Source organism: Melospiza melodia, chromosome 25 (assembly GCF_035770615.1).
Source record: "Melospiza melodia melodia isolate bMelMel2 chromosome 25, bMelMel2.pri, whole genome shotgun sequence".
NCBI classification, from domain to species: Eukaryota; Metazoa; Chordata; class Aves; order Passeriformes; family Passerellidae; genus Melospiza; species Melospiza melodia.
In genome coordinates this window covers 2,084,846-2,156,934 of record NC_086218.1, presented here as the reverse complement: position 1 = coordinate 2,156,934, position 72,089 = coordinate 2,084,846, and positions in this window count along the sequence as shown.

Here is a 72,089-nt window from a genome sequence, read left to right as displayed (position 1 = left end):
CTCCAGGGCATGATGGTCCAAGACAGCATGGCCATTGTCATCTTGGACCATCGTGGAAGGTCTGAGAAAGGCATGTTTGAGGAGAGGTCCTAAGTTAAGAGTGACCAACGGATTGAGTGTTCAACACACTGCTTGCTGGTGAAGGGTCTTAAGAATGGCATGGAATATGGAGAGCATGTGGGGTGCTATGGGGTCCCTTTTGATTAAAAGGTTGTACAGTTTAACCCTCACTTAGTCTCAAAATTCAGTGGTATGCATTTCGACAGCAGAGGTGTCTGTAAAATTTTTAATGATCCACCTCATGATATATTTTAATTCGTTTTTTGAAAATATTCTGTCATGATCAGTGAAAATTAACTTAAAACATCCATATGTGCTCATTTCTACTGTGGACATCTTGCTGCCCACTTTTCTTTCTCTGCCTTATGCAGAAGAGCCACCAGAACACACCAAATCAATTTTGGGACATAGGTGTGTATTGTAAAAACATAGTGGCAGAATGGGCAATAAATGTCTTGCATTTCCCCAAACCCATCTGCAATCCTACGCAGGTGAAACCATCGTTGTCCCTGCTGATCCTGGGCAAGGTCCCTTGAAGAAATGATGAATCCGCTGGGCCTGGCACAATCTCAAATCCCAGGGAGCACTGGCCTATCCATCAGCTAACCCCAGCTGACGTGACTGACACAGGGAGCCCTGAATATCATGGTCCCTGTTCAGGTGCCAAATGTCACAATGAAGGTGGCGGCAACAAACCTCTCTGGTTCCCTGACTTCAGAGCGAGGGAGGTGAAAATGAAAAGGAGCAGGATCAATGGAGTTGTTTAAAAGGAACTTAAATAACAGGGGGTAAAACAATAAACATGGAGAAGTCGAGCACAGTACAAGGGACAGGATCCAAAGACCTGACACAAAAGGGAAGCAACAACATGTACAATTGGGGTTAGGACACTCTAGAACAATAACCATATAGGGGAAACAAGAAACCAGTAGGGGAATGGAACTTGGACAACTTAGCATAACAACACTAAAAGCTTATGGGGGATTTCTTAAGCTCACTCTAAATTAAACAAATGATTCCCAGGGCTTGAAACTCACACCCAGTTCTTCCAGGATAAAATCTGGCTCACTTGGAGTTACAGCTGGGCTAACTCCCACACAGATGCTTTGCACTGGCACCTTGGGACCATGTGGCCCAACAGAGCCACCATGATGTCCTTGGTTCCACAAGGCTCCACAGTGTCATAATGGTCCCTTGGATCCATAGTGCTCTCCAGTGTCACAATGGCCCTTTCCTTCCACTCCCAAATGTCACATTGATCTCCATAGGAAGGAAACCATGGAGCTCCATATTTCAGGAGCTGATGAACAGCAATCACCAGAGGCCAAGGCAAGCCTGACCTGTCTGTCCTGGCAGGTTTGCTTGGAGCAGTCCTTGGATATTTGAAATTATGAATACAGAGTTCTAATTTAAATCATTGCTGCCTGGAGAAGAGGGATGGGGCTTTTTTTTTTTCATAAAAAGAAAACCACAGACTCCTTTCCAGTGTTTGGAAAATGGGTGAGTGCTGCCCCTCCAGACAGACTTGTCTGTCCTGGCAAATTTTGTCTGGAAGCAACCCTTGGATACACAAAATTTGGAGGTGGAATCCTAATTTTGACCATCAATGCTTGGCAAAAATGGACAGTTCTTTTTCATAAAAAGAAGAGCCCAGAGCGCCAGTGTTTCAGGGGCAGATGGGAGTGGCCTTCTACATTCCAAGGTCAGCCAGACCTTTCAGGTCACCCCTGGGAGGCCAAGGCAGCCACATCTATTTCCTGCTCCCTTGATTCCACAGGGCCCTGCAGTGTCACAATGGTTTGCTTGCTTCCATGATGCCCTCAGGTGTCATAATGACCCCTTGATTACACAAGTCCTTAAGGATCCTAATGGTCTCCATGGTTCCACAAGGCCCCACAGTGTCCTAATGGTCTATTGGTTCCATGAAGCCTCGCTGTGTCCAATGGCCCCTTGGTTCCATTGCGGCCCAGTAGTGCAACAATGATTCCCTTGGTTCCACAAATTCCCATAGTGTCACAATGGCCCCTTCCTTCCATGAGGCTCTGCAGGGTCACAAAGGTCTCCATGATTCCATGGGGCCTTGCAATGTCACAATGGTTTACATGGATCCACGGTGCCCTGCAGGATCACGATGGCCCTTTGGCTCCACGAGGCCCTGAAATGCAGCAATGGCGTCTTGGTTCCACAAAGTCCTGCTGCTTCACACTGGCCTTTTGGGACCATGTGGCCCAACAGAGCCACAAAGATATCCTTGGTTTCATGAGACCCCACAGTGTCAAAATGGTCCCTTGGACCCATGGTACTCTGCAGTGTCACAATGTCCCCTGCATTTCAGGAGACCTCAAAGTCTCACAGTGGTCTCCTCAAGATCCCACAATGTCACAGTGGCCCCTTGGATCCATGGTACCCACAGTGTCACAATATTTCCATTGGTTCTACAAGTTCCTACAGTGTTACCGTGGCCCTTTCGGTCCACAGCAACCTGCAGCATCACAATGGTCGCCATAGGAAGGAAACAAGTCAGCCCCAGTGGTGCAGAGGCAGATGAGAGGCAATCACCAGAGGCCAAGTCTAGCCAGACTTGACTCATATGGGCAGATTTTGTCTGAGAGTAACCCTTGGATATAGAGAATTTTAGATGCAGAATCCCAATTTTTGCCATGGGCACCTAGACAAGAAAGACAGTTCTTTCCCATAGGAATAAAAGCTCAGAGCCCCAGTGCTTCACGGTCAGATGGGAAGCTGCCTTTGACATGTCAAATTCAGTGGGACCTGTTAGACAGCCTCCAGGAGGCCAAACCAGGCAGACCTGTTCCATGTTCCATTGACTTCATGGGTCCTAACACTGTCACAATGGTCTCCTTGATTCCATGAGTTCTGGCAATGTCACAATGGCTACTTGGTTTCATGAGCCCCAACAGAGTCACAAGGGTCCACTGGGCCCACGCAGCCCCGCTGTGAAAAAATGGCTCCTTGTTTCTATTTTAAATCAATCACAATCAAACCACAGTTTGATCATTGATTCTTGCTTCCCTAGGACCCATGATCTGCACAATGGTCTCCTTGATTCCATGATTCCTGGATTCCAAAGTCTCACCATAGTCTCCTTGGACCTCCATTGTCACAACTGACCCATGGTTCCATGAGGTTCCGCCGCGTCATCATGGTCGCTGTCAGAGGCTGGATGAGATCGATGTCCCAAGACACTTTGGGATGCTCGGAATGTCCGTGTGGAGCCAGGGACAGGTCAGGCTTTGGTTTGTGGTAGAACAGAGCCCCACCCCTAGCCCTGGCCTGGCAGAGCTGTCAATCACACAGCAAATGCTGTTTAACCCCACTCTGATTGGCTGAGCTGTCAATCAATCACACACCAGCAGCTGGTACTACCCTGGCTCATATTAGACAAGCAACAGGCAGTCCCACACCAAGGGTGGGCCCATGAAGGCCCAGGGGGTTAAAAGCCAGAGCACGAGGCCAGCCCATGATCTGGATCCTGCCTTCTTCTGGCGTTTCTCTGTTAGCAATGCTGGAACCCCAGCAGCTGGTACCTAGGTGTGTGTCTTTCTATAGATCTTCTCTCTTTCTGTTCTCTATTTCTTCTCCTTCTAATCCTACTTACCTGGAACATTTTTGGTAACTTCACATGTTAAAGGTTAAAGGATTTTAGGTTAGATGTGTGGGAATCTAGGCACAGGGAATATTTCTCTGTCTGCTCTGAGGCATGCTGACCCCCAGAGAAACACAGCCTTTGACCTTTTCCTGTGGAGAGGACTTCCAAGACCTTGAGTTAGATTAGAATTTACCAAAGTGTGAAATAGAAAATAGAGAATAGTATAGTATGTCACTTGGGTGAGAAATTTAGGTTTTGGGATTTTTAGTATGGTGTAGATATGAAGCAAGATACAGGAATTGGGGTGTCATCCCTGTCTTCTTCTTCATCTACTCCATTTTCTTCAGTGTTGGTGGCACAGGGTGATTGGTCAAGGAAAGCACAGTGCAGAGGTTATTCGGACAGTCAAGGGATGAGTTATTGGTCGATAAGTAGAAATAACATAGGTTTTAAGAGTTAATTGGATGAGACAATGTTAAAAGAGCTTGAAACTGTACATTTTGGGGCCATTTTGTGGTGCTTGTCCAGTGCACTGAGCCTGGTGGGGACAGCAATGCAAAACTTTAGATAAGCTAACAATCAAGAAGAAGATGAAGACTGAACAAGTCCTATGCATCTCCTTTTACCTGCCACAGAATTGCTACAGGAGGGTTTCTCCCATCCAGGGAGCCCCCAGAAGGGCCCAACATAAAACAAACATCAATAACTGGTGTTATCCAAGTGGATTTTTGAGGAAACACTTGGCTGACAATGTTTGTAATAAGTTGGCTTTTTTCCATAAAATTGTTTACTGAAGGGTGTTGTCTTAATTGCCAATCATGTAAAATGTGTTGATTAAATGACCAGTGAGGTCCACCCATAGACACGCAAGGTATAAAATAAGAGGATTGAATAAATGGGTGGCTTTCAGCCCTTAGCCTTCTGATCTGAGTCTGTGTCATCTCTGATTCAACAGTGACATTTGGGGATCTATGGTGGCTATTGGGGATCCTGTCTGCACCTCGAGACCCAACAGGATCTTCTGTAATAAACTTTGCCTAAAGCTCATACTGTGCCCATGATAGGAACCCCTGTGAGTGTCTGGGACATCCCAGCTCTTTGGCAGCCTGGGGACTCCTGGGATGTCACCGTGGAGCCCCAGTGAGTGCCTGTGACAGATCAGTGCCTTTGCAGCCCAAGGTCCCCTGGGATGTTGCCATGGCTGTGATTGCCTCCGGCCACAGGGCTCTTTACCATCCTCAGAAAGCCCTGGGAGGTGTCCATGGAGCCTCTGTCTCTGCCTGTGACATTCCAGCTCTGGAACAGCCTGGAGATTCTTGGAAAGTCCCCATGGAACCCATCTAAAGGCCTGTGACAAATCTGATCCTGAGCAGGCAACCATCACCAGGACCTCTGTTGCTAAGGTCCATTTCCATGGCAACTATCACCAGGACCCTGTTGCTATGGTCAGTTTCCATGGAAACCACCACCAGCCCCCTGTTGCTATGGTCAGTCCCTTGGCAGCTCCATGGAGACCCCATGCCAGGGGTGGTTGCCATGGACACCAGCTCAGGCCTGCAGCCAGAGCCATTGCCATGGCAACCATTGGCAGCCCCATCCCCAGGCTCATGGGATCCCAGAACCACAGAAGTGGCTGAGCTGGGAGGGACCCATCAGGATCCTCCAGTCCAACTGCTGGCCCTGCACAGGACACCCCAACAATGCCAGCCCGGGCCTGGCAGCGCTGTCCAAACGCTGCTGCAGCTCAGAGAGCCCAGGAGCTGGGACCCTTCCCTGGGGAGCCTGGGCAGGGCCCCAGCAGCCTCTGGGCAAAAACCTTTTCCTGACATCCAACCTGAGCCTGCCGTGACTCAGCTGCAGTCGTTCCCTCCACTCCTGTCCCTGGGCACCAGAGGGAAGAGGTTCCCACAGCCCCAGCCAGGGACCTGCTCCCAAGGCTGTTGCCATGGCCACCAGGGCTGGGACCAGCTGGGATGCTCTGTTTCCAGGGGCCGGGATTCAGGAATGGGATTCCCCAATTTCCTGCTCGTGCTAAAACCGCGCTGCCCTTGCTGCCCTCCTGCCTCCCATGGAAAGCACAAAAGGCAAAGATCCCTGGTTGGGATAAGAATAATTATTGGGAACAGCAAGGAGATAAGGAAAAAATGGAACAGAAACAACATTGATAACAGACAAGATAAATAAAATTGTTTACAGGGAAAACTAAAACACAACTCTCTGGCTCTTCCCAGCAACATATTTCTACCGCCTGGAAAGGACACCCTTCTTCTCAGCAGGAGAGAGAGTCCCTTTCCTGTCCCTGGAAATGACCTGAGGTGGGAGTGAATGTAATGACAGGGCCATGGCCAGACCCTCATGTTTTTCAATGCCACATCATGTCATTGGGAGGGGCAGGACAATGGACAGCTGTCTTCCCAGCATGGATCACAGAGAAAATAGATCCCCAGGGCTCTTCCCAACATGGGACCTCCAATGGGGAAAGAAGCTGGGGCTGGGCATGAAGCTCTTCCTGCAGTTGGGACACTTGCAGAATTTCCCTTACTGCTGACTCCATTGGTGTCTGGTCAAGTCCGAGCTCATGGAGAAGCTCTTCCCATGATGTGGAGGACTCGTAGGGCCTCTCCCTAATGTAGATATGCCTGTGGGTGATGAGGATGGATTTTTTCTTGAAGCCCTTCCTGCTGTCAGGGCAGCGGAAGGGCCTCTCCTGGATGTGACTCCGCTCATGCAGGCGGAGATTTGTGCTGGTCTGGAACCTCTTCCCACAGGTGGAGCACTTGTAGGGCCTCTCCCCTGTGTGGATGTGCTGGTGGATGATCAGGTGGAAGTTGTGCTTAAAGCCCTTCCCACACTCAGGGCAGCAGAAGGGCCTCTCCTCCGTGTGAATCCGCTGGTGGCGGAGGTAATTGGAGCTAGTCTGAAACCTCTTCTGACACTTGGGACACTTGTAAGGCCTCTCCTCAGTGTGGATGCGTTGGTGGGTGATGAGGTGGGAGCTGAAGATGAAGCCCTTCCCACACTCCCCACACTTGTAGGACGATTCCCCGGTGTGGATCATCTGGTGGTTGATCAGGGTGCTGCTCTGCCTGAAGCTCTTCCCACATTCCAAGCAGCTGTAGTGCCTCTTCCCATCATGAAGCTGCTCATTCACCACCAGTTCCGTGCTCTGGCTGAAGCTCTATCCACCTTTCTGGCTCAGGGTGGGTCTTTCTTCCTCAGAGCACCCTGGGCTGGGTTTAGAGCCCCTCCTCCTGAGAGATCTCTGGGACTTTTCCTCTCCATTTGATTCCTGTGCACTAGAGTTGCTCAAAACGGCCTCTTCCATGATGTTCTGCCTTGGAGATTTTTCCTCCCTGGTCTCCATTTTCACCTTTTTTTCAGGGAAAGGAAGGACAAGAAGCGGATGGGATGTGCCTCCCTGCCAGAGGGAAGGGGAAGGAGATCCCCCCAGAGCATCCCCAGCAAGACAGGGTTGGCAGCAGGGTTGTCCTGCAGCCGGGGGCCATTCTGGGCTGGGAGGTGGAGCAGGAGAGAGGGGGAAAGGGGCACTGACTTCCTCCTCACCTGCTCGATTATCCCAGGGCTCCTTCCTCTTCTTCACAGCCTCCTCCATCCAATCAAGGTTTGGGAAAGGGAAATCCTGTTCTGGGACGAAAACAAAGGGTGCGCACATTGTCTTTTGTTGCGGGGGCTGTTCTGAGCTTGGAGATGGAGCAGGAGAGAGGGGCAAAGGGGCACTGACTTCCTCCTCACCTGCCTGGGTATCCCAGGGCTCCTTCCTCTTCCTTGCAGCCTCCTCCTCCATCCAATCAAGGTTTGGGAATGGGATATCCTGTTCTGGGAAGAAAACAAAGAGTGCGTGTCACAGACATCTTTTGTGAAAAATCCTTTCTTTAGGATTTTTCCCCCTTCTGAGAAGCAGTGGCCTCAGCAACAAAATGTAAACAATGGTTATCTGCTGCTGTGGAATGGAACAGGTGGATCCGTGATTGGTCTCAGGTGGATGTTTGGATTTACTGACCACTCATGGCAGAGCTGGGTCTCACTCTCTGCTGAGACACAGACCTTTGTTATTCATTCTTTTCTATTCTTAGCATAGCTAGCCTTCTGAGAATATTTCTCTCTGTTCTTTTTAGTATAGTCATAATGTAATATATATCATAAAATAAAAAATCAAGCCTTCTGAACATGGATTCAGCATTCTCGCCTCTCTCTTCATCCTGCAACCCATGTAACCACTGCAACAGGTGTGCACATTGTCTTTTGTTCCAGGGCCTGTGCTGGTTAGGGAGATGGAGCAGGAGAGAGGGGGAATTGGGCACTGACTTCCTCCTCACCTGCCTGGGTATCCCAGGGCTTCTTCCTCTTCTTCACAGCCTCCTCCTCCATCCAATCAAGATAGGGGAAATCCTGTTCTGGGAAGAAAACTAAGGGTGTGCATATTGTCTTTTGTTCTGGTTTGAAGGAAAACCAGGGGAGAGTCTAAGTCAGAACTACAATTTAATAAGAAAATGAAGATCAAGGCAATGATACAAAACACTGACTTAAACTGACAGAGTCAGGATATTACCTGACACCCTGTTGGTCAGGGTGATGGCAGCAGTCATATTAAATGGTGGCTGCAGTCCTGTTGGAGTGATGAAGGTGATTCTGTCAAAGCAGTGATCCTGTAGAAGGGTCTGGTCTTCTTCTGAATGTCCAATGGTGGTTATGGAGCTCTTGTCCTCTGGGAATCCAGTAGCCAGGCTGCTCCTGGTGTTAAAAGCCTCAGCTTATATCCAGGTAGGAATGCTTGGTTCCTCCACCTGGGCGGAGCATCTCACAATGGGATGATGTAGTTTTATCAGTCTTGCAGTGATACTCAATGGCCCATTCACAGAAGATATCTCCCCTGGAGGGGGTTATAAGGGGTGAGTCATGGAAGAGATAAAGAACACTGTCCCGCCTGTTTATAGCAGTTGATGAAGATAGTGATTGAAAACATGCATTTGGTTACACCTTGCATTGCAACCTGAAACAGTGGGGTAATCCATGCTTGAGGGGGTGAACACCACCCCCCTTACCCAAACTGGCTCAGGTGTAAAACTCCCACCCCAGGAAGGCCACACACACAGGGGACAATGTCACACTTGCTCTCCCCCAGGGGAGGTCTCTGTCCCTGTCACTCCCTTGCTCTCTCCCCTTTTCTCTTTCTTTTCCTCTCTCTCTCTCTACCTCACATTCACTGTTCAATAAAATCCACCATGGATTTGGTCTTGTTAGCACCTTAATTGGGGCAGAGGCATCTCTCTGACAATTAGCATAACCAGACTGTGACATTATTTTGGCACAGTGAGTTCACGCTCTGTTTTCTGACCCAAGTGCCTTTGACAACAGCATGGTTCTCTCCACTCAGGAAGTTGTGCTTTTTTCTCGCAGAACTCTTGGAAGCTTGGACACAGTCCCTCCTTCCTCCTGGGGAACTTATGGGAGAAATTATGAAGAAAATGGCTGTTGTGGGTGGCTAGTGAAAAAGAAAATATTTTGTTGTCCTTCCTTGAAAAGTTTGTTAAAATCACTGGAGGAGAGGGAGCAAATGATGTCAGTGTGACTGATAAAGTTCATTTACTCCAAGGTGAGGAACACATGGCTGCTCCAAGTCCTGCAAGAAGCCCAGCTCAAGTAGCCATATTCCCAAATAACTCCAGCTAGGGGTCTCCAGGAGTATTCTTTTGGAGAGTGTTAGGAGCTGGCAGGTCCCAGACTCGAGCCCTGGATATCTCCGGGCTCCCTAAGAGGAGCTTTTTCGGGGGCAGAGGAGCTGCAATCACCCCTTGGGAAGGTCCCAGGGGGTCCACGTGGGTGGTACATTGGCTTTGGGGATCCCCATGAGAGCCGGGGCTGTGGAACGGGGGACCCCCGGGGCGGGGAGAGGGGAAGGGGCAATACCAGAGCTGGGGGACCCCCAGCAGCCCGGAGATGAGGTGGGGACGGGACCCCCTGACCCTGACAGGGGTGTGTCCTGGGGTGACTTCATGATGCTCGTACCCCATCAGTCTGTTTAGCCCAGAAATGAGTTCTGCACCTTTAAGGCTGGTTCTGAGAGTGAAGGGAAGGTGGAAGAACTTGCAGTTTGTTTTCATACATTGCACTCACTCCTCCACATTACGGGTCTTAGACGGACAGGAGGGACAGACAGACAGCAGGACATAGCTCCCCTTTGCTTTTAGTCAGTTTTTAGCTCTCTGACGCAAAGTTCCCCCAACTGTGGTTTTGCTTTTTCTTTGGAGCTGTTTAAACCCACTCTGGACTGAACACCCAGAACACCACAGGCAACTCACACGTATGGCCCACCTGGCTGAGCCTGGGCTGCAGCATTTCCCGCTCTGGAGGGATTGATAAGAAACTGATAAGAAACTGAAAAGAGACTGGTAAGAGCCTGAGTGAGCTGACCTACAGCCCAAGGAGGGACTTTCGGAGTTTGTCATCTCTTTTGGAGCAGCAGGAGGTTTTATTGCTTAATATTGTTCGATATTTGTGCTGGAGAATGCTTTGCCTATTAAATAAAGTTTTTTACACTTCTCTTCAAGGAAATATTTTCCCAAACTGGCTGAGGGTGGGGCTGCTGAATCTGCATTCAAGAGGTAACTCCTTTTGGAGGTTTTCAAACAAATTTGCCCTGAACCAGGACAGGATGGTGGAAAGAAGGGGGAACCCCAAGTGGCTGGATATAGGGGAGGCTGGGGAGGGGGACCCTGGGACTCCAGAATCCCTAAGCAGGACCCTGGAGAGGAGGGATCCCCAGGACCCATGGGATCCCCAGCAGCCCTGAGATGGGGGACCATCAGAACCCCAGAGGGATGAGACAGGACATGGGACACTCCTGGTGGCTTTTTTTCAGTCACTCTTGATATCTGGACATCAGTTGACTTCTAGAGATAGACTTGGGTGGGAGAAATCCCCAACCTAAGGCATTCACACCTTTTTTTCCCCAAACCAGGATTTTCCCCAAACCATCCTGCAGTGACATCCCCCCTGTCCTGCTCTGGGTGAGCTCAGTCCCAAACCTGACCCTGATCCTGATCTAAATCTCACTCCATGTTTAGACACACTCACAGTTTGTATTTAATCCCATCTCAGTCCCAGACTCATCTAACCCCAGATCCAATCCCAACCCCAGCCCTAAAGCTAAACCCATATCTAGGCTTAATCCCAATCCCAGCTCTAATGCAAATTTCCTACCTCCAAACTCAGCCCCAATTCCAGCCCCTTCCTAAATCTTCAGCCCCAAACCAAATCCCAGGTTCAGCCCTTCTGGGGGTTTGGGGGTGTCTCTGTCCCTCTGACCCCGATGATGTTTAGGTGGGGTCACAGAAGGGCTGAGAGGGACAGAGACCCCCCTGCCCTCCCCAGGTGTGAGAAGGTCAGAGAGCCTCCCCAGCCCCAAGCACCCTCAGCGGTGAGAGGGACACAGAGCCCCTGGTCCCCAGCCCTGCACAGGCCTTGCCTGAGACCAGAGGGATGGAGACCCCCCAAGTATCCCCTGGGCTGAGAGGGACAGAGACCCCCGAGCATTCCCTGGGCTGAGAGGGACAGAGACTGCCCCGAGCACTCCCTGGCACAGGGCTGAGAGGGAAGGAGACCCCCAGGCATTCCCTGGGGTGAGAACAATGGAGACCCCCCTGGGGAATGGCCTGGGGTGAGAGGGACACCCCCTGGGGAATGGTGTGGGGTGACAGGGACAGGGAGAAAAACCCCCAAACCCTTCCCAAGCATTCCCCAGTGTAAGAGGCACAGAGACCCTTCGAGCATTCCCTGGGCACTGGACAAACTAAAGTTGGCAGAAGTCAAACTTGACTCTGCATAAAATACTTGGATGAATATTTGATTTTTACACAAGAAACTTGTGATGAAAATGCAAACAAATCCCAAACATGAATAAACTGACAATCCAAGCAATTCTGTGGCAATTCCAAGTTTCATTGGTTTCTGCACAGCTCCAGCACAGATGCTGGCACGTTCAGATAAAAGAAAAATGGAAATTCGGCCACATACAGATTATTAAAAGGAAGGGGAAACTCTGTGTAGCTGTCACAAAGTTGACAGGGATGAAGAGAAAAATTATTCTCACATTTGGCATAGCCCCCAAGCCTGGGAATTAGGAAGTTATTTGGCAATTTAGCTACTTGAGCTGGGCTTCCTGTGGGACTTACAGCAGCCTTGTGTTCCTCACTGTGGGGTGAATGAACTTGTCAGTCTCACTGGTAATATTTGCTCCCTTTCCTCCAGGAATTTTAACAAACTTTTTAAAGAAAGACAACAAAATATTTTCTTTAAAGTCCAGACCCACAACAGCCATTTTCTTCATCAGCTCTCCCATAAGTTGCTCAGAGGAAGCAGCGTCCAAATTTCCAAGAGTACCTCCAGACAGAACCACAACCTCCTCAGAAGAGGGAACCATGCTGTTGTCAAAGACACCTGAGGTCAGAGAACAGTACCTAAACTCACTGTGCCAAAATATTGGTTAAGAAAACTTTTAGAGAGTTGCCACTGCGCCAGTTAAGGTGCTAACAAGAACAACTCCATGGTGGATTTTATTGAACAGTGAATGTGAGGTAGAGAGAGAGAGATGGAAAGAAAGAGAAAAGGGGAGAGAGCAAGGGAGTGACAGGGACAGAGACCTCCTCTGGAGGGGGCCAAGTGTGACATTGTCCCCTGTATGTGTGTGGCCTTCCTGGGGTGGAGGTTTTACACCTGAGCCAGTTTGGGTAAGGGGGGTGGTGTTCACCCCCCCCAGGCACGGATTACCCCACTGTTTCAGGTTGCAATGCAAGATGTAACCAAAAGCATGTTTTCAATCACCATCTTCATTAACTGCTATAAACGGCGGGGCAGTGTTCTTTATCTCTTCCATGACCCACCCCTTATAACGCCCTCCAGGGGAGATATCTTCTGTGAATGGGCCATTGAGTATCACTGCAAGACTGATAAAACTACATCATCATCCCATTGTGAGATGCTCCGCCCAGGTGGAGGAACCAAGCATTCCTACCTGGATATAAGCTGAGGCTTTTAACACCAGGAGCAGCCTGGCTACTGGATTCCCAGAGGACAATAGCTCCATAACTGCCACTGGACCTTTAGAGGAAGACCAGACCCTTCTACAGGATCACTGCTTTGACAGAATCACTTTCATCTCTCCAACAGGACTGCAGCCACCATTTAATGTGACTGGTGTCACCACCCTGACCAACAGGGTGTCAGGTTATATCCTGACTCTGTCAGTTTAAGTCAGTGGTTCTGTATCATTGCCTTGATCTTCATTTTCTTATTAAATTATAATTCTGGCTTAGACTCTCCCCCGGTTTACCTTCAAACCAGTACAAAAGACATTGAACTCAACCCTTGTTTTTTTCCCAGACCAGGATTTCCCATTCCCAAACCTTGATTGGATGGAGTAGGAGGCTGAGAGGAACAGGAAGGAGCCCTGGAAAACTCAGGCAGGTGAGGAGGAAGTCAGTGCCCCATTCCCCCTTTCTCCTCCTCCATCTCCCAGCCCAGCATGGCCCTTGGGTGAAGGAAAACCCTGCTGGCAACGCCGTCCTGACAAGGATGCACTGGGTATTGGAATATGAATCCCAATATTACCAGTTAGATTGTGCCTGGGCCAGTCTGACCCTTGCTGCTGGGCCAAAGGCAGCAACTGTGATGTATTACCCCAGAGATACCTTGGCTTGCTGGAGATTGCAGCTGGGCACTGAACAAGTCCAGGCTTGTTAGGAACCCCGTTTACCTCAGGAGGAGAGCTTCAGGCAATGGTGAAGAGAAGAAGGATGGATTCTGCTGGAGGGTTATATCCAGAGGTTTATTCCATGGTTACAGAGGTCTGAACGTGAGCAACTGCTCCAACAGAATCCCGGCCGCATGGTCTGATTCGCCTTTTAAGCTCAGGGACAGGGGGAGGGGAGGTACAGGTGAGCCACCAACCAGGTGAGAGGGGCAGGGTCTCAGGGGAAGATGACACCCAGACAGGCCAATGACCCCCAGGCCTGAGGGGCATCCTTTGAACTTGACCAACCACATGACGCCTTGCTGGAATGTTAAGCCTGATTGACAGGACTCACTCAGCGCGGGGGGCAAGGGGGAAGGGAGAGAGGTAGAGGCACACCTGGGGAAGGAAGTTTACAACACACTGCAACATCTCCCCCTAGTTTTGTTTAAAAAGAAGTGGGCTGTGTTTGTGGTGCAGAATGATTGCCAAACCATGGTTGGTAAATCAGTTTTTCCTCTACAGGCGGGTCAGTGTTTTCCACTGACGCTTCTAGGTCATCCATTGGAGCACTGAGGGCTTCCAAATGGCAGACCTCGGGAGGGGGAGATGAGCTTGAAATTAACTTGAGAACCATGCGTTTGATTAGTCCAAAAACAATGCTAACAACTACAAAACTATAGAAAAATAAACAGCACTAAAACACAGTTTTCAGAATTGATCCTAACCAGCCCGAGAGTCCCCAGCCTTTAAACAGTCCATTCAGCCAGTTGTCAGTTTCTCTGTTGATGTCCGAGAGCCTTTGTCAAGAAAGTCCATATGTGGTTTGGGCTGAGGCACTATGCAGGAGGTCACAGGTGGGATGATCACGAGTAGTACGAGAAGCAGGCTCGGTCTCATGGCCTCTCGAGGCTACACACAAACAGTGGGATCTAAACTGGTACAAAAACTTGAAACAAACATATATTATAAACTATTCCAGATAGGAGGCTTAAATGGAATTTCCTCCAGAGAACACGTGTGGCGTTTTCTTCTCCAGGCAGCATGAGCAACCTGGGGTGCTTCTGTGGATTTCTCTGAGACCTTGGGAACATAGGGCTTTACCCATTTGGAAGGAACCCACCTTAAACCAGAGGGAGTGGACACACAGGTGTATCCACGTCCCCAAGTAACCAATTTGTAAGATCCCACCATTTTCCAAGTCTCAGGGTCCTTTACTAAAACCGGAGGCTTTTCTTTCATCAGCCTATGATTGCTCCCCCCAAAGTGGCGTAGGATGGGTGGGTTCAGGCTGTCAAAAGAACAATTCAGGAAATTGATCGTGAATAGCGCCCTGGATAACCGGATGTGGGGAGGTTCCACCTTCAGAACCTGTTGTTGCTGGTCCAGGACCCTTTTAATATCACGGTGAGTTCTTTCTACAATGGCTTGACCAGTAGGGGATGCCAGTTTTGTGCTCTACTCCCCATTGCTGCAGGAAGCTCCCGAATTCCTTGGATTTATAAGCAGGCCCATTATCAGTTTTCAGCTCCTTGGGGATGCCCATGAAAGAAAAAGCCTGCAAGACGTGCTTAATAGCATCAATAGATGATTCTCTGGTTTAGGCAGAAGCATAGACCGCTCCAGAAAAGGTATCTACACTAACATGAACATATTTCTGCTGTCCAAATGACTGTATGTGTGTTACATCTTTTTGCCACAGTTCACAACTGTTCAGTCCCCTTGGGTTTGCTCCCATACTCACTGTAGGGAGTGCATGTTGTTGGCAATTTGGGCATGTGGCCACAATCATTTTGGCCTGTTCTCGACTGATGTTAAACTGATGAACCAGGCCAGGTGCATTTTGGTGGAAAAGCTGGTGGCTGATTTTTGCCTGTTCAAAAACATTTGGGAGAGTGGCCATCACTGCAGGTGCAGCAAGAGCATCTGCCCTTCTGTTGCCTTCAGCGATAAACCCTGGCAAGTCAGTGTGTGACCTGACATGCATCACATAAAATGGTTGCTCTCAGTGAGTGACTAACTTTACCAGTTTTGAGAGCAATTCGAAAAGTGCGATGTTAGACACTTCTTGCAGTATTGCTTGATCTGCCCTGGATACTACTCCTGCCACATATGCAGAGTCTGTAATCAGATTAAATGGTTCTGAGAACCTTTCAAAGGCCCTAACAACCACAGACAATTCAGCAACCTGAGGTGAACCTTCCACCTCAGCAATGTCTGTCTCCCACTGCTGGGTTTGAGGATCCTTCCAAGTCATAAAAGACTTCTGGGACCTCCTGGATGCATCTGTGAAGACAGAGCCCTTTTTAAAGGTCTCCTACTTAGAGCACTTCTCAATTTTAAGGTAAATTGAACATCTTGTTTGAACAATTTGTGAGCGGGCCGCGCTACCGAAATTTGTCCTGAGTAGGAATCCAGAGCAAACTGCAACACTTCATTTTCTTGAAACAATTGTTCCAGTATTTTCATAGTATTTTGACCTGATTTTAACTCAACTGGAATGTGAATGCACTTAAAATCACATCCTGCTAACTCCCTGATCCAGGTCCTTGCTTTCCGGATCAGTTCCGCTACCAGCTCCTGAGGCTTTGTCAGTCTCCTGGACCTTTGGTGACTGAGCAAAACCCATTCTATGATCAAGAGAGGGTCCCTCTGGTCCCGGTCCTTTTTTGGTGTGTTCTTTGCCTTAGGTGTTTGTTTTTCCTCCCACTGGAAAATAATTCCATGGGGGTGTGGCAACTTACCTAGAATGATAAATTTGAATGGCAGGTCAGGCCGACATTGGTTGGCCTGTCTTGTGGACATTGCAATCTGAACCTTTTCTAGAGCTTTCCGTGCCTCTGGGGTAATAGAACTAGGAGCACCTGGGTCCTCTCCCCCTTTCAAAAAATTGAAAAGAGGGGCAAGGTCTTCGTTAGTCAGACCGAGCCATGGTCTTACCCAATTCAAAGACCCACACAACTTGTGGACATCCGCAAGGGTCTTGATCCTTGGATTGATTTCTAGTTTTTGAGGAACAATGGTCCTATTTCCAATTTCTAAGCCCAAATACTTCCAAGGTGGCATCTTTTGAATTTTCTTTTCCTGGAGCTCGAACCCTGCAACAATCAACGCATCGATCGTTAGGTCAAGCGCATGTGTGAGTAAATCATCATTGGGGGCACACACAAGGATATCATCCATATAATGATAGATGATGGCCTTCTCTGCGGCTGCATGCACTGGGGAAAGCAGGGAAGAGACATACCACTGGCAGATAGCTGGAGATACCTTTAATCCCTGAGGAAGAACGGTCCAATGGTACCTTTCCATAGGGGCTTCTAAATTAATGGAAGGGACAGAGAATGCAAAACACGGTGCATCGTCAGGGTGCAAGGGGATTTGGAAAAAACAATCTTTAATATCAATAACAGCTAATTTCCAATCTTGGGGAAGCATTGTTGGGGATGGCATACCAGGTTGGGGAGAACCCATATCTTCAATTACATTATTAATTTGTCGGAGGTCGCAGAGGAGTCGCCATCTCTTTTTGTCAGCTTTTTGGATGACAAACACTGGAGAGTTCCATGGGGACATGGTCTCCACAATGTGGCCCTTTTTTAGTTGCTCTTCCACTAGTTCCTCAAGTACCTTTATTTTTTGTTTACTGAGCGGCCACTGTTTGACATCAACTGGTTTGTCTGTTTTCCACTTCAGTTTTTGGGTGGGGCGCTGTTGTTCAATGACTGCGGCACAAAGATGCTGTGAAGAGTCTGGAATATCAATTGTGACACCCCACTGGGCCATTACATCTCTCCCTAACAAAGGTTCCGAATCATCTAACACAAATGGACAGATATTTGCCAATTGTCCGTTTGGTCCCTCGAATTGAATAATGCTTTTGGATTGTCTTGCCAATTGCAGACCTCCTACACCTCAAGATGACCTGCAACATTTTGCAAAGGCCAATGTGCTGGCCAGTCTTGTACTGGAATCACTGTGCAGTCTGCACCTGTGTCTACGAGCATCTCAATGCATTTTGACTCCCCACCCCCACTGACATTACACCATAATTTGGGTTTGTCTTTCCCAATAACTTGTACTCGGGCGACTGTGGGCCCTTGTTTTTTTATATTTTCAGGTAAAGATGGCACAGGGATAGCTTTTGCAACAATTTGTCTCTTGGGAAGAAACAGGGGTGGGTGGAAACAGTACAGGCCGAGAACGAATTGCTCAGGATCTGATGTTGTCATTCCTGGAGCAATTTCGATCTCTTGTGGTGTGTGTTTGGTGTCCCCAATGACGATGTACTTACAACGAATTCAGTTCCAAGCACCCTTCTGTTCAGGATTGACAGAGACAAAATGCCAGCCAGTGTCCTCCAGGTGGAGTGACTCAGTCAGCTGCAACCTGTAAGGCTCATTGACAGAAGACGTGGTTAACACAGGATCACCTAAATCATAACAAGGGTTATTTTGTTTCACTTTCAACAGTGGACCAGCAGACTTGGTCTTTAAAGCACCTGCTTCAGTTACGCAAATATTAATATTATCGCGCGCTTGGTTTGTTTTGCTACCCTTATTCCCTTGGCCTGCTCTTTTTGTGTCTGCACGCCTGGCAGGCAGGTGCTCCCTTTTCAGGTTTTTTGTTGTTGTTGACCCCCAGGGAGGGCTTGTAGTTCTCCTCCCCTGCCATTTCTAAATTCTAAATTCAGGGGGCACTGGTTACTCCAGTGCCCTAGGTTGTTACAAAGCAGGCATGGTTTTGTGGGCTCAGCCAGTGCTGGTCTCCGCTGCTGCCCAGGGTACTGCTGTGCTGAGGGGAAAGGCGCAGGGCTGGCAACGGTGACACGCTGAGGTGGTCTTGGCAGCAGCCTTGGTCTGGTGTCTTCAGCCACACTCATCAGAGGCACTTTCCTGTTACAGACTAGTAGCATGTCTTTTAGGGTTGGAGAAGGTTCTATAGGAAGGCTCAGGATTGCCACTTGACACTGTTCATTTGCATTTGTAAATGCCATTTCCTCTAAAATTGCTTCTCTAGCATTCTCTTTTTTAACTTGTATTTCAATGGTTCTAGTTAACCTTTCTACAAATTTCAAAAAAGGCTCTGATGGTAGCTGTTTAATTTTACTATAGGGCTTAAAAGGCCTCTCAGGTTGTAGGGCAAGGAATGCTTTTTCAGCTGCTTCTTTTACTTTCTCGAGTGTTTCTGCAGGAATTGCAGTAGCTTGGATTGGGGGTGAAGACCATTGGCCCTCACCACAGAGGTGCTCAATGGTGATAGGGTTACCACTGTTGTCTTTGGCTGTGTTTGGATCAGCATGCAAGCCTGGGAGAGCATCTTTTAGCAGTTGTTTCCATGCTAATTCCCATAATTTGAATTCTGTGGAGGTCATGAGACAGGAAAAAAGCTGTTTTAAATCATGTGGAATCACTACAGTCCTACTCAATTCAGAATTTAAAAGGCCACGGAAATATGGACTGTGTGGATCATATTCTTTCTGAGACTTACAAATCTCTTTAATCAATTGTCGTCCAAAAGAACTCCAATTAGCAGTTGGAGCTGCTCCCTGAGCTGCAGGCTAAAAGGTAACAGGAGCCAGTGACAACATGGGACTATGCATTGAATCTGCTGTTCTCTGCTCTGTATCCCTTGAATTGGAAGCACTGGGATCACAGCTACAGGTTTGGGGAATGGCAGTGGGTATGTCCCCCCCGTGGGAACCCGGGGAGGGGGCAGGGATGCAACAGGTACAGGGGGTGGGGAAAGGGGGCCGGCAAGGGGCGAGGTAACTGTGGGAACAGGGGGCAGGGATGCCTGGTGACATCATGTCAGCAGACGCCCCCTGGGAGGAGTAGAGGGGTGGAGCTGAGGGTATTGCAGGAAAGGGAGGGGGAGAGGGAAAGGTATCACGAGGAACAGGAGGAGAGGAGGATGGGGCTGGAGTTTCGGGATGCTTAAGAGGATTTGGGGAAAAAGAAGACCAGGTTTGGGAAGATGCCACATGGCATCCACCATCTTGTTGACCCCCTAGGGACTGGGGGCCATTTTGGGCATCACTGCTCTCTGGAAAGCTGACACGTGCGGTGGGTTTCAGAGGATGGGACACAAGGGATTGGGGAAGGTTCCACGCAGCCTGGCCAGGGCCTTGTGGACAGGGCAACTCAGGCATTTTTACAGACTCTGGGAGTCAACTTCCCAATGAGTGTGCTCTCTTTAAAATACCAAGTTTTGGGGTAAGAGGTTTAGGGGTTTTAGAGCTAGGAGAGGGAGAAACAGGGAGAGCAGAGGTACATGGCTTTACATCTGGCTTTTTCTCTATTTCCTTTTGTTTGAGCAATGCTGTTCGAATCTGTAAACTCCAAAACACAAATTTAGCTGAGGGTGCATTGCCAGATTGTCCTAAGGTTATCAATTCATTCCCAACTTTATCCCAGAATTGAATATTGTGGATTTCGTCAGGGGACATTTGTGGGAAGTGGAGGAAAAGCCATCTTATAAACTGTTTCAATTTTCCCTTTGAGAACTTAACATTACCACTGTCTAAAATGCTAACAGTATTATAATACATCCCTTTTTGTACAATGCTGAGTTTCGAACCCATGTTAGATGTAAAAAAGCAAAGTACTAAATCCTGCCTGACCAAAAACAAAGCTAAAATCAGCTACCAATTTCTAAAAAAAAAACATGGATAGGAAAGCGATAACGAACAGGCAAAAGCTTCACAATGCAGCTGTATATACTGCTTTTAAAATTCCCGGGCAGCAGCAGCAGGGCACGCCCTGCCCAGCTGAGGTGGAAACAAAGCCTCCCCTGCCGTGGAATGCAGCCCCCCGCGGAGCAGAGTGAGCAGCCACGCCGCATGGCAAGCTGAAACCGGGGCCCCCCCGCGCCGCATGTGCAGAGAACCCCCCTCCCCCGCACAGAGAGAGAGAGAGAAAGATCTCCCGACCACGTGGAGAGAGTTGAGCATGCTGCGCTGCAGAGCTGGGGGGAAGGGCAGAGCACTCCCGCTCTGTCGTGTATTCCAAAAGAGAGTAACACACGCAGCAGAAAGCTAAAAGCAAGAACGCAATGAATTCCCGTGTGTGGGGCTGCGCAGCCAAAAATGCAAAGGCAAAACAAAGGAACAGAACTCACGGCAGAGTCTGTTTTTGAGCTCCTGCTCTACCGAGAGCAGAGATACTCACCCGAAATGGAAGCTGTAGCTGGCTGGGTAAAGCAGGTCTCTTCACCAGAACAGGACATCTCTATGGGCGAGAGAGGCTACCCTGTTTTTCCTCTGGAAAATCTGGTCACCACAAAGGAGCTGGGCTTTCCAGAGGTGCCGAAGAGTCCACGAAACTTCTTCTGGGAATATTCCCTAAGTCTCTAGCTGAGGGCGATGCAACCAAAACCCTTTTCAGCTGGATGCATGGCTGCCAGAAGCTTCTCCGAGGTACTGCGAGTCCGTCTCGGGCTGCAGAGTCACTTAGCCCACCCAGGGATGCCAAATATTGGAATATGAATCCCAATATTACCAGTTAGATTGTGCCTGGGCCAGTCTGACCCTTGCTGCTGGGCCAAAGGCAGCAACTGTGGTGTATCAACCCAGAGACACCTTGGCTTGCTGGAGATTGCAGCTGGGCACTGAACAAGTCCAGGCTTGTTAGGAACCCCGTTTACCTCAGGAGGAGAGCTTCAGGCAATGGTGAAGAGAAGAAGGATGGATTCTGCTGGAGGGTTATATCCAGAGGTTTATTCCATGGTTACAGAGGTCTGAACGTGAGCAACTGCTCCAACAGAATCCCGGCCGCATGGTCTGATTCGCCTTTTAAGCTCAGGGACAGGGGGAGGGGAGGTACAGGTGAGCCACCAACCAGGTGAGAGGGGCAGGGTCTCAGGGGAAGATGACACCCAGACAGGCCAATGACCCCCAGGCCTGAGGGGCATCCTTTGAACTCGACCAACCACATGACGCCTTGCTGGAATGTTAAGCCTGATTGACAGGACTCACTCAGCGCGGGGGGCAAGGGGGAAGGGAGAGAGGTAGAGGCACAATTGGGGAAGGAAGCTTACAACACACTCCAACACTGGGGGAATCTCCTTCCCTGTGGCATAGAGGTAAATCCCATCCTTTCCTTGTCCTTCTTCCCCCAGGGAAGGAGATGAGGAAGGAGTCCAGGGCAGAAAAATCTCCTTGGCAGACCCTTGTGGAAGAGGCTGTTTTGAGCAACTCTAGTGCACAGGAATCAAATGGGGAGGAAAAGCCCCAGAGATCCTTCAGGAGGAGGGGCTGCTAACCCAGCCCAGGGTGCTCTGAGGAGGAAAGACCCACCCTGAGCCTGGAAGGTGGACAGAGCTTAAGCCAGAGCTCGGAGCTGGTGGCCCATGAGCAGCTTCATGATGGGGAGAAGCCCTACAGGTGCTTGGAGTGTGGGAAGAGCTTCAGGCAGAGCAGCACCCTGATCAACCACCACATGATGCACACTGGGGAATGGGCCTACGAGTGTGGGGAGTGTGGGAAGGGCTTCAGCTACTGATCCAACCTAGTGACCCATCAACGCATCCACACCGAGGAGAGGCCTTACGAGTTTCTCGAGTGTCGGAAGAGCTTTCAGACCAGCTCCGATCTCTACAAGCACCAGCAGATTCACTCCAAGGAGAGGCCCTTCTGCAGCCCTGTCTGTGGGAAGGGCTTCAAGGTCAATTCCATCCTCATCAGGCACCAGCGCATCCACACTGGGGAAAGGCCCTACGAGTTCTCCACATCATGGGAAGACCTTCTCGCAGAGCTCTCACCTGATCAGACACCATTGGTGTCACCAGTAGGGGAAGTTCTGCGAGTGCCCCAACTCCAGGAAGAGCTTCATGCCCAGCTCCAGCTTCATCCCCCATTGGAGGTCCCATGTTGGGGAGAGCCCGGGGGATCCATTTTCCCTGTGATCCATGCTGGGAAGACAGCTGTCCCTTGTCCTGCCCCTCCCAATGACATGATGTGGCATTGAAAAACATGAGGGTCTGGCCATGGCCGTGACATTACATTCGTTCCCACCTCAAGTCATTTCCAGGTGCATGAAAGAGACTCTCTCCCTGAGGAGAAGGGTGACATTTCCATGCAGGAGGAAATATGTTGCTGGGAAGAGCCAGGAAGTTTTGTTGTAGTTTTCCCAGTAAATCCTTCTTCTTATCTTGTCTGTTATCAATGTTGTTTCTGTTCCATTTTTTCCTTATCTCCTTGCTGTTCCCAATAATTATTCTTATCCCAACCAGGGATCTTTGCCTTTTGTGCTTTCCATGGGAGGCAGGAGGGCAGCAAGGGCAGCGCGGTTTTAGCACGAGCAGGAAATTGGGGAATCCCATTCCTGAATCCCGGCCCCTGGAAACAGAGCATCCCAGCTGGTCCCAGCCCTGGTGGCCATGGCAACAGCCTTGGGAGCGGGTCCCTGGCTGGGGCTGTGGGAACCTCTTCCCTCTGGTGCCCAGGGACAGGAGTGGAGGGAACGACTGCAGCTGAGTCACGGCAGGCTCAGGTTGGATGTCAGGAAAAGGTTTTTGCCCAGAGGCTGCTGGGGCCCTGCCCAGGCTCCCCAGGGAAGGGTCCCAGCTCCTGGGCTCTCTGAGCTGCAGCAGCATTTGGACAGCGCTGCCAGGCCCAGGCTGGCATTGTTGGGGTGTCCTGTGCAGGGCCAGCAGTTGGACTGGAGGATCCTGATGGGTCCCTCCCAGCTCAGCCAATTCTGTGGTTCTGGGATCTCATGAGCCTAGGGATGTGGCTGCAAATGGTTACTATGGCAATGAGCTCTGGCTGCAGGCCTAGCTGGTGTCCATGGCAACCACCCCTGGCATGGGGTCTCCATGGAGCTGCCAAGGGACTGACCATAGCAACAGGGGGCTGGTGGTGGTTTCCATGGAAACTGACCATAGCAACAGGGTCCTGGTGATGGTTGCCTGCTAAGGATCAGATTTGTCACAGGCCCTCAGAGGGGTTTCATGGGGACTTTCCATGAATCTCCAGGCTGTTCCAGAGCTGCATTGTTACACACAGAGACCTCCATGGAGACCTCCCAGGGCTTTCTGGGATGGTAATGAGCTGTGTGGTCAGAGGCAGTCACAGCCATTGCATGGTGACATCCCAGGAGACTTTGTGCTGCAAAGGCACCCAAGTGTTTCAAAGGCAAATGAGAGGTTTCCCCTGGGTGGCAAAGGCAGCCAGAGCTGTTTCTCCTGGCAGATTTAACCTGGGAACAATCTCTGCACATATTGAAATTTGGAGGAAGAATCCCAATTTTGTCTACGGGCCTGTGAGAATCTGTCCGAATTTTCCCTCATCTGCCTCACAATCGTCCTTGGGAGACCACTGGAGAGAAGACCCCCCCTGTCTAGAATCTCTGGCTCTGAAGGAGAAGAGTCACATGCCACGGGCCCTGAGACCTGAAAGCACAGTGTTAAGCTATTGTTTTCACAAGTGTGTTTGCAGTATGCTAAGAAAGGGGCGCCATGCCCCGTTTGCAACACTAGCAGCTTTGGAAGCTGTCCCACCTCTCGGCTTGGCTGGACTTCTCCTGAATTTCAGGTGGTCTCCCACAGAAAACCCTCACCTGTTTTACAACCACCATGACAGACAGACTGAGGTGTAAGAAGCTTCTCCACCAAGGACTGAGACATGAAAGTCCTAAAAGGCCCCTCTGCTCCTTCCAAGGACTGGGACTGAAAACCCCCAGCCCGGGGGAGGTGTGTGGGGGAGGCAAGCTGACTGAAGCGAGATGTTTGCCTGCAAGTTGTGACCACTGGAGCAAGAAAACAATGGATCTCGCTTACTGCTGAGATCATGGACTACCTGTTACATCTGTTCCCTATTGTATCTGTTTCCCCCCCTCACAATTTTCAGTAATAAAAACCTCTGAGTTAGCTAGAGCCTTTGAGATCTCTCCAGAGTAGCAGGCGGACCCTCAACTGGACTGGACCAAAGGACTTCGTCTCTGCATTGGTAGCTATATTCCCTCTCCCTCCCTCTCTCTCTTTCTCTATCTTTTTTCTCTCCCTTAATCCCTCTATCGCATTTTTGCTGTGGTTATTTCAATAAAACTGCATTTTATTTGATTATCACTGCAAACCCCCTTGTACCGTGTTGGTTTTGCACTCTGAGATAATTCCTACGAACCATCAGGTCATCTGTTCACTAAGATGGATCCTGACAGGGCCTCTGAAGGAGAAGGACAGTTCTGTCACAGGCACTCATTGGGACTCCAAAGGGACATCCCAGGAGTCCCCAGCCTGCCAAAGAGCCAGGATGTCCCAGACACTTACAGGGGTTCCTGTCATGGGCACAGTGGGACCTTCAGGCAAAGTTTATTAGAGAAGCTGCTGTTGGGTCCCAAGGTGCAGAAAGGATCCCCAGTAGCCCTCATAAATGTCACCATGGAGTCAGAGATGACACGGACTCAGATCAGAAGGCTAAGGGCCAAAAGCCATCCGTTTATTCAATCCTCTTATTTTATACCTTGGTTTGCAACAGGTGGACCTCACTGGTCATTTAATCAACACATTTCACATGATTGGCCAATTAAGACAACACCCTTCAGTAATCAACATCAAGGAAAAGAACAAACTTTTTACAAACATTGTTGGGGCACCAGTTATTGATGTTTGTTTTATGTTGGTCCTTTTGGGGACTTCCCGGATGGGGTAAACCCTCCTGTAGCAATTCTGTGCCAGGTAAAAGGAGATGCACAGGACTTTTTGGTCTTCAGCTTCTTGTTTATTGTTATCTTATAAAAAGTTTTGCATTGCTGTCCATACCAGTGTCAGCATGCTGAAAAGCACCTCAAAATGGCTCTAAAATGTACAGTTTCAAGGTCTTTTAATGTTGTCTCATCCAATTAACTCTTAAAATGTACATTATTTCTACTTACCTGCCAATAACTCATCTCTTGACTGTCCACATAAACTCTGCAATGTGCTTTCCATGACCAATCACCCTGTGCCACCAACACTGCAGAACATGGAGTAGATGAAGAAGAAGACAGGGACTACACCCCTATTCCTCCATCTTGCTTCCTATCTACACCATACTAAAAATCCCAAAACCTAAATTTCTCACCCAAGTGACATACTACACTACTTTGTATTATCCCTTTCACACTTGTTTCTCTGGGGGTCAGCATGCCTCAGAGCAGACAGAGAAATATTCCCTGTGGCCTGGATTGCCACACATTTAACCTAAAATCCTTTAACCCTTAACATGTGATGTTACCCCAAAATGTTCCAGGTAAATAGGATTAGAAGGAGAAGAAGTAGCAAACAACAGAAAGACAGAAGATCCATAGAAAGACACACACATAGGCACCAACTGCTGGGGTTCCAGCATCGCTAACAGAGAACCCCCAGGAGAAGGCAGGATCCAGACCCAGGGCTGGCCTTGTGCTCTGGCTTTTAACCCCCAGGTCCTTCATGGGCCCGCCCCTGGGGTGGGACTGCCAGTTGTTTGTCCAATCAGAGCCAGGGTACTGCAGCTGTTAGTGTGTGATTGATTGACAGATCAGCCAATCAGAGCTTGGTTAGCACTGCCCTTGCTGTGTGATTGACAGCTCTTCCAGGCCAGGGCTGGGGGTGGGGCTCTGTTCCACCACAAACCAAGGCCTGACCCGGCCCTGACCCAACACAGGCATTCTGAGCATCCCAAGGTGGCTCGGGACATTGATCTCATCCAGCCTCTGACAGCGACCACAGTAACACTACAGAACCTCATGGAACCAAGGGTCCATGGTGACACAGTGGAATCCCCATGTACTGAGGAGTCCATTGTGGCTGAGAGGCATGATTTCTTCGCAGACTATTCAATGGGTGAATGTAGGGATGTTAACATCTTTGAAATGGGTCTTAATGTCTCTACTAACTTCAAGAAACATTTTAATTACAGAGGCTGGACAGCTTGGTATAGGAAAATGCTTCTTGGTAATGGATTGACAAAACTATTCTTTGTTTTCTTAAAAAGTAAAAAAGCTCAGAAGTTTCTCTCCTCAATTATGTGAAAAGACATTTCATAGGAAGCCTCCTGAAACAGAAAAGGGTCTGCACAAGCCTGAACTTCTGAACTCTGGCTTAAAATGACAGGTTCAAGAGGGGAATATGGGGTAGGGGGTTCAAAAAGGTTATATCTTCCGAGTACCTCAGCCAATGGGGAAAGGAAGGGGGCAACATGTGGCTAGGAGCTTAGATAAAAGGAGACTGCTCCCTCTTGAAACATCGAGAGAGAAAACTCCCTGGACATGTGCCCTGGTGGATTCTCTCACTTTATTCTATTAAAGTTGAGGGACTCCTCTGCCTCCTTTATGGACACTGGCTTTTCATAGTGTGATTTTCCGTACATGACACCATGGAACATCACAGAACCAAGGAGCATTGTGACACATCAAGGCCCTGTTGGAACAGAAAAACAATTGCCGCCAGTACAGAACATGGAATCAAGGGGCCATTGGAACAATGCAGATCCAAGGACACCATGGTGACACTATGGAACCTCATGGAATCAGAGAGACCATTGTGACACTCTGGTACCTCACAGAATCAGGGGGACCATTGTGAAACTCAGACCCCCTATGGAACCAAGGGCCAAGGATGAAGCTGTGGGGCCCGTGGAACCAAGGAGCTGTTGTGACACTGCGGGGCCACAGGGAGCTGAGGGGCCATGGTGACATTGCAAGGCCTCAGGGAACCCAAGGGGCTATTGTGACACTACAGAAGAAAGGAGAACCCTGTGACACTCCAGGGCCCCATGGAACCAAGGAGACCATTGGGACACTGTGGGGCCCCATGGAACCAAGGCAACAAGGAACAGGTGTGACTGGTTTGGCCACCGAGAGTCTGCTGGACAGGTCTGGCTGACCTTGGAATGTCAAGGGCTGTTTCTCATCTGTCCCTGAAGCACTGGGGCTCCGGGCTTTCCTTCCTATGGGAGAGAACTCTCCTTCCCCTTCAGGAGCTCATGGCCAAAACTGGGATTCCTCCCCCAAATTTTCTTATATGCAAAGATTGTTCCCAGATGAAGTCTACCAGGAGAGACACATCTGACTGCCTTGAACACCCAGGGGCCACCTCTCATCTGCCTTTGAAACACTGGGATCATGTGCTTTTCTTTCTTATGGGAAAAAACCATCCATCTCAACCAGGTGCCCATGGCCAAAATTGAGAATCTGCTTCTAGAATTCTCAATATCCAAGGATAGCTCCCAGACAAAAGCTGCCAGGACTGGTAAGTCTGGCTGGCCTTGGCTTCCTGAGGGCTGGCAATCATCAGTCTCTGAAACACTGGGACTTTGTGCTTTCCTTCCCAATGAAAAGGACTTGTCTTCCTGTCTAGGCACCCACAACCAAATATGAGATTCCACCTCCAAAATGCCCTATGTCCAAGGAGAGTCCCTAGATAAAGGGTGCCAGGACAGACAGGTCTGGCTGTGTTGGCCTAAGGGTGGCCACCTCTCATCTTCTTCCAAAACACTTAGATTTGGCATTTTTCTTTCTATTGGTAAAAACCATCCATCCTGACCCGGTGTCCATAGCCAAACCTGGAACTCTTCCTCCAAAACTCTGTACATCCAAGGATTGCTCCCAAATGAAAGCCAGAAAGGTCTAGCTGCCCTTGCCGCTTGGGAGCTGTCCCTCACCTGCCTCAAAACACTGTGGCTCAATACTTTCCTTCCTATGGAAAAGAACCATCCTTCTTCTCAAGGCGTCCAAGGACAAAACTGAGATTTCTCCTCTGAAATTCTAAATATCCAAGGAGTCCTCCATGACAAAAGCTGCCATGACAATCAGGTCTGGCTAGCCTGGGAGCCAGGACAGGAGCCACCTGTCTCCTCTTCTGCCTTTGAAACACTTGGGCTCCGTGCTTTCCTTCCTATGAAAAAGAACTGGCCAAAATTGGGATTCCACCTCCCAAATTCCCTATATCCAAGGGTTGCTTTCATAAAAAAGCAACTAGAACAGAGAGGTCTGGCTGACTTAGGCCTCTGATGGCCACCTTTCATCTGCCCCTCAAATACCAGTGTTCCCTGCTTTCCTTCCTATGGAAATAACCGTCATTCTCCTCCAGGTCTCCATGTCTGAAATTGGGATTCCACCTCCAAAATTCTGTATATCCAAGGGTTGCTCCCAGGTAAATCTGTCAGTACTATCAAGTCTGGCTGGCCTTGGCCTCTGGTGACTGCCCCTGCAACACTGGGTCTGGGTTCTTTCCTTCACATGGAGATCACTGGGACACTCCGGGGACCTCATGGAACCAAGGAGATCATTGTGGCACCACTGGAGCCCATGGAACCAAGGCGCCATGGTGACACAGCAGGGCTGTGTCCAATATGAGACCAATATGACTCTCTGGGGCTGATGGAACCATGGAGACCATTGTGACCCTTCAGGGCCTCGTGTCACCCAGGGGGCATTATGACACCTCAGGGCCTCATGGAAGCAAGGGACCATTGGGACACTGTGGGACCCCATGGAACCGAGGGAACATGGAGCAGGTCTGGCTGCAAGTACTGAGCCCAGGTGGGGTCACGGAACCATCTGCAGGCCCCGGGTGAGATATTACTCTTTCAGTGCTTCCATCCTCCCTCGAGTGAGAGAAAAGGACAAAGTGCAAGCATGTAGAGGAGCAACATGAAGACACTGAGGGCAGTGAAGAGGAAGTTGAGTCCCAGATGGGAGGGATGAGGAGATGTCCTGATCTTGGGGCTGAAATCCTGTTGTAAAGCTATGCAGAAGGATGTAATTCATACATCAGACTCTCTTTTTCCCTGTATCACATTGAAAAGTATGGGGACATGACTTGTTCAGCAATGGCTCCATGCTAAAATGTTGAAGTGAGGGGAGAACGACCAATCCTTTGATGCATCGAACTCAATTTATTGATCGATCAGTCAGCCTAAATAATAGTGTTAACGAACTTCATGCATATTCTGAAATACAGGTTTATGATAGGCTAACAGAGAAAGCTCTAACCACACCTTTTGTTTTACTACACCGTTGATTGTTTACACAAAACAAAACCAGTGTTCTCACTGTGATACGAATGGTTCCCAAAACTTCCACATCTGTTCTCAGGGTGCCATCTTTTCCCAGAGAGAGTGTTTTGCTTGTTATGGGAAGACTGTCTGAGAACTTTATTGTTTATACAATGATGCCTGAAAGAGTCTAATTGTTTTAATTGTTTATAGAAGTCAGGCTGGGAACTGCTTTGGAACTGCTTTGCAACTACCTTTTACTTTTCTCTCAATTGTATGGCTTCATGGCCTTTTTCTTTAAGCCATGCCTGAACTAAACTCCCAACATTTCCCCCGCTTTTTTTCTTTGAGAGAAAGGAGTTTAGTTTGCCAGGTTTTCTCTATCATCCTATTAACCATCTTTTGAATACAGCTACAGAAACAAGGTAATATAAGTAAAAGCAATAGGAGTACACTTAATATCTCTATAGCATATATTACAAGGTTTCTTAGCCATAGTCTCAATCTGAAACTTTTAAGCTACTCATCAATACTTAATCTTTCTTCTTCCTTAAGTTTGTTGAATCTTAGCCGTAGCTCTTTTAACTTAGCATGAATAGATACAGAATGATCAGATAAGTTCATGCAACACATCCCTTCAAACTCTTCACACCCATGGCCTTGTGCTAATAGTAAGAAATCTATGGCAGCTCTATTTTGCAGAACAGTGTGATTAACACTCTGTACATCTGCAGTTAGCATATCTAATATCTGTGAAGTTTTATTCAATTCACCCTTAGCCCAACACCCTATTTGTTTTGCTAGAGTCAATGCTTTGCTGGCAGCACCTCATGGTAGGAAAGCTGAAACCATCACTTGCTTAAATTTACTCCAGAACCATGGATCTCCTATTTGACTACAGTCTAAGTTATGTAAGCTACGCTTTTGCCTGCTTATCTTATGGCTTAATTGCATTAGCACAGATATATTAGGGTGGAATAGAGATAACTTGCCTAAATAACAAGGTCCACCCTGAGGCTGGGCAGGTATACCATTCCAGGCTCTATCTCCACAAATTAGAAATATACCCGTAGGTAATTTCTTAGGTGTTATAATGTTAGAGCCTTTACAATGGTTGTAGAGTTGTTTAGACACTATGTTTGGCTTTAGAGCTGAATCCAGAGTAGCCCATGTTTGTTTATGTTGATTCATCTTTTGAGGATTAGAATAATCAAAGCTAAACCACCCACCGTTGGAAGTGCTGGTCATGCTAGCATTTGCACTTCCGAAAAGCTCCAATTCCTCAGGTGGAGAATGCAAAGGAGTATTAAGTGATTGAATTAACAGGCATTGACGGTAGCCGTCACTTTGACTGGCAGTATACCCTTTAGGCAATTTGATATTTACCATACTGCGCATACATAAGGCACGGTTATTAATAAAACTGCAGAATTCTTAAGGAGACTATACTGGAAACCCTACCAAACATGTTCGAAAAGGGTTAGTAACTCTTCCAATGCTGAGACAAAGCGATGTTTGATTAATCTGCCTAGCAAGTGTTAGCCATACATTATCTCTATGTTGACTAAAATGTGTTACCTTTAATTCTTCAGCTACCACTACACCAAGTAATATAATAAAAGGAAACCTCATTTTTCTGGTTTTACTTTGACCTTCTTCTTCTTATCAGTTTTTAACCTTACTGTTCCCGAGACCTGAAGACCACACCTTTGTAACCTTCTAATACAGTTATCTAATGCCTGATTGGGATCTCCTTTTATAGGCCCTACAACGGAATGTTGTGTTAAAGGCACCAGTTTTCTACACCTTACAGAGGTTATATATGATGCACTTTGAGCTTTAATCCTTTTCAAAATACACTGTACCTCCCACCGATAATACGCCAAGATTTTCTGCTCATGTGATTCATAAAGATCTAAAGCTGAGGCAGTGTTTAGTCCTGTTTCATTCCGTAGTGCCCACTCCCAATTATGTTCCCAGTATGTCTATGATTACAGGTATTACACCATAAATGAAAAAGTGACAACTGATCCACCCAAAAGGTCCTGTCACAACCCCCACAACACAGTGCAACCCAAGCAGCACAATTTGGGCTGTGACATTCAAGACAGTTCTCTTTTGCCGGTCCTTTTATATGGAAAGATGATAATGATTCAATAATGTCAATCAGTTCTCTGGTCGTCCGGCAACGACGTTTTATCCCAAAGGGTTAAACGCACCCCCAGCTGAGCCACAATGTCCGGCCTTATCAGGCATTGCAAGGTAGATGGTAATTGGACTAAGAAAAGACAGCTGTTAACTGTTTTCATTCATGTGAACCTGGAGAGGAGGTGAACAGCAAGTCTGAAAACAATCCTTTTTGTCCTTGAGATTTTCACATCCACCCCTTCCCCGGGCCTCTCAGAAAAGTTCAAAATCAGTTTTACAGTCTGTAATCCTTTAGTCATTTGGCTGAAATGGCATCAGCTGGGCGATTCTCAGTCCTTTGTTGACTTGGAGTGGTGAGAAAATAGTATACACTTAAAGCACTTAAAATATTTAACTTAGCAGACTTATTTGTAAATTAACAAAACTTAACTGGCTTCAAAATTCTATGGGCTAGCTGTGTTACACTCTTTGCAACATAAGAATAGGCAATTCTAATAATTAAATAGTATTTTCAGCTAGCAAGGTTTCTCTGAAGTTCACAACAACACTTTGCACACAAGCCATAAAATAAACGCCTATCGTAAAAGCATAAATCTATCTAACATCACTTAAACTTAATAGCACTTATACTTAAAATACTTAAACTTAAAATATTTAAACTTAATAGATCTTAACATTACTTAAACTTATCTTTACTTAAACTTAATAGATTTTTAAATCAACAGAACTTACATGTAAAATCTCTTAATTCTAATAAAACTTAACTATAACAAAACTTAACTGACTTTAAATAACAGACTTATTTGTAAATCATGTAAGATCACTTAAATCTAATAAAACTTTAATAAAATCAGCTGACTTTAAATTCTATACAACTTAAACTAAATATAATTTAAACTTAACAGAATCTAACTTAACTTAAACCTAATATACAATTTAAACTTAACAGACCTCGAACTTAACAGAAAATAAACTTAACAAACTTAACCTTAATAGAACGGCACTTAATAAATAATTTAACTTGAACTACTTAACAACAGATAACTTACTATAAACATAAAATATAGCATTCACTATCACTCACCCACAGGCCTGACTCCAAAACACTAAATCAAAACAACCTTTCTCAAGTTTCTGCTGCAGCATTTATACCAAAAAGCACATTCATACAATCTCACTCATACAATCAATCCAACACATCTTAACATTTTTAAACTTTTCAAAATATAATTTTAGAGTCTGATGTTCCACTGACTGAACCATCCGGGCTTCTGATGTTAAAGTCTATGTTAATGCAGGTGATTTCAAGACAGCATAACCAATGCCGAGCCAAATCGGCCGAAATTTGACCCATGCATACAGTACGCTGATTCCTGTTTCATAGTCTCTGCCAGGAAGAACAAAAAGTGCCTTTAACTTTCCTTGTTTACCATCACTTGTTTCTTAATTTCAACAGGGATCTTTTCCTTTTGTTGACAAAAGTTACATCCATTAGGCTGTTAGGTCTTAAACTGAAGCTTTTGTCGGCTGTGGGGGGAGGGAGAAACGCTCCCGCTGCAAAAAGCACTCCAGTCCCACGGCGCGTGTGTCGGAGCGGGCGAAACCCCCCCCCCTGCGCTGGGCTCTTTGTTTACTCGCCGGCAGGCTGACTCTGCTGCAGGCACCGCTGCACCCGTGGCGGCTCCCCCCGCAGCGGCTTCGCTCTCTCCCGGGGCGGCGCGCCTCGGCTCCCGCGGCGGCGGCTCGGCTCTCCCCGCCACTGCCTCCGCTCCCGCGTCACTCGCCGCGGCTGCTCGCCATGGCGGAGCGCCCGTGCCGAGTTCGGAGTAGCACAGACCCGCAAGCTCCACGAGCCGCGGCCACTGTCTTGCACTCAGAGAGATAGTAAAACAGTCCACCATATATCACTCGCCATGGCTTACCTAGCTTCTTGGCAGTTTTACCACTCTCTAAAGCAGCCTCTTACAATAAATCACCGAATTCACGCAATTCCGTTAACTCGTAAACTGTGTGGGGATTCACGAAGACTCCCCATTCCAGACCATAAGCCAAAAGACCTTGCAATTCCTTCCGTAAGTCTATTCCCTTAATTTGCCTTTTTTGCAAAAACGTAATAAAAAGTTCATATGTGGCTTGCCTTTCCATACCTCTTTTAAGTGCGCACTTTTACCTAGCAGCGTTTTCCAGGCATCGGCCACACGTATCAGCTGGACCCATCTAATATGGTCGCCAGGGCACGGCGCGTATCGGCGGCTTTTTTTTCCTCCGCTTTGGTTTCGCACTTATTTGCCGCTCCCGCTGCTTCGGAGCTCGAACCAGTCCTCACTTCTCGTGGTGTTCGCAATCCCCGTGGTGGTCACGATCGTCGTGGTGTCCGCTATCACGTCCGGGTGTCACCATTTGTTGAAGCGAGGGGAGAACGACCAATCCTTTGATGCATCGAGCTCAATTTATTGATCGATCAGTCAGCTTAAATAATAGTGTTAACGAACTTCATGCATATTCCAAAATCCAGGTTTATGATAGGCTAACAGAGAAAACTCTAACCACACCTTTTGTTTTACTACACCGTTGATTGTTTACACAAAACAAAACCAGTGTTCCCACTGTGATACGAATGGTTCCCAAAACTTCCACATCTGTTCTCAGGGTGCCATCTTTTCCCAGAGAGGGTGTTTTGCTTGTTATGGGAAGACTGCCTGAGAACCTTATTGTTTATACACTGATGCCTGAGAGAGTCTAATTGTTTATAGAAATCAGGCTGGGAACTGCTTTGGAACTGCTTTGCAACTACCTTTTACTTTTCTCTCAATTGTATGGCTTCATGGCCTTTTTCTTTAAGCCATGCTTGAACTAAACTCCTGACACTAAAGTAAGCAAATGCTGAAGTAGCTGTGATCCCATGAGAAGTTTGAACATTGTAAAAGGGAAAAGTGGTGAGATCCCGTGCCTTCACAGGGAGAAGAAAAAGATCTCTGTTCTCAGAGATGAAGATAATTTCAGAAATAGATGAGGAGAACCTTTGCTTCTAAACAGCTCATCTTTAAACTAATACCCCATTAGCTGATATGGCCCATAAACACACCTGTAAAAGAGCTTTGAAAAAGTGGAAGGGACGTCACAATTGCAGATTTTTCTGGGCAGTTGATTTTCATGGAAATTGAGAGCCAAAAGATAAGTGTTTCTTCTGGAGAAATCTCCATAGCAAGAAAGAGAGACTCCTCTCCCTAAGTGAACTCAAGAAAGACTATTCTAGTTGGGGTAAACTGACTGAAAATTCTAGGTTTGTCTCTTTATATTGTCAGCAAGAAAGAAAAGGTTGTAGGGAGAGGAGAAGTGTTCTGAAAGTTTTGTTCTTATTACTCTTTCTTTTAGTTGCTATTAATGAACTTTTCCTTATACCCTTTTAAAGTTTTGAGCCTGCTTTGCCGTTCTCCTAATCTTATCACACAGGAGGAAATGAGTAAGTATATTCTAATGAGTGCACTGGTAATTAGCCAACACTAAACTCACTACAATAATTGCTACATTCTCCAAGAAATCTCAAATTGGCAAACCAAAACCACTACAGAAACATTTCTGATGAACTGCTCTAGAGCAGAGGGAAATCAAGGCAGAGCCATGGTTTGTCAGGACTTGCTTGTTCCTAATGAGCCCCGTAGTTCATTTGGAGCTGAGCCCTGAAATATCAGGGCCTGAGAGGAGATTGCAAAAACCTTTCCAGGTGTCAAAGTCAGAAGAAAACCCCAAAGTGCCTCAAATCATGGATGCGTCCCACTGAGGTCCATCCCCTACACAGGCTCCTCATCGACTCCTTGGAGGAGAGAATTGGAGGCCAGGATGGCACAAAACTTCTCAGAGATTCAGTGTGGAGAGAAAAATCAACAGTACCTTAAAAAGCAAAAGTATCTCAAAGTATTAATGAGCACTATTGGGTGTCAGTACAAAGCTCTCAAGGGACTCATTAAAGCAGATAATTGGGGCCATGATTGCACAAACGTCTCAGAGACTCCAAGGCAAAAGCCAAACCCAAAGTCCTTTGAAAAACTCTGTGAGCATTAAGGAGCCCACCCAGGGCCATTCCTGAGCAAGGCTCCCCAGGGACTCCATCCAGCAGATCCTTGAGGCCACTGGCTGTGGGCTAGGGTGGGATGCTGAGGGCAGGACAAGGGGGTGACAGTACCCAGCCTGGCCGGGGCTGTGCCAGGAGGCCCCAGTGCCTCAGGACAAGGTGTCTCCTCACAGCCCTTGGTGGGACAGACCCTGCTGTGGCCCAGGGCACCAAGACTTGGCTTCTCTTTGTCCCCACCTGTCATCACTGCCTCCAGTTCTCTGCTCTGCCTGGGGCCTGGAGACACTTTCTCAGTCGTGTCCCTCAGTGGGACCCATTAAAAGTCCAAGAAACTTTGGAGTTGGATTCTGACTTGGAGTTCTGGAGAGGTTTCTTCAGCTGCTTCTCAGGGACTGATGTTCAGGGCCTGAGCACAAAGCCCCAGAGGCTCATTAAAGTGCTTGTTCTGTGTCTGCGCTGCTGAGCTGAGCTGGGCTCCTAAAGCGCCAAGAAGAGCTTCAAAAGCACATTTCTCTTGATGAGCAGCTCTTCTGCCAGCCCAGCAGGGCTGGGGCACTGCCTGCAGACACCCTGGGCACAGCACAGAGGCACAGAGAGCTTCAATCAGTCAGGGCTGGGAAGGTGCTGAGACGTGCCTGGGGCAGAATCAGTGCCAGCCCTTGGCACAGGAACCTCTGACTGCAGGACAATGCAGCTGCAGCTCCTGTAGTGATCTCCTGAAGCTGGAACATCCCAATGCCTACAGACCCTGTGAGTACATTCTCTGATTGTCTCTTGTGCAGAGCAGCCAGGGGTGCCTAGGGCTGTCCTGCAGAGCAGGGTCCTGCAGCCCAGGACACTGTGCTGGGGCAGGGACCCTGCTGCCTGCCAGGGACAGCTCTCAGCCAGCCCTGGCAGCTGCTCCCAGCACTGGAGAGAAGTTCTGGGGTGAAGGAGCCACCCTGAGCAGGGCAGGGGCTGATGCTGAGAGGGGCTGGGTGGGGCAGGGCTGCTCCCAGCTCCAGACCAACCTGGGTACATCTCCAGAGGACTCTTCCCAAAGAAGGTAAGCATGGGATTGCTGGAAAGATCAGGAGCTTTCCTGAGACTGTTTTCAATTTTCTGCTTAGAGTAGAGAGGGAAGGGTAGGGTGATGACATAAAGATTTTTGTTTTTATACATTTTTCATCTCTTCGTAGCTCTGCAAATTAGTATTATATAATTATAAAATTATAATATTTCCTTAAGTCTATTAAACATTTATTTAGGTCAAATTGCTATTATATATTTCTATAACTATAAGCTTTCATTCTTCTATAACTATAATCTTCTATTAGCTCTAGTATGTTTCTCAGCCTTTCTCTTAGATTTTAGAACAATAAGCTGACTGTCTAAATACATTCCGGAAACACTGTATAGTCTTATTATCAGGAATAGGACCTACAAGAAGAACATTCTGGTTTCTGACCAGAATATGAGCAGTCATAATAAAAAATGAAGGCAAAGAAGCCTTTGGACCTAATCCAATGGGTTGATCCAGGGGTGTGTAAATGGGATAACTGAATCTGCTATTGGTTGTTCCTGTTAAATATCCTAAATTAATCAACCTTAATAAATTGCTGAAATTGGGGGCCAGGATGTGTTACATCCCTACTGGGACACCTATATGTTTCCAATTAATGTCTGTTTTTTTGATTTACTGCTCTAACACTGTTGCAAGGATTGTTTTTTGTTTTTTTTTTTCTTTTTGGATTACAGACAACAGGGGGATGAGAGAAGAAGAACAGGAATTGGAATCCCAGAATCACAGAACATTTTGAGTTGAAAGGGACACACAGAATCATAAAAGGAATGTTTGAACATTTACAGAGACTACAGAACTGTAACTTTGAGTGGTCAGTCTCTCTGCTGGGAGCCTCCCAAAGTGCCCTCAGCCACTCCTCAGCCCTGGACAGAAGCAGCATCACCTCTGCAGGGCCCAGCAGGGCTCTCCTGAGCTGCCCTTGCCCAGCTGCACACAGAGCCTGCCCCAGCCAGGGCCCTGCACACAGGCAGGTTTCTGTAGGGCCCCAGCCAGGGCACACGGGCTGGGATGGGCTGTGTGGGTGCTGGCAGGGACAAGGCTCCTCTCAGGAGGAAATGTCCAGGCCCAGGGACATGCTCAGGGTAGGAGAGGGGGCTGAAGAGAGCAGTGCTGGGGGCAGGGGGGCACTGTTGGTGTGTGGGAGGTGCTGGGCACAGCTGGGCATGGGAAAACTGTCCTGAGTGCCCGGCTGTCTCTGCCCTGCCCTCTCAGGCACAGCACCACAACATCTTCTCTTGGTTCTGCCCTGCCCTGATATTGTCACTGCTATCTGCTGCTCTCAGGGAGGCTCTGGCATTTGCAGCAGCTGAGTCAGGCACCACCCTTGGCATTCCTGCCAGGCAGGGCTGTCCATGGGAATGGGGTGTCCAAGCTTCCCTGCCACCTGTGGGTGTGGGCAAAGCAGTCCATGGGAAAGGGGAATGAGCTGAGCCCCTTCCCTGAGATCCCATCATGGCCACAGCCAGGGATCTCCTTGCTGTGCCCTTCCACGTTCTGAGCTGCCCTCCTGGGTGCAAATCTGTGCCAGAGCCTCTGGGATTTCCCTGAACATCCCACGGGGAAGGGCAGAGCTGCCAGAGCTGAGGAAAAGCTGTTGGGTTTGCCAAGGGAGCCGTGAGTGCCCTTGGCACAAGGGGATGCTGAGACCTTGCCCAGAGACCTTGAGAGAGGGTGAGACATTCAGGGATCCCTCTGCTCTGGGCAGGCTCTGGTTTATCCCCGGGTGACCCAGGAGTGTGATTGTGCTCTGATTGCAGCCTAAGGTGCAAAGCCAGGGCAGTTGGGCACAAGCGCATCCAGCCCCTCACCTTCCCTCTGCCACGGGAATCCTTTGCCTCTCATATGTCTCAGTTGCAAACTCTGAGTGCAGCAGAAATGCTGGGGATTTCTGACCTCAGAGAGGCAGGAATGATGTGTGGCAAGGAAAAAATTCCTTAAACCAGCTCCTGCCATCCATGTCATAGAGAACTGGGGGGGCAGATGCTACCAAGCCTGTCTGCATTCTGAGTGACTCCATGACAAATCCTGAATATCCAGCCTTGTCCCTCTGCCACATGGCCACAAACCCAGGGCAGTGCGGCAGAGATGGCTCCTCAAGACCCCCCACCACAGGCCTGGCTGCCCCTAGCACACTCAGGCAGCACAACTGGAGCTCAGGCAGGGAACTGGGGGAAGGTTTTCTCAAAGCAGGAAAAAGGCTGAGTGAGTCCCAGTGTGACAGTCTGCAGGGAATGGCCCAGGTTTGGCTCAGAGCAGCCTCTCCTGACTTCTAACTGTTCTTTCTCCATGAACACATCCCCTTGTCCAGCCCCAGCAAATGTCCAACAGCAGCTCCATCAGGCACTTCCTCCTGCTGGCATTGGCAGACACGCGGCAGCTGCAGCTCCTGCACTTCTGCCTCTTGCTGGGCATCTCCCTGGCTGCCCTCCTGGGCAACGGCCTCATCATCAGCGCTGTAGCCTGTGGCCACCTCCTGCACAGATCCATGTTCTTCTTCCTGCTCAATAGGCCCTCAGTGACCTGGGCTCCATCTGCACCACTGTCCCCAAAGCCATGCACAATTCCCTCTGGGACACTAGGAACCTCTCCTACACAGAATGTGCTGCTCAGGTATTTATGCTTGTCTTTTTCATCTCAGCAGAGTTTTTCCTCCTGACCATCATGTGCTACGACCACTATGTGTCCATCTGCAAACCCCTGCACTACGGGACCCTCCTGGGCAGCAGAGCTTGTGCCCACATGGCAGCAGCTGCCTGGGCCAGTGCCTTTGTCCATGCTCTCATGCACACAGCCAATACATTTTCCCTGCCCCTGTTCCATGGCAATGCCCTGGGCCAGTTCTTCTGTGAAATCCCACAGATTCTCAAACTCTCCCGCTCACACTCCAATTTCTTCAGGGAACATGGACTTCTTGCTGTTAGTGGCTTTTTTGGACTTGGTTGTTTCATGTTCATTCTTTTCTCCTATGTGCAGATCTTCAGGGCAGTGCTGAGGATCCCCTCTGAGCAGGGACGGCACAAAGCCTTTTCCACCTGCCACCCTCACCTGGCTGTGGTCTCTCTGTTTTTCAGCACTGGCACCTTTGCTCACCTGAAGACCCCCTCTATCTCATACCCATCCCTGGATCGGGCCCTGCCAATTTTGTACACAGTGACTCCGGTCCTGAACCCCCTCATCTACAGCCTCAGGAACCAGGAGCACAAGGCAGCATCGGGGAGACTGGTGACCGAATGGTTTCAGGAAGATTAAACTGTTGACAAACTCCTGCAAATCACTTGTAATAAAACTCATCTTTGATACTACTTGTTGATTTCATTTGAAGTCTCTTTTACTTTGTTTTACTTTTTTCATGTTTCCGCAAATAAATGTCAGTTTTTGTGCCATTTCTCATTTTGTTTGTCTCCACATTCCATGTGGCCACAGACTGTGTCAATGAGGGGCTGCACTCTTGGTGGGTTTAAAGGAAATAAAGGAACTCCCAGCAAAGTTTTCTGCAGACATGCCCATTTGCTTGCCTTCTCTGGAGCTGCAGCAGCAATGTCTGTGTGCTGAGCTGAGGGCAGATCAGTGCTGGCCCAGCAGCTGTGCCCAGCAGCAACACTTGGTGTTGCCAGTGCTGCTGCCGTGGCCCTACCCCACTGCCCTGGTGGCCCTGGTGTTGCTGCAGGGCCTGAGTGCTCTCGGGGCTGGGCACAGCCCTGGGGGTGGCAGTGCCGGGGCTGCAGCAGGGACAGGCCATGGGCACTGCTGGGGCAGCGCTGACGCCTCAGGCCAGGGCCTGGGGGCTCCAGGCTCCTTGCCCAGGCTCTCTCCAGAACACGGCCAGGCCAATGCTCAACCCAGAAAACCCCCATGAGCACCCCCAGGCTGGCTGTGGGCAGGGTGGGGGCAAACAGTATGGCTGGGGCTCTGCAAGGGCCCTGGGGGAGATGGGAAGGAGCAGCAGAGCAGGGGCTGATCCATCTACAATGCACTGCACAGCGCAGGGCAGTGTCCCAGAGCATCCTCATGGAGCTGCCAACAAGGTCTCTCCTCTGCAGTACTGGCCTCTCCCCCAGCTCACACAGGTGCCCCATCCTTGCAGACACAGACACGGCAGCACTGGCTCAGAAGCCCCTGTTTGCAAGGCACACAGCAGGCAGGAGCATTGCCATGCTGTTGCTGTGGGGACATGAACTTGAGGGAGTACAAATGCCATCAGCCCCTGGGGCCAGCAAGGGCTGGGGGACACGAGGGAAACCACTCAGCTTTGTTCTGGCCTTGCAGTCAGCCAGAAAGTTTGTTCCCATCAGCTGGGAGTTTCCTGTCCCACTGCAGACGCTGTTGCTCAGAGCCAGGGCTGCCTGGCAGCCACCCCCCAACTGCCCTCAGCATTTCCTTGACTTTACCTTTGCTTTCTTTAATCTTTCCTGCTACAAATTTCTTCCTGTTGCCCACCCACGGGGCCCAGAACTTGAGGACACAGCACTCGAGGTGCTGCCTAACCAGTGCTCAGCACAGGGGAAGAATCACTGCCCTCCTCCTACTGGCCACACCATTCCTAATCCAGGCCAGGAGCCATTGGCCTTCTTGTCCAACTGGGCACACTGCTGCCTCATGTCCAGCCTGCTGTCCAGCAGTCCCTGCAGGTCCCTTTCTGCCTGGCTGCTCTCCAGCCACTCTGTCCCCAGCCTGTATTGCTTCAGGGCTTGTTGTGGCCAAAATGCAGGACGCGGCACTTAGACTCGTTCAACCTCACCTTTTTGGATTTGGGCCCTAGATCCAGACTTTACAGGGACCTGTGCAGAGCCCTCCTAACCTACCCTCCAGCAGATCAACACTCCCAGACAACTTGGTTTCACCATGGTTCCATGAGGCCTCCCAGTGTCACAATGTCTTTTGGTTCCATGGGACCCCTTGATGTTACAAAGTCCCTCGGATCCTTGGGCCTTGCAGTGTCACAATGGCCTTCAGTCCCCCAAGGCCCTGCAGCGTCACAATGGATCCTTGGTTCCATGAGATCTGGTAGTACAGCAATGCTCTCCTTGGTTCCACAGTGTCACAATTGCCTCTTGGTTCCAAGGGGCACTTCTGTGGTCTGTGGTGGTGCAATCGACTTTCCCTCTGAGTGTTTTGTGGTATCAGGCAGGAGCCACAAGAGCACCAGCACCCACACATAGACACACAGACACACAGACACACACACACAGACACACAGACACAGACACACACAAACACACACAGACACAGAGACACAGACAGACACACAGACACATAAACACAGACATAGACACACAGACACACAGTCACACACAGACACACAGACACACAGACACACACACAAACACACAGACACACAGACACAGACACACACAAACACACACACACAGACACAGAGACACAGACAGACACACAGACACATAAACACAGACACAGACACACAGTCACACACAGACACAGACACACAGACAGACACGCACACAGACACACACAGAGACACAGACACACAGAGAAACAGACACACAGACGGACACACAGACACAGAGACACAGACAGACACACAGACACATAAACACAGACACAGACACACAGACACACACAGACAGACACACAGACACACACAGACACAAACAGACACAGACACACACAAACACACACACACACACAGACACACACAGACACACACACACACATGCAGCAGCAGCTCGGCAGTGGAGACGCGTGAGTGTCCAGGCATGGAATTTTATCGAGGGTTTATTAGTGTCTAATGCTCCGGGGGATTGGGGGGTTTAGGGTATAAATACAGGAAAAGAAGGGGTGGAGGAGAGCATCAGGATCTAAGGTTTTAGTGGGGGGTATACAGGAAAGGGCCTGAGGGTTTAGGGGTGGTATACAGGGAAAGGGACTAATAGGGAATGCCAGGGTGGATAGGCAGAGAAAAACTAGAGGGAAGACAGGGAAGGGAGAACTCTCTGGAACATGAACATATGAGGTTAATAGAGGTAGGAAAGGCAAATGGGTCAATGGTGAGGACAGAACTGGGACAAATTATCATAGTGCTGTAGAGCACCATAGGGGAAGTTTCTTTGCTCACCCTGAGCTGTGAAGAATGCCCAGAGCCTAAGTTGCATCTCTCGAGGGCATTGCTGTTGCCCTCTCTCCAGTAGGCTCACAGGCCTACAACTCTACAACTCTCCCTTTTTGTTTCATTTAAAGGCTTCTCCTATGGATTTCTGCAAGCACCTTACAAAATAAGGGAACATAACTAATATATCAATAACTGAAACTCATAAGATTACTAAAGTAATAACTCAAAAAGGAAATAGTACATAAGATTAGAATACAACTAAAATAAGTGGATGGATAGGAACTAATTAAACAATGTCTTTTTTGTGGAATGCAAGTCCAGTAGGGAGTTGCACTGTTAAGGCAGTGTAGAGCCCTTTTCTTTTTCAGACTATTGGTTTGTATCTGTGTGCTGCATATTTTGTTCTTTTCCACACCACTTGTGCTTGTTGTCACAGCTTTTGGCAAGGCTCATTATTCTTGTAGGACAGGGACCCCCTCTCACAGTCCCTGCATGCCTTGCAACGCTTCTTATCAGGCATGGATTCCTGCTTTGGGTTCCTCCCTCTTTTGGATTGAACAGGGACCTCCAGGGTCTGCGATCTACCTGCCATCTCCCAATCACCTTCCCTAGCACCTTGTTCCCACACCCCTGCCCAGTGATCCTCAGGCTCGGTGTAAGAGTCTGGGGAATCACTGTCTTCTACTGAGGAGGAGGGCCTGCTGCTAGAGGAGCGGTGCTCCTGGATAACCAGTGCAGCTGGTGGGCTGCTGCAGCCAAGATGGCTGCCTTCCTGTCACCATCATGCCCACTTCCAGCTCCGGTGATGTGGGAGCCAGAAGTGTCATGGCCGCCGGGGTGAAGGCTAGCGTGGAGAAGGCGGAGACCACAAGGGGAAAGGCAGAGCCCACATCAGGAAGGGTGGTACTGATGGAAAGAGGGGATCTCGATACAGGGACGACCATTGACGTGATGGGTGGAGGGGAATGCATTGAAGGGGAGGAGCCCAATTATGGAGGAGCAGGAAAGGGCAGAGGAGAGGCAGGAAAGTGACCATTTTGGGGTGTGGGAGTGGGAAAACTTGGATCAGGAGAGGACAAAATAGTGGGGCTAGCAACGTTGCCGGCGTCACTTTGCAGGGTAACAGCAACTGAGGGAGATGAAAGAGGGTATGCAGGCACAGGAAGAAGGTTTAGGGGAAGGTCCAGAGCTGCATGGCCAGTGCCGTCCTGGTAAGGGGAGAGAGGAGATTGGGAGGCATCAGGGAGATGGCAGAAACCTTGTGCTGGATAGTGACATCTGCCAGTTGATTGCTCCTCAGGCAGGGAAGAGGGTTTAGGGGCTCAGGGAGAGGATGAAGGGGAAGGGGTTTTGAACTGGGGACCCAAAACTGTTCTGGAAGTTTCCCTTGATTTTTTAACTGAATAGAACAAAAAAGAAGATAAAACTTTTTGCGATAAATGGAACAAAAAAGAAGATAAAACTTTCCTACTTTTAATATTCCCTCCATTTAGAAAACAACTTGATCCTAACCATATCCCAAATCTCAAGCCATAAAACTGATTCCCTTGTAACATAAAATATTTGAAAAGAAAATGAACAAAAGCTTTCAAATTCCCTTTTGAAAAACTAATTCCCCAAGCAAAAGGATTAATGTAACTTGGAAAAATAGTCTCCTGCTGCAGAAAGGGGAGTTTTGTGCCCATTCTGCCATCTTTTCACCAACAAGAAATTAAAATGAGAAAACAAAAGAAAAGGGTGACCCTGACCACAACATACCCACCCAACGGAGGGTGAACAAAGGATCTTGTGGGAGTCTGTCAAGGAGAGCGATCCTCCAGTCTGTGACTCTGGGTGGTGGGAAGAGGGGAGAGCCCCAAGTGACTGGACTGGGGTGAGGCTGGAGAAGGGGACCCCAAAACCCCCCAGTATCCCTAAGCAATACCCTGGAGAGGGGGAATTCCCAGTGCCCATGGGATCTTCAACAGTCCTGAGATGGGGGACCACCAGAACCCCAGAGACTGGAAATGGGAAAATCCTGGTGGATTTTTTTGATTCACTCTTGATTTTTGAAGGATTTTATGGACACCAGATGACTAGTGATGGACTTGGGTGGGAGGAATCCCCAACCGAAGGCATTCACGCCTTGTTTTTTTCCCAAACCAGGATTTCCCATTCCCAAACCTTGGCAAGATGGAGGAGGAGAAGGTGGAAAGCAAGAGGAAGATGCCCCGGGATACCCAGGCAGGTAAGAAGGAAGTCAATGCCGCTTTCCCCCTCTCTCCTGCTCCATATCCCAGCCCAGCACGGCCCCTGGCTGCAGGACAACCCTGCTGCCAACGCCGTCCTGCTGGGGATGCACTGGGGGGATTTTCTTCCTCTTCCCTCTGGCACGGAGGCAAATCCCATCCTCTCCTTGTCCTTCCTCCCCCAGACAAGGAGCTGAGGATGGAGACCAGGAGGACAAATCCCCATGGCAGAACCTCATGAAGGAGGCTGTTTTGAGCAGCTCCACAGCACAGGAACCCAAGGGGGAGGAAAAGCCCCGGAGATCCCACACAAGGAGGGCCTGCAAATGCAGCCCAGGACGCTCTGAGGAGGAAAGACCCACCCTGAGCCAGGAAGGTGGACAGAGCTTCAGCCAGGTCTCAGAGCTGGTGGTCCATGAGCAGCTTCATGATAGTGAAAAGCCTTACAAGTGCTTGGAGTGTGGGAAGAGCTTCAGGCAGAGCAAAACCCTGATCTGCCAGATGATCCACACCAGGGAATGGCCCTACGAGAGTGGGGAGTGTGGGATGATCTTCAGTCAGAGGTCTGACCTGGATTGTTCACCAGAGTTTCAACACTGGGGAGAGGCCCTAGGAGTGTCCCCAGTGTCAGAAGAGGTTTCACACCAGCTCCCACCTCCTTGTACATGAGTGGATTCACACCAGGAAGAGGCCTTTCTGCTGCCCTGACTGCGTGAAGGGCTTCAAGTACAACTCCACCCTCGTCACTTGCCAGTGTATCCACACTGGGGAGAGGCGCTGTGAGTGTCCCCAGTGTGGGAAGAGCTTCTCAGACCGCTCATTCTTTACCCGACACCAATGGAGGCACTGGTAAGGGAAGCCCTGTGAGAGCCCTGACTGCAGGTGGAGCTTCATGCACTGCTCCAACTCCATCCCCATCAAAGGACCTCCATTGGTCAGAACCCTGGTGACCCATATATCCTTTGGTACACAGTGGGAAGTGGCTGATGTTACTTTTTTTTGCCTCTAATTATCTTTTGATTTATCTTCCTTCTTTCAAAACAGAGAAAAATGTGGTAAAAATCAACAAAATCATCAAAGGCATCTAAAGCCTCAAGTTTTAATTGTGTTTTGGGGAGATATTGGATTCCGGTTGATATCTGGGAGGATATGAGGATGGGTTGGGGGGTATTTGGTTTAGCTGTCTTTATTTCTTGGCACTTCAAAAGATGAGAGGGATTGATCTGTTCACTCAAAATTGCTGAATCCCACTGAAAACTACTGTATCCCACCCCAAAATTATGCAATTCCAGACCCCTCAGGGTGAAATGGGGTTGAAAGTAAATTGGGAGAAGTGGGATGCAAATCAGGAAGAGTGAGATGGGAATTGGGTGGGGCAGGATGGGTGGGATGGGGTTTGGGAGGTGGGAAATGAGGGAAGTACATCTTGGGAAGGGGGTCTTAATGTCCGGGAGGGGTGGGATGGGTTGTGGTTGTGACTGGGGAGGTGGGCTGGGGTCTGGAATGAGACAGCTGAAGTTTGGGGATGATGAAGGAAGGGCGAACCTGTTACTGAGTGAGTTTTTGAATAATCCACATTCCTGAAGAGATTTTGAGGTATCTCACATTTCTGAGGCAGTTTTGGGGCATTCCTCAGCTCTTGGGGGTTCCTGGGAATGGCTCCATGGAGACCCATTGCCAGGGGTGGTTGCCTTGGGCACGAGGTCAGAGCTGTGGCCAGAGTCCGTTGCCTCAGTGCTGGAGAGCAGAGAAATGATCAATGGCCCCAGACATCTCCAGTGTGTGTTTGGGGGCAGGGAGAGTTCTGCACAGGTGGGGTGGTCACTGCCCCACCCCAGCCATTGCAGCCTCTGGCCAAGCCCCAAAGTGGCTGCCAAGCCCCTGGCACCCCAAAAACCCCACCTGAGAGAGGGACCAGAGCAGGTAAGGCTGTGACACAGGTGTGACACTGACAGGTCCCACGGCCCTGGAGCTCACAGCAGCTGAGATCCAAGACTGATTGTGGATCTTTCTCTCCCTCTCTCTCTTCTCCTGATTTACTCTTCTCGAAATCTGCATAACTTGAAGTTGGACAGGTTAGAGTTTGCTCAGTCAGTGCTTTGTCAAGTGCTTCACTGTAATTCAATGCTGTTTAAGATTTCCCAAGTACCTCATTCTCTGAAGTTTGCAACTAAAGGTTTGTTCTCCACCCTCCTGAGAAGTTTGTTGTTTTCTCCCCTTGGCCATCTGTCCTGCAGGCTGTGCCCCCTGTGTGTGCTGCTCCTCTGCCCTGGCCGGCTGCACTCGCCCATCTCGCTGCGCCCCAGCATTTCTCACCCAGTGTTTCTGTGCTCTCCCTGGGCTCCCTGCACCCAGCACTGCTGGCTCCTGGCACACAGAGCCAGGGCAGGAGCCCACCCTGCCAAGGGGCTCTGGAGCAGGGCGGGGGCTGCGATGGCTTCTGAGCTCAGCAGCTGCTCCTGGCATGGTTCCATGGAGACCGAGCACAGCAACGCTGCTGAGCATTGTCCCTGCTGAGGGTCACACACTGCTGGGGCACATTCCCTGCCTGCAGCATTGCTGAGCATTGTCCCTGCTGAGGGTCACACACTGCCAGGGCACATTCCGTGCCTGCAGGATTCGGGCCTGATCCAAGCACTGCACTGATGGCTCCAGCGTTGCTTTCCAACAAAAACAGGTGAAGGCAAACTGGGTGAAGCTCATGGTATTTTAGAGTGTTTAAAACTCACTAAGTCATTGATCTTAAAGGTGAGATGCATTTGGAATTCATGACATGGAGAAGCAGTGCAAGATGGAAAAGGGGAGCATAGAAATAAATAGAGGAAAACATTTCAGATGGTTTCTTTCCATTTTCATTTCACTTCTGGAAAGCTGTTTCAGTTTTCCAGGAATCTTCTCCACAGTTCTGTCTGCTCTTCTCAAAAACCTTTCCTGAAGAATGAGGTTGAGCTCCTGTCACAAGATGTGCCACCACCTGCAGCTTCTCTTGGCTTTCCACACTGGGCATGCAGCAGGACTCTTGCAGCAAAGCAGACAAAGGTTTGGAGAACTTGACAGCTTGTCCTTTCTTTTCCTGGTGGACTGGAGAGTTGTGCCATTGGTGAGGTTTTCATTGTGGCTGTTCCAACCTTGGAAAACAGGAGGTGGTACCAAGACTTGTTGGGGAAGGCAACCCTGACTGAATTCAGAGAAAGAATTTCCAGAAGCTGCAACCAGAAATGGAGAGTTGTGTGATAATCATTCATACATCTCCATAGATACCTGGTAAGTGATCTAGAACATAAAAATTGGTTGTCAGAGGCAGTTTGTTTCTGTTTTCAGTTTAGATAATTCTACATTTCTCGTGCTGGTATAAATCAAGAGCACAATCAGTTCATGATAAGCAGCAGAAGAAGCTGCACCTCCCAGAGTAGACGACTGAAAGGATCTGAAAAGGAGAAATGCAGGGAATGACTTGGTGAACCTTGCCTGTAAGAAGGGTAATTTTTTCTAGGAATTTCTAATCCATTTCCTCTGCTTTTCTCCTTCTTAATAAGGCCATTTCCATCCCAGACTCACCATGAAATGAGAAGCCTGAGCTTGTGGAAGTGCCTGAAAGATGCCCTGTTCCTCTGCAGGGACAGTCAGGGTGAAACAGGCAGCAGTTTTGAAATAATTGTGTGATAGATGAGTAATGCAATGGCTGAGTCTCACAATTAAAAGGCAGATAATATGGAAACTTAAGACAAGTTTTATAGATTTATAGTTGTTTTACCCCCCTTATATTGTTATCACAAGGTTACCTGGTAGTCGGGGTATTTGGGAGGGTTGGCTTGTTACTATGGCAACACCTGACCGCCAATCAAGATGTAAGGAAGTGACCTCCACCACTGGACAGCAAAGAAAGAGTTGATTAAGAAGATTTGAGAGGGGCTAAAGGGTTAAAAGGCGAAACATCCATTGCGTGGACGAGCACATGGTGGGAAAAAATCCTTTGCTCCCGGTGCCATTTTCTGTATTCAGTCTTCTGTTGTATTTTTTTGATAAGGTTTTAATAATCCTTTTAAATTTTTGGAAGTGAGTATCATTTCTCACAAATAGGGACTCGTCCAAGAAATATACCTGGCAGCCTTAAGAGTTTTCAAAAGGGGCTTCCCCCACTACAGATTGGGTGGAGTCTATTGGACTCTCCCAGTTCCACCAGTGATTGCAGGTTGTAAACCCAAAGACACCAGGAGACTGGATAAAGAAAAGAGGGGAAAAGGGGTGAGCACCATCCACATAACTATTTTTGGCCAGATTGTGACTCCATAGTTCCAGTGTATGAAAGTGACCTTCACATTAGTAATATACTGGTTGCATCCTGGCCCCTTGAAGCGTCAGGATATTGGACGGTAGAAAGGAAGAAGGAACAGTGGCACGCATGGGGGGTAGGAAAGCAGGGATCCCATAGACAAGACCCCATGGCCGGCGGGACATGTAAGATTAAAGGGTTTGTGGGAACTTGGGAGCAGGGTTCACCCATCAGGGAGACTGTGTTTGCGCTGGGACGGGGACCCACAGCGGAATTCCCATCCAGCACACACCAAGGGGGCCGGTGAGCTCTGTTGTTATCATATTTCTAGAGTCCCACACCTTCTGGGGTGTTTTCTCACAAGCAGCTCTTCGCAACAGTGTTGTTCCTGCTTCTTCATCAGTGCTCCTCCAAAGCTCTCCCTGACCAGCTAACCCACCCCCTTTTATCCCAGTTATCTTCATTAGCCACAGCTGTTGCCCAATTAAGGACATCACAGCTGCCGCCCATTTAGAACAACTAGGATTGGGGCAAGGTCACTTATACAATACATATATTTTACCGAGACTCATAGGCCACTTATACAATACATATATTTTACTAGGACTCAAAGGCCACCTATACAATACATACTAAGATTCAATGGCCACCTATAAGCTCCACATGGCGTGGTGGCTCACGCAGTGCTCAGAGCGGGGGTAGCCTCTGGGGCGCAGCCAGTGCTGTAATTTCCAGGGCCAGCTAAAGATGGGCTGGAAGTGGGGTGACCGCCAAGGGGTTTGCTGCAAGGAGTCACCCAGGAGCTGGTGCAGCAGTTCATGTGCTGCCAAGTCAAGGGGGTCAGGACAGTCTGGCCACCAAGCCAAGTCACGTCAGGGCAGAGCTGCCAAGCCGAGGGGATCAGGCTGGGCCGGCTGCTGAGCCGAACCAGATTGGGGCAGGCAGAGCCGCTGAGGCTGAGCTGAGTCAGGCCAGGGACAGGACCACAGCTGCTGAGCTGAACTGGGGAAGGCAGAGCCTCCGAGTTGAATTGGGGTGGAGAAACCACTGAAGCCGAACCAACTTGGGTCAGAAGTGGGATGGAAACTGCTGAGTCAAATCAAGGCAGGCGGAGCCACCAAAGCTGAGCCAGGTTGGGCCAGGGGTGGGACTGCAGCTGCCAAGGGGAGTTGGGCCAGGAGCAGGCCATAGCTGAGCCGAGCCAGGCAGGACAGGGAACAGAGTGCAACTGTGGCACCAGAGCATTGAACCGAGGAGGAGAGGAAGGGCAGGAACCAATCCAGTGATATGGAAGCCCCTGGATCATAAGGGTTTTTTTTTATTTTTACTTGTTAGAAGAGAAGTACAGTTTTTTGGGTTTTTTCTCACTCTCCCCTTTCCTTCTCTTCCCTCCTTTCTTTGTTTCTTTTTTTTCCAGCCCCCCTTTCCTTTTCCCTACTGAGAGAGGCAGGCTCTGTCTGGAGGGCCTGTGTTTGGAAAGGTGGGCTCTGTTGGAGGAGGGCCTGTGATCAGCCAGTCAGGATGAAACTGTGGGCAAATAGAGAATCCCCAAGGGGAGGAGTAGAAAGTGAAGAGATACTGTCCTGGTTTAGGGCAAATTTGTTAAAGAATCTGCAAAGGAGGGCCCCTCCAGAAAGCAAACCCACACGGCCCCTCCCCCTAACTGTTTCAGGAAGAATTCCTCGGAGAGAAGTGGAAAGAACCCGTTTATTTGACTGGCACAGCCGTCCCCAGCACACAAAATGAACAATACCAGCTGACACCACTCTGAGAAAGATGACAAAATCAGAAAGTTTCTTTCGGGGGTGGTTGCTCTGTTCTCAGTCCCTCCAGCGCTGGGGCAGATGCTGCAGGCCAAAACGGTGCAAACCCTCGGTGTTCCCAGGTCCCAGTCCGGAGCAGGTTTGAGATGGTCACAGAAACAGGAGAGAAGAAACAGTCCAGGAAGGAATTTGGACTGTTCAGCTAGAACTAGCTAATAAGCAAAGGCCAAAGCAGAGCAGAAGCAAGAGCAGAAAAGAGAGCAAGCAAAGCAGCAAGCCAAAAGCAAGAATTGAAAACAGTCCTATGTACTGCCCGTCTCTGTGTCCCTGATAAGAGAAACCCAAACAAAACTTCCACTCTTCAGAGCCGGTCTTAAAGGCACAGAACATATGAATGGGGATACAAGCATCATAACATCACCCCAGGACATTCCACCCCTTATCCCCATATCATCAACATACTACAACACATCATGCATTATTCATACAAAATTTCCATCTGTCCCCCCAAAATTTAGAAGCAATACCCATCATGCCTTCATCACATCCCCACACTGGACCACTGAATCCAGGCCCTATATTACAGAGCTGCAGGATTCCCCCTTTTCATTTTAGTCACTTAAAGCTCCATCTATCACTGTCCCAGACCTTTGACACTTACACATTTTCTTCTCCATCTTCCACTTGCCCAGACCTTCAACACTTACACATTTCCTCCTATCTCATGTCTGTATGGTTTAATGTACAGACAATGGCAGTAACATCCAATGAACAGTGATATTGCATATCACTCTTACCCCACAATCAGATCTCCCTGAGGTACACATCATGTTGTACCATCTCTTTGCATTATCCACCAAGTGCAACCTGGTCCCTGAGCAAAGACAACCCCACGAATGGGTTTGTCTGTACTCGAGGCAGAATTGATCCACACAGTCTTCCCCAACAAACCTCTGATATGTATCACTGGGACTTTGTCTCCTTCTATTACGTTCAGGGACTCAGACTGGGCAGGACCTGCTTGGTTGGTGGAACCTCGGGTGTTAACTAACCAGGTGGCCTTTGCTAAATGCTGATCCCAATTTTTGAAAGATCCCCCACCCAAAGCTTTCAACTGGGTTTTTAGTAGTCCAGTGTACCTCTCCACTTTTCCTGCAGCTGGTGCATGGTAGGGGATATGGTACACCCACTCCATGCCATGTTCCCTAACCCAGGTGTTGATAAGGCTGTTCTTGAAATGAGTCCCATTGTCTGACTCGATCCTCTCAGGGGTGCCACGTCTCCACAGAACTTGCTTTTCAAGGCCAGGATGGCGTTCCGGGCTGTAGCATGAGACACAGGGTAGGTTTCCAACCATCCAGTGGTGGCTTCCACCATGGTCAGCACATAGCGCTTGCCTTGACGAGTCTGGGGCAGTGTGATGTAGTCAATCTTCCAGGCCTCCCCATACTTGTACTTGGACCACCGCCCACCGTACCACAGGGGCTTCACTTGCTTGGCCTGCTTGATGGCAGCACACATCTCACAGTCATGGATAACCTCAGAAATACTGTCCATGGTTAGATCCACCCCTCGGTCTCGTGTCCACTTTTAGGTGACATCTCTGCCCTGGTGGTCTGAGGAGTCATGGGCCCATTGAGCTAGGAATAACTCTCCCTTACGTTCCCAATCTAGGTCTATCTTGGACACCCCTATCTTTGCAGCTTGGTCTACCTGCTCATTGTTTTAGTGCTACTCATTGGCTTTTACTCTTGGTGACATGGGCATCTACATGGCGGACTTTCACAGGTAGCCTCCCTACCCTGGTAGCGATATCTTTCCACTCATCAGCAGCCCAAATTGCTTTCCTCTATGCTGCCAGTTAGCCTGTTTCCACCTCTCCAGCCATCCCCACAGAGCATTGGCTACCATCCATGAATCAGTGTAAAGGTAGAGCTTTGGCCACTTCTCTCTCTCAGCAATGTCTAGGGCCAGTTGAACAGCTTTGAGTTCAGCAAGTTGGCTTGATCCACCTTCTTCTTCGGTAGCTTGTGCAACCTGTCATGTGGGGCTTCATACGGCTGCTTTCCACTTCCAGTTCATCCCTACGATGCGACAGGAACTGTCAGTGAAAAGAGTGTAGCGTGTTTTCTCTGGTGGCAGTTGGTTATAGGGAGGAGCCTCTTCAGCACGTGTCACTGGTTCTTGTTCCTCTTCATCTGTGACACCAAAATTCTCATCTTTGGGCCAATTTGTAATGACCTCCAAAATCCCAGGGCGATTCAGTTTACCTATACGGGTGCGCTGAGTGATGAGAGCAATCCACTTGCTCCATGTAGCACTGGTGGCATGGTGAGTGGAAAGAACCTTGCCTTTGAACATCCACCCCAGCACCGGTAGTCGGGGTGCCAGGAGGAGTTGTGCTTCAGTGCCTATTACCTCCGAGGCAGCCTGGACTCAAAGCTCCTTCATAGGCAGCCAAGATTTCCTTCTCTGTTAGAGTGTAGTTGGCTTCAGACCCTCTGTAGCTTCGACTCCAAAATCCCAGTGGTCGACCCCGAGTCTCCTCAGGCACCTTCTGCCAAAGGCTCCATGACAAGCCATGGTTCCCGGCTGCAGAGTAGAGCATGTTCTTTACCTCTGGTCCTGTCCTGACTGGGCCAAGAGCTACTGCATGAGCTATCTCCTGCTTGATCTGGTCAAAGGCTTGTTACTGCTCAGGGCCCCAGTGGAAATTATTCTTCTTGCGGGTGACCAGGTAAAGAGGGCTCAAGATCTGACTGTACTCAGGAATATGCATCCTCCAAAAACCTATTGCACCCAGGAAAGCTTGTGTCTCTTTCTTATTGGTGGGTTGAGACATTGCTGTGGTCTTGTTGATGACATCTGTAGGAATCTGATGCCGTCCATCTTGCCACTTCACTCCCAGGAATTGAATCTCACGAGCTGGTCCCTTTACTTTGCTCTTTTTAATGGCGAAACCAGCTCCCAGGAGAATCTGGATGATTTCTTTCCCTTTCTCAAACACTTCCACAGTTGTGTTACCCCACACACAATGATGTCATCAATATACTGCAGATGTTCTGGAGCCTCTCCCTTTTCTAGCGCAGTCTGGATCAGTCCATGGCAAATGGTGGGGCTGTGCTTCCACCCCTGCGGCAGTCGGTTCCAGGTGTACTGCACTCCCCTCTATGTGAAAGCAAACTGAGGCCTGCATTCTGCTGCCAGAGGAATGGAGAAAAATGCATTGGCAATGTCTATAGTGGCATACCACTTTGCTGCCTTGGACTCAAGCTCATACTGGAGCTCTAATACGTCTGGCATGGCAGCACTCAGTGGTGGAGTCACTTCATTCAATGCACGGTAGTCCACAGTCAATCTCCATTCTCCTTCAGATTTTCGCACAGGCCAAATGAGGCTGTTGAAGGTGAGTGGGTCTTGCTGACCACCCCTTGGCTCTCCAGCTCTCGGATCATCTTTTGGATGGGAATCACAGCATCTCGAGTGGTCTTATACTGTTGTCAATACACTATGGAAGTGGCAATTGGCACTCGTTGCTCTTCTCCCATCAGGCATCCTACTGCAGATGGATTCTCAGACAACCCAGGCAAGGTGTTCAATTGCTGGATGCCCTCTGTCTCTACATCAGCTATTCAAAATGCCCATCTGAGTCCTTTTGGATCTTTGAAGTACCCACTTCGAAGGTAGTCTATGCCCAAAATACATGGGGCCTCTGGGCCAGTCACAATAGGATGTTTCTTCCACTCATTCCCAGTCAGGCTCACATCAGCTTCCACCAAAGTGAAATCCTGGGATCCCCCTGTCACACCAGCAACAGAAACAGACTCTGTCCCCACATGTCTTGATGGGATTAATGTGCATTGCACACCAATATCGACCAAAGCTTTGTACTCTTGTGGTTCCGATGTGCCAGGCCAACAAATCCACACAGACCAGAAAACACGATTTTCCCTGGTCTCTACCTGGCTAGAGGCAGGGCCCCTCTAAGCCTTGTTATCCTTCTTTCTCTGGGTGTATGTTTTGGATGTTCCTTCGAGGGGATCAGACGTGTCATCATCATCATACCTGGCTGTTTGGCTACGGGCAACTGGAGCTGCTTTCCTTCTGGTGGCTTCCTTCAGTTCGCGCACCTGTCGTGCCAGAACATCAGTAGGTTTCCTATCCCACCTTCTCATGTTTTCCCCACAATCACGCAGGTGAAACCACAGCTCAACTCATGGGGTGTACCTTCTCTCACCATCTGGGAAATGTCTGCCTTGGATACCAGAACCTCAGATGTGTACAGCTGAAATTTGGAGAAAGTCCTCTTTAATCTCCTCTCTAAGCTTCTTATGATTCTCCTCTATCTTATCCTCTAAATTCTGCAGATGTGTCATCCCTCTTCATGATGGCTAAGGCAGAAGCATATTCGTGTGGCCCAAGTCGTATGAGTTTTCGCCACATCACAGACGTGCATGGTACTGAGTCTGGGTTCCTAGTTCTTACATCATCTGAGAAGATAATCTCTGCCACTGCCATGTCTCTCAGGCACTGGATACCTTGCTCTATGGTCTTCCACTGAGTTTGTTGCATATAGAGATCATCTGCACACAGGTATCTTCGTGCAACACTGTTCAAGACCCGTGCCCAGAGGCTGTGTGGATTAGCCCCCCTCATCATTTCTTGATCGATGACAGGATCCTGTGACAGGGATCCCAAATGCCTGGCTTCAGTGCCATCCAGAATTGTAGCCTCGCCTGCAGCATCCCAGAGACGGACCAGCCAACTAATTATGGATTCATTGGGTCGTCGAGTATAATCCTTCCGTAAGCCACGACGGTCCTTCAGGGAGTAAGACTCAATATTTGCATCTGATCTTGCACCTGCTGCTTTGACTCCTGATTTTATGTGAGGAGGCATTGAGGTTCCTTCTCCTTCATCATCATCATCATCCACTGGTCGATTGGTCTTGTCAGTGCATTTCCCACTTCTAGTGCTGGTAACAACAGCCATGGGTTTAGATGCTGGCTTAGGCTCACTATCTGGTTTGGCTGCTGGCATCGAGCCTGGAGTGTTGGCTGCAGCCTGAGTGACTGGAATAGCTGCTGATTTATCTCCCTGCCTCCCTGCCCCCCTGCCTCTATCTGCTGCCCGACAGTATCTAGCAGTGTGCGATAAGCATATGCCAGGGCCCAGCTCACTGCAATGACCTTCCTCTCCTTAGACTCATCCTGGTACTTCTCTTTCAGATATTTCCCCACCTCAGCTGGGTTTTGAATTTGTTCATGGGGAAAATCCCAGACTATAGGGTCAGAGAATTCCTTCAGAATTTGACCCATATCCTCCCATTTTCCACACCACTTAGGATTTTCCACACTGGGGTCTACTCCTGACTCAGGGGTCTCATCAGCCCGTCTAGAAATCTTAGCCCTCATTCTAGAGAAGTAGCAGGCTGTATGGAGGAAAGTTACCAGATTGAATACCAGAAAGATGGTTTCTTTAACATTGAGGGGAAACTGAACATCCTTCACTAGTGATGCAACTGATTCATAGGAGAAGAAGGAAAGCAGAGGCTGGAAAACCTCATTCCCTCCTGATCCTCCTGCAACAAACTGGATGCATAACCATAGCCATGAACCATTTATACCTGGAGCAGACTCTAGCATGTTTATAAACTTCTTGCACATCATTGCCACCAAGCTCAGCAGGATAGCTATTCTCGTCACTGCCCCTCTGATGTAAAAACTATGTATTAGGGACAATACTAAAGCTATTTCTGGGTAAGAAAATAAGCCTAGGGACCATAGATGTATTAAAATCTCAAAAAACCCTAGGGACCAGAAATGCATACCAACCTTCATCCCAATAGACATTATGAGTTCAAAATCATGGCTATTAGCTGATTTAAAGGAACACAGAGTAATAGCAACCAAAATGCAGTCAACACAGGGTTTTCCCACTCTTTCAAACCCCCAGGATGGGCGCCAATATTTTGTCCTGGTTTAGGGCAAATTTGTTTAAAAATCTGCAAAGGAGGGCCCCTCCAGAAAGCAAACCCACACGGCTCCTTCCCCCAACTGTTTCAGGAAGAATTCCTTGGAGAGAAGTGGAAAGAACCTGTTTATTTGACTGGCACAGCCGTCCCCAGCACACAAAATGAACAATACCAGCTGACACCACTCTGAGAAAGATGACAAAATCAGAAAGTTTCTTTCGGGGTGGTTGCCTTGTTCTCAGTCCCTCCAGCGCTGGGGCAGATGCTGCAGGCCAAAACGGTGCAAACCCTCGGTGTTCCCAGGTCCCAGTCCGGAGCAGGTTTGAGATGGTCACAGAAACAGGAGAGGAGAAACAGTCCAGGAAGGAATTTGGACTGTTCAGCTAGAACTAGCTAATAAGCAAAGGTCAAAGCAGAGCAGAAGCGAGAGCAGAAAAGAGAGCAAGCAAAGCAGCAAGCCGAAAGCAAGAATCGAAAACAGTCCTATGTACTGCCCGTCTCTGTGTCCCTGATAAGAGAAACCCAAACAAAACTTCCACTCTTCAGAGCCGGTCTTAAAGGCACAGAACATATGAATGGGGATACAAGCATCATAACGTCACCCCAGGACACTTGCCCTCACTTTCCTTGTGTCACACACAAACACACACACACACACACCCACACACACACACACACACGGGCAGTCTCAGGTAATTTCTGGTTTGATTGCCTGGATTTGGTTTGGTTTTGTTGTTCCTTTGTTTCCTTGGTGTGCCTGAAGTGCCCAGTCAGGAGCAGAGTGATTCTTACCAAGGAACTTTGCCATGCTGTCCCTTTATATTAAATCTGGCTTTTGCTGATCCCTTGCTGGGGACTTTTTCAGCGCTCTCAAGGCCTCGTTCGTACCAGGGTGAAGGAGCCCTGGCCAAGGCTCTGGCCCTGGGGGACACGGGGACGCTGCCAGGGGGTCCCTGTCCCCCTGTGCCACCTCCAGGGCCCCGGACCCCCATCCCCGTGTCAGGCTCTAGGGTTGATCTTGTGGAACACCCTCTGGGGGAGGCCAAAGGGGCTGGGGGCAGGGGTACCCGGGGGACAGGGGACCCTGCTGTGCGTGAGCAGGGTTGTACTGCTCTGGGGGGAACTGTGAGGGGGACCAGGGCAGAGCGACCTCCCCAGTGACCTCACACAGCCCCTGTGATGTCACACAGCCATCTGTGATGTCACAGTGTCCCTGTGATGTCACACAGCCCCTGTGATGTCACAGAGCCAACTCTGAGGTGTCACCCTGTGATGTGATACCGCTGCTCTGATTTGGTGGTGTTCACATGGGTCCCAGGACAAGGGAAGAGAAGAGAATCCTGACTCCATATTTCAATAGGCTGATTTATTATTTTATTTTATATATTATATTAAAAGAAAATTATATATTAAAACTATACTTAAAGAATAGAAGAAAGTAATTCAACAGAAGGCTAGCAAGGAGTAGAAAGGAATGGAATGATTATAAAATGTTGTGACTGACCAGAGTCTGAGACAGTCCTGTGATTGGCCATTAATTAGAAACAGCCACATGAGACCAATCAAAGATGTACCTGTTGCATTCCGCAGCAGCAGATAATAATTGTTTACCTTTTGTTTCTAAGGCCTCTCAGCTTCTCAGGAGAAAAACCCTGGCAAAGGATTTTTCATAAAATATGTCTGTGACACTGTGATGTCACAGAACACTCTGTGATATCGCAGTCACACCGTGACATCATAGTCTGTTTTGTGATGTCACAGCCAGTTCTGTGATGTTACTTAGTCACCCAGTGATGTCACAACCCACTCTCTGGTGTCACAGAGCCACCCTCTATGATGGCAGTCTGCACTATGGCATCACATCCTACTCCATGACATCACAGCCAGCTCTGTGTTGTAACAATCCCTTCAGTCATGTCACAAAACCCTCTCCATGATGTCATACTGCCACTCTGTAATGTCACAGCACACACTTTGACATCACAGCCTGCTCCACGATGCCATACAGCCATGCCATGTCACATCTTGCTCTATGATGTCCCACAATCCCCTCCATGTTGCTGTATCTGCTCAATGACCTCACACAACAAACTCTGTGATGTCACAGACCAATCTGTGAACTCACACAGCCCACTCTGGCCTGTCACACAGCCCCTTGCTGACATCACAGCTGCTCTGTGCCTCTATGACACAGCCACAGAGGTGCTACTGTTACACAGCCCCCTCTGGAACATGCCACAGTCCCTGCCAGTGCTGAGCCCCTGTCAGCTCTGTCTGTGCCCTGCTGGTGTCCCTGAGGGGCCCTGGCAGTGCTCCAGCCCTGCTGGGCTGTGCACAAGAGCTGCTCCTGGCCAGAGCTGTCTCTCTGCAGCGCTGCCCTTGCCAGGAGCTGCGTCTGGGCCAGGAGCCCGGCCCAGCTCAGCAGCACAGACACAGCACAGGGACTTTAATGACCCTCTGGGGCTTTGCTGCTCTTTGCATCAGACTCAGTCCCTCAGAGAGGGCTCAAAGAACTTCTCAGGGACTCAAAAAGAGAGTGAAACACTGAAGTTTCTCATACTTTAAATAGATCTTTCTGAGGGACAGGAGAGAGGGAGGGACAGGACTGAGAAAGTCTCCCCAGGTTCCAGGTAAAGGAGAACACTGGTGGCGTTAATGACAGATGGGGACAAGCAAGGGAAAGGTGTCTCTGATGCTGAGCAAACCTGTGCCTCTGTCCCTGCAGGCTGTGGTCATCCCTCAGCTGCCACACCCGGCTGGCCCCTTCCTTTGCTGACAGCTCTGCCTCCTGCCTGCCTCTGCCTGCCCACACAAAGCCTTGGGCTGCTGCAGGCTCCTTCTGGAGGACGTGCTGCACCACAGCCCTCCTCTGGCAGGGAAATTCCTTTTCTCCTGCTGGCCAGTCTGGGTCTGCCCAGCTGCTCTTGGAATTATTTCTTTCTTTCTCTGACTGTTCTCTATAATGTTAAAAGGATCCAACATCTCTGAAACCACCCTTCAGTCCCTCCTAGGGCTCTCCTCTGCTGTCCTCAGTCTCCACCCCACTTAGCACAGAGCTCCTTTGTCCCTATAGAGTGGTCAAGTGCTTGAAGCCAAGAATGCCTGGACAAGAGGGACAGTTTTTATTTTTATAGGAAGGAAACCACAGAACCCCAGAGTTTGAAGGTAGATGAGAAGCAATCACCAGAGGCCCAGGTGAGCCAGACCATTCTGTCCTTGCAGCTTTTGTCAGAAAGCAGCCTTTGGATATATATGGGGAGTTTTGGGGGTGGAATTCCATTTCAGTCATGGGTTCCTGGACTGGAATGACAGTTCTCCATAAGAAGGAAAGGTGGAGCCCCAGTGTTTCAATGGCTGATTAGAGGCAGCCCCAAGGAGGCCAAGGCCATCCAGAGCTGTGCTCAGGGAGGAATCCTTGGACAGACAGAATTTGGGAGGCCAAACCCCACTTTTGTCTATGGGCATCTGGACAAGGACAGTTCTTTTCCATAGGAAGGAAAGTACAGAGCCCCAGGGTTTCAAAGGCAGATGAGAGCTGGCCCTCAGGAAACCAAGAGAGAACAGACAGGCCTGGCAGCTTTTGTCTGGGAGATATCCTTGGATATAAAGAATTTCAGAGGCTGATTCTCAATTTAGGCCATTGTTGCCTGGATTTGAAAGACGGTTTTTTCCATTAGAAGAAAAGCACAGGCCTCGAGTGTTTTGAAAGCAGATGAGAGGTGGCCCCCAGGAGGCCAAGGCCAGCACAGAGTGGGTTGTGTGAGGTCACAGGTTGGTGTATGGCAACACAGAGTTTGTTGTGTGAGCTCATCAAGCAGCTACACAATCAAGCAGCTACACAATCATTCTGTGACATCAAAGAGCAGGCTGTGACATCATGGCATGGCTGTATGACATCATATAGCAGGCTGTAAAGTGAAACTGTGTGCTGTGCCATTACAGAGTAGCAGTATAACATCACAGAGAGGGTTTTGTGACATCACTGAGGGGGTTGTGATATCACACAGCTGTCTGTGACATCATAGGATAGGATGAGGGGCCACAGAGCAGATCCTGCCATCATAGAGGGTGGCTCTGTGACATAAGAGAGTGGGTTATGACATCACTGAGTGGCTGTGTAACATCATTCGATGGGCTGTGACATCACATGGTGACTTTCTGACACCACAGAGTCTTCTGTGAAGTCACAGTGCAGGTGCATGACATTCCAGGGTGACATCCCAGAGCTGGCTCTGTGACATCACAAGGGTGCTGCGTGATGTCCCAGAGAAGGCTGTGACATCACAGATGACTGTTTGACATTGCAAAAGGGCTGTGTGACATCGCAGAGATGCTGTGTGACATCACAGAGGGCTGTATGAGGTCACTGGGGAGGTCACTCTGCCCCGCCCCCCCTCACAGTTTCCCCCCAAGAGCAGTCCAACCCTGCTCGTGCACAGCAGGGTCCCCTGTCCCCCCGGGTCCCCCTGCCCCCAGCCCCGCAGCCTCCCCCAGAGGATGTTCCATGAGATCGACCCCAGAGCCTGACACGGGGATGGGGGACCGGGGCCCTGGGGGTGGCACAGGGGGACAGGGACCCCCTGGCAGCGTCCCCATGTCCCCCAGGGCCAGAGCCTTGGCCAGGGCTCCTTCACCCTGTTACGAACAAGGCCTTGAGAGCACTGAAAAATCCCCAGCAAGGGATCAGCAAAAGCCAGATTTAATATAAAGGGACAGCAGCACAAATTTCCTTGGCAAGAGTCACTCAGCTCTCTGCTCCTGACTGGACACTTCAGTCACACCAAGGAAACAAAGGAACAACAAAACCAAATAAAATCCAGGCAATCAAACCAGAAATGAACTGAGAAGTGTCCCTGTGTATGTGAGAGACACAAGGACAGTGAGGGTAAAGATAAAAGGAATATGGCCCAAAAGCTTAACAGAGCTCAAACTTAACAGGACTTAACTTATACCTTAACTTTAACTGATACCTTCAACTCCCCAATTTAGCAAAAGAACAGCACTTAACACTATTTAGCCTAACTTAAAACCTATGAGTTAGAAATTTAACAGAGGAATTACACTTAACAATCCTTAACTTAGCTAATAAAATAAATTTAACAACTTTGAAAAAGAACAACTCTTAGCAGTATTTAACTTCGTTTAGACCTCATGACTTAAATTTATTTACTGATACATGGATATCTGACTGACTCAGCTATCCAAGGCACTCAAGCCCTCAGAGAGCAGCATTTCTGCCACATTTTACCAGCACAGGCACTCCTGTGTGCACACAGACACAAAGAGTCAGTGCAAGGCACCTGGGAGAAATTCCCCTGAGGGCAGGAAATGCTCCCTCTGGATCCTTTGGCATCTCCCCAGTGGGTGAAGGGTGGAGCCTGGAGGAGTGGGGGGATCGGCCCAGGCTCTGTGGCTGTTCAGGATCTCCGAGTGCAGCAAACGGGAGAGTTCCCGGCTGGGAGAGGCCCCACTCAGAGGGAGTCGCTGGCCCAGGAGAGCTCCAAGGGCTCCTTTTGGAGCGCTGTTTGTAGGGCCCCAAGAGAGGGGCTTCAGTTCCAGCAATGGTTCATCCTGGCTGCATTTGGCATCAGCAGCTTTCTTTGGCAGTGTGAGAACAGGGATGTTGTGTCACTGAGGGAACAAAAACAGTTCCCCGGGCTGCTCCTAAAAAAACCACGGGCTGGTTGGGCAGCAGCAGTGCCTGGAGCAGACAGTGTTTGTGATGAGCTGCAGAGGAGCTGAGCCTAGGGGCTGTTGGCCAAGGCCGAGGCCCAAGGAGCATTTCTCAGCTGGCAGGGTGGCCTGAGAAGGGGAGGGGGGAATGCAGCAGCACAGGGCCCATGGAGCCAAGGGACCATTGGGACACTGTGGGGCCCTGTGAGACCAAGGGACCATTGTGATACTGCTGAGACTCATGGAGTCATGGAGAGCACTGTGACATTGCTGGGCCTCATGGAACCAAGGCAACCGTACTGACGACTGTGTGGATCCATGCAATGTGGGGATCATTGTGACATTGTGAGGCCACATCAAACCAAAGGTCCGATGTGACATTGCAATGCCTCATGATGCCATGGAGAGACCATTAAGAGACTTCACAGCCTCGTGGAACCAAGGGGCCATTCTGACACTGAAGGGACTCATGGAGTTACAAAGACCCTTTGACACTATGAAGCCCCATGGAATAAGGAAAGCATTGTGACACTGTGAGGCCTCATGGAACCAGTGAGACAATTGTGACCCTGGGGGTTCCCACAGAACCAAGAGGACCATTGTGATAGTGTGGGGCCTTGTGAAACCAAGAGGCCTTTGTGACACTGCAGGACTGCATGGAACCAAAGCTCCAGGGTGACACAGAGGGGCCTCCTGTCATCAATGGTCATTGTGACACTGTGGTGCCAAAGGGGACCATTGTGACACTGCAAACCCCCAGGGTCCAAAGGTCCATTGTGACATTGCAGGGCACATGGAACAGAGGAGTCCTGTGACATTGTGGGGCCTGGGGAACAACAGATACCATTGTGACACTGCAAGACCTCATGGAACCAAGGTGTCATTGTAACACTATAGTGCACCATAAAACTAAGGGAACATGGAACAGGTTGGGCTGGTTCGGCCTCCTGGGCCCCCTTACTGGTCCAGCTTACCTTGGCAAGTTGAGGGTCTCTTCTGATCTGCTATTGAAACACTGGGGCTCTGTGCTTTCCTTGCTATGGAAAAGAACTGTTCTTCTCCTCCAGGTGCCCGTGGCCACAATTGGGATTTCACCTCCAACGTTGCCTTACTGTGATAGATGGAGGAGATTGTTGGCTCAAAACATTTAATGCGTGGGGATGAAAGGGCAGGTCAAGTACTGCTTTGCCCTGGAACCCCAATCCCCCCAGAGCCCCTATCCCAGCCCAGCAGTGTCTGCCAGTCCCTGGCACAGCAGAAACAATGCTCCACAGCCACCTCTGCAGCCCCCAGCCCAGCTCCTGAGGGACCAAATCAGCCCAAGTCCCAGCTGGGGGAAGAGCCCAGGAAGACCAAAGGGTATTGAAGGCTGACTACAAGGCAAGCACACATCTTGACCCTACATCCTCTTGGAATTTCCATCTGAACAGTGCCAGAATCCAGGAGTTGGTACCACTGTATATGTGCTTCTCTGTTTCTTTTTTGTGTTTTTCTCTTTCTGTGTCTTCTTCTTCTGTTTCTGTGCTCCTGCAAATTTTGACTAACATTAAATTGAACAGGCTTAGAGTTTGTGAGGTTGCAAGTGCTAAGTCAATGCTTTGAGAATTTTTTTTTTGTTGGTTGAATGTCTGTTGTAGTTTGAACATGAGAAGAATTATACAAAATAATACCAAACTTTTTGTGTAACTGACAATCTATTAAACCACTAAGATACTGAACATGCCTCTGTTATACACATATGTTAAAGATGAAAACACCCAGGAACCTCCTCTTTCTTTTCCAGTCAACAAAGAAGTAGCGTGCCCTGGCCCGGCCCTGGCCCCCATCTCAACCAAACCAAACCAAACCAAACCAAACCAAACCAAACCAAACCAAACCAAACCAAACCAAACCAAACCAAACCAAACCAAACCAAACCAAACCAAACCAAACCAAACCAAACCAAGCAACCCTGCCATGGGCCGAGCCCTTTCTCCCCTCCCCAGGCCATCCCCTGTCCCCATCAGCCCCATTCTAACCAAACCAAACAACTACCAAACAGGAAAATAAAAGAGGCCACAAAACCCCAACCAGAACAAAGTTAGCCAGAGCTATTAAAATCTTACCATTAAGTCCCCTCTCCCCAACACAACTGAAACCAAAAACCCCTACAACCTATAACCCATAAAAAATAACCCTACAACTAAAATTAAACATAAAAAAACCCCAAAAAAACAGATATAAAATCAATCCTAACACAACCCAACCATTACTTCCACCACAAGTTACTCTTGGGTCAGGTGTTAACCCTTTCCATATTTCAATCCTCTTCCAAGTAAAAGAAAAATAAAATACAAACATATATTAAAAAAAAAAAACAAACAATTAAACCATCAAGATCAGTGAAGAAAAAAAAAATCCCAATTAAAAAAGAAGAAAAAATACCTTAATCTTAAAACTAAAATCCTCTTATAAACCATAAAAAACCCTCTTTTTCTTTATAACACCTAAAACTATAAAAAAATGTTCAAATTATTATCAAAATAAAACCTCCATACCACGAGAATAAAAAACCAAAACTGTAATTCCATAAAAAGTTTAAACAGAAATAAAAAGTAATCTAGTACCCTCAAGAGAAGATCTCTATTCCCAGAGATAAAGATATTTTAAAAGTAAACAATAAAAAAATTTACCTTTGAACAACTCATCTTTAAAATAATACCTCATTAGTCGACATGGCCCACCAACAAGATGCAAACAGTCTTGTAGCTATAAAAACAACTTCACAATAACAAATTTCCCCAAACACAATAACTAATTTCCTGTTAGCCATGACAAAATAAAGAACCACAAAAACTATTTTTTCCTCTTGTAAAAAAATGTCCATAACCATAACAAGAAAACTTCTCTCCCTAAGTAAACTAAAAAATCTATTCTAGAAATACTAAACTAACTAGAAATTTTAAGTTTACTTAACAAACAAAAGCTGAATATTTGAACCGTTTAATAACCATCATAGCTCTTCCCTCAGCTCTCTGGGATGTCCCAGCAGCATCTGACATCTTCCCCATGCCCAAGGGATTTCTGTACAGGAACAGTTTTAGACAAGGACATAAGAAATCGCAATTCTGTGACAGATATAAACACAACAAGATGTTGAATATTGATATATTTATTTGAACTTCAGAAAGATTGAGGCACTCCCTGAGTTTCAAAGGATGAAATGAGTCAGTTGAGAGGCACTTGAATGACCAGAGAGCATCCAGAGGAGAAAAACTGGGAGGAATGGGAAGGACATAGATCGAGCTGGTCTACTGAAGAGATGTCCTTAGACATGGCCATTTAAGAAGGAGAGCTGGAAACACCTGAAGGAAGAGTGAGAGGAAGTAATACACTGAATATTGGTGAGACAAGAAGAGAGGAAGATCAGTATTTCTTCACATTCTGCCATCAGCACACTTCTCGGAAATTCTTGGTCCTGGTGGGAAAACTTTGCGTCTTCTTAAAAGTAGTCAAGGTACCCAGATAATAAAAATGTGCTTGTATATTGTGCAACTAACAGATATTAAAACCGGTGCCCTTTGCAGGCAGACATCAGTTGTGTGCCAATGAACTGGCAGTGCCACTTGTGCCCTGAGGTGCTGAGTTGAGATTGGATCTGGCTGAGAGCACCTGAGGGAGAGCAGAGCACCTTGCAAGCTGCAGGTCCCAGACAGCCCCACAGGGCTCCTGTCCCATCAACATCTGCTCTGCTCCAGTCTGAAACAGGGCCCAGCATGGTGCCAGGATCATCAGAGAGCTGAGGTGTGTACTGGAATTCAATGCCCTCCCCATCCTGCAGCAGCCCTGCATTTCCCTCCTGCAGCCTTGGTCTCCAGCACAGCCATGGAGCCTCTTTGGGCTCTGGACTGTTGCTGCAGCACCCAAGGGCAGCTAAGCTCTGCCTTTGGCACAGTCAGGCCGGGCCAGCACAGGCCCTGCTCAGCAATTGCTTGTGTGTGCCTGGCCTTGCTGTCAGCCCTGGCAGCGGCTGCGTGGCCCCTTTGTGGCCCTGTGCTGACTCAGCCATGGTGGCCCAGCCCCTGTGCAGGCCCAGCCCAGGCCAGGAGCATTGCGGCTGGGAACGGTGAGACAGAGTAAAGATCCATTCTGAATTAGGTGAAGTGTCTAAGAAAAGTGAAAAGTCTGTGAGGCCAAAGCTGAAAGAAGAACTCGCATGCCAAGACAGCAAAGAGACAGAGAAAGAAAAACAGAAAAGACCACAAGGTCGATTTGCCCCCGACTTAGAAATTCCTTTGATAAAGAAGAACTGGTGCTAAATGTCACGCGGAATGAATATGTATGAACTTATTGTGAAACTGTATGCATATGCATTTGGAAGGGGGATAAAAGAAGACCCGAGGTCTTCAGAATTACTTATGCCTTGTTGGGGGACTTGCGTCCGGCGCGCGTCGTAAATAAACATACCGAGCTTTACAAATTTTATAAAGTTGTGAGGTTTCTTCTTTTCTCCGCAAAACATTATGGCGAGCCAGGCAGTAGTTCTCTGTCCCCGCAGGGGCAGGGGGGATAGACGGACCTCCAAGGCGCGCCCTAGGATTTTTTCCTGGTGGGGCTCCGCTCGTCTCAACTTGCCACCTGCGAGGACAAGACAAAGACCTGCTGGCCTGCGGAGGAAGATACGGTATGTACTGAGGGGCCCCTGGGGGAGGGAAAGGAGAGCAAGGGAGTAAACCACCCAGAGACGTCTGGGTTCAGCTGATAGAGCAGCTGTATTAGAGATGGGGTTCATCGTTCTGATAGAGCAGACCGCTAGTGGCTCTGGGGGTGAGCCGGGTGAACCCGTGTATGTGTGTTGGGGGTTCATAGTTCTGATAGAGCAGAACCGCTAGAGGCTCTAGGGGTGAGCCGGGTGAACCCGTGTATGTGTGTGTTGGGGGTTCATAGTTCTGATAGAGCAGAACTGTTGAGCCCGTGTGTGCTTTGTTTGTGTGTGTGTGATGTCCGGACACTGTGTTGCTGTATAGTTAATGTGTGCATTGTGTGGTCGGTGCACTGTGTTTCTAATTGTGCAAGTGTATAAGTGTATGGTGTATAAAAGAGAATAAATCTACAGTGCGGGGGGGTCAGTACTACCCGTGTTTGAAGCAGCCGAGTGAGGCCTGAGGCGCCGGCTGCAGCAAGCTGCGGGGCCAGGGACAGAAGTGCCCCACAGAGAAGCGAGTGGAAGAATGTCAGTGATAGTATTTATCGTGTTTAAATGTAGTGATTTGTGTAGATCTGGTACATTTTAAACATGAGTATGAGTATGAGCTCAGAGAGTTCCTTTGCCTTAGATGTTTGATTTTGATTATGTCCAAGAAAATTGATGTGAGTAAATGCTGAATTATGGTATGCTGTGTTGTGTTGAGAAAAGCGAGCACTTTGAGAGATATGCCCTTTCCCAGTTGTTTTGTGTAGTGATTTTCTTCCGCTGCATTGTAGTAATTTGATTCTCAGATTGTATAGTAGTGTTTGTGGAGATTTTAAGATTTTGTTGCAACAAGAGTGACATTTTACATAGGAGAACTATAGTACAGTGATTTATGCTTAATTATGATAGAGTTAAAGGAATTCCAAGAATTCCCCCCCCTCACAGCAATTCAAGCCTTAGCTTTAGCGAATTTGAGATAAAGGAGGGGGGTGCGGGTGCGAGTGTTTGTGTCTGTGGGCATATCAGAGTTTCGGCTGTGACTAGCACAGCCTTTTTGCAAGGCAGTAAAACAAGTGTAAGTAGACACAGAGCTTAATTAGATTGTGCAAGAAGAGAACTAGAAAAGACTGATATTTTGTTTGATCAGAATATAGTGTCTATATCATGTTTTTGATTAGCATGCTGTGTGAGGTGACAGTGGCTGTCCCCTGGGCACAGGGACAGCTCTGGCTGCCCCGTCTCCCCAGGGAACACGAGAATGGCCTGTAAGCAAAAGCTAGATGTGCAGTTATTATTGCAGTGCGGTGTTTATGAGAAACACTAGTTTTGCTGTTCTAATAAGTGTCAGGGCACATGTAAATTAGAGGTTTCTAGTCAAGCGGATTCAGAACCTAAGGTCTTAGAACTTGTGTGTGGGAACCACATCTGATACCTGCCACCTGGAGCTGTGTGTGTAGGAGGAAAACTGAGAAACTACTGTGAAGGTCTGTAAAAAGGTTTGAGTAGAAGCGAGATAGAGCAAGGAGAAATAAATAATGAGAACTGACCAGAGCAAAAAGGTTCCTAAATTAGCCCCTATTGGGAGGGGCTCACTGGGAGAAGGCTGCCAGTAGGAGCAGCTCAGAAAATAAAAAGATTTATAATACTTCATTGCTGTTAGTACTGTTTTAAAATAAGAAGATAAATGAGATAGAGTTTTGTATGCTGAAATGTCTTTGTGTTTTAAGAAATCACCCAGATTTCTTGAAAAGGGAAAACAAGGCAAAGAGAAAGCAAATCAAACATGTTGTTCAGCATGCAGCATAAGATAGCAACGTATGAAATCAGGCAAAGATTATTGTGCTGAAATGCAAAGCAATCACAGTTCACAAAATAAGTACATATGATTTGCTAAAGGCTCCTCCCAAGGTAAGGGAAGAAGAGTAAAGATGACCTCCCCGAAAGAGAAGAATTTTTGTTGACACAAGGGCCATATATTCAGTTTTAAATAAAACTTTAATACCTGTAGAGAATGTTTATGTTGCAGTGTGGGGAACAACTGAACAACTGGCCAGTCTGAGAAGGCATCCTTGTGCAAACCTTTTAAGTAATATGTGTACTATGTGTACCTAAAAGCTTTTGTACAATTCGCTCAATTTGCTAAACATTCTCAAATGAGAAAAGTTACTCTAGAGGCAAATGATATAAAGATGTTAAGCTTAACATTAACAGACACTGAAATTAAGAAAGACATTAGTAAAGAGATATTAGAATAAGTAAACAAGTGTTTTCAAGGGTATGGACCTCTGCTATACCAGGGAGAGTGAAAGATGCTCCCCCATGAGCATCAAGTTTAAAGAAAGAACACAACTAGTGAGAACTGAGTAGTACCCTCAAAAGGAAAATAAGGAAAGAATCAGCCCAATAACTGATAGTACTAGATTAAGGGCTGTCAATAAGATAACACAGAATTTATACCCTGTGGTAGCAAATCCATATGCCTTACTGACTTGTTTAACACCTGAGCTAACCTGGTTCACTGTTTTAGGCCTAAGAGATGCCTTCTTTTGCCTCCCTATCCACGAAGCCAGCCAAGAAATTTTTGCATTCAAACTCAAGCTCACATAGTCCATGTGCCTGAAGGCTTCAAGATTCCCCACTCCGATTAGAAAACAGCTTGCAAAGACCCAGAGTCCCAAGAAGCTCCACAAGACGAAAGGAGGCTGTTGCAGTACGTAGACGATCTTCTAGTAGCCACTCAGATGAGAGAAGCGAGAGAAGCCTAGACGGTAAGCCTTTTGAATTTCCTAGGACTCCAAGAATGCAGAGTCTCAAAGAAAAAGGCACAAGTAGTGAAACAGAAGGTAATCTACCTGGGGTAAGAAGTGAGTGCTGAGCAGCAGACTTTAAAGCAAAGAAGCCCTACGCCAAACCCTGAAACCCCAGATAACGAAAGAACTCCGAACCCTCTTAGGCATGGTAGGGTAGTGCCAGCTGTGAGTTTATAATTATGGACTGCTCGCCAGACCCCTCTATGCTCTTATTGCCAATGGAAACAGAGATCTCCAGTGGACACAAGACACACATGGGCCTTTCGCCAGCTAGAGAGAGTGCCCTCATGTCAGCTCCAGCTTTGAAACTTCCAGATGTAAGTAAACCATTCTTTCTATTTTTCCCACGCAAAGAATTGCCCAGGAAATACTAGCTCAGGACTTGGACCCTTACTGAAGGGCAGTTGCTTACTTCTCTAAGCAACTAGATGCAACAGCCAAAAGATGGCCAGGTTGCCTCAGAGCTGTAGCAGCAGTCGTGCTGAATATTCAAGAGGCATGCAAGTTTACCCTGAGACAAAAATGACTGTGCTAGTGTCCCACCCAGTGTCCGCAGCACTAGAAGTAAAAGGTGGCCACTGGCTCTCACCACAGAGGTTTCTGAAATGACAGGCCATCATGGTAGAGCAAGACGATGTAGAGATAGTTTTGACTAATATTGTCAACTCAGCTTCTTTTCTCAGTAGACACCATAGTTGCCTAGAGACCACCGAAGCTACCTACTCCAGCCGCTCAGACTTAAGAGACGCTCCTCCAGACGATGCAGAGACCTGGTTCACTGACAAGAAAGCAACATTGCAAAGTTCACAGTGACTACTTGCAGAGAAGTAATCGAGTCTGGACCCTTACCAACAAGTACCTCTGCGCAGAAGGCTGAGATAATTGCCCTGACCCGTGCCCTGGAAACAGCAAAAAAGAAGAGAATAACCATCTACACAGACCCAAAGAATGCATTTGGAGTCATACATGCACATGGAGCCATCTAGAAAGAGAGGGGACTGCTGACCTCACAGGGAAAGAAGAGACAATCCAGCAGCTGGAAGCAGTTCAGCTACCTGAAAATGCATGTTAAGGCACACCAGAGAGTGAGCTTAAAATTAGAAGAAAGAAATAAGCTAGCGGATAGAGAGGCAAAGAAAGCAGCAAAAAGTGAGGTACAGATTTTCCTCGAAGGTAAGCCATAATACAATAGTACTAACCAAAAGAGACGTACAACTGCAAGGGGTGGGCTACCATTGAAAGAGAGCTAGTAATCCCTTCCCATTTTCGTGGTTACTAGTGAAAGAAGAGCACTAGAAAACACACTAAGGCCTAACTGCTTAGAAGCCTTTTATAGAGTGTAGCTCCTTTTTCGAAATGACCAAGGCTACGAGTGATACAGAGTGCATTACACAAATCTGATTGAAACAATCGTTGTATCGTTGTCAAGAATTTATATGCCACTATCACTCAAGTAAGCCGACAATGTGATCCTTGCCTCCAGACTAACCCCAAAATACGCCCCCGGCCAAAACTCAGTCAGACTAAGAGAGGCCATGGGCCTGTACAGCAGTAGCAAATTAACTTTTCAGAACTCCCAAGGAAAGGGGGGTATCAGTATTTACTGGTATTGATAGATACATTTTCAGGGTGGCCAGAAACATTCCCCACCAGAACTGTCAAAGCTCAAGAGGTGACCAGATTATTTTTATAAGGAATAATACCACGCTTCAGAGTTCCAGCCATGATATCCTCAGATAAAGAATCACATTTCATTTCCAAAATAGTGCAACAGATTAGTAGCCATCTGAGCATAAATAAAGAACTTCACACCCCATACCACCCCCAATCAAGCAGCCAAGTAGAGAGAATGAATCATTTGATTAAGCAGCAAATCATAAGACTGAGGCAAGAAGTTAATCTACCCTAGCCCAAGCTCTTCCACTAGCACTATTGCAAATTCAAACTAAACCTTGAGCTAAAAGAATGCT